At 31.6% G+C, this 67,500-nt stretch overlaps 2 protein-coding genes across 2 annotated transcripts; one reads left to right on the top strand and one right to left on the bottom strand.

Annotated features, from left to right (window-relative positions):
* The first annotated feature begins 177 nt into the window (after positions 1-177).
* LOC142348448 (gamma-aminobutyric acid receptor subunit pi-like) lies at positions 178-24,452 on the top strand. Its single transcript, XM_075399808.1, has 9 exons — positions 178-640; positions 4,823-6,110; positions 12,242-12,386; positions 13,852-13,963; positions 14,912-15,139; positions 15,536-15,603; positions 16,860-16,996; positions 22,819-22,993; positions 24,052-24,452. The coding sequence occupies exons 2-9, from the start codon at positions 5,795-5,797 to the stop codon at positions 24,335-24,337; spliced, it is 1,467 nt and encodes a 488-aa protein (XP_075255923.1). The 5' UTR covers positions 178-640; positions 4,823-5,794; the 3' UTR covers positions 24,338-24,452.
* A 2,845-nt stretch (positions 24,453-27,297) lies between these two features.
* Positions 27,298-65,689, bottom strand: LOC142348268 (uncharacterized). The gene is made up of 4 exons (XM_075399564.1): positions 65,632-65,689; positions 64,308-64,691; positions 31,274-31,634; positions 27,298-27,723 (listed from the first exon to the last, which is right to left on the bottom strand). Exons 2-4 carry the CDS (start codon positions 64,429-64,431, stop codon positions 27,480-27,482), a joined length of 729 nt encoding a protein of 242 aa, XP_075255679.1. The 5' UTR covers positions 64,432-64,691; positions 65,632-65,689; the 3' UTR covers positions 27,298-27,479.
* Positions 65,690-67,500: the final 1,811 nt, after the last annotated feature.

Below are 67,500 nucleotides of genomic sequence, written 5' to 3'. Positions count from 1 at the left end.
TGTAATTACCATTATTCGATCAACCGAAAAGCAACAGAATCGCCCCCAGCCAAATTAGGAAATGAAAAGAATCTAACAGGACGAAAGACAAAAACCCATCCTCAAATTTTCAACCCCGCGTTTGCTCCTCGGTAACCCTGTTTTTTGATAGCATAGCGGTAATGCTAAGACATAATAGTAAAGTGTACAGGAAAATTCTACTAGGCCATTTTCTGTAGAATAAAGCACACGACTGCCAAAGAACAAAAAATTAATAAGAAGTATTAAAGGAAGAAGCAATTTTAACCCCTGAAAAGCCCAGAAGGATTTATGCTAATCTTTCTCTTTTTCACTCCCTAGTCAACGCCGTGAATTCTTCAATAGCTTTTAATATTTAACATATTGAAAAGTTATATCCTACGGTTTAGCAAACTCAGCCTCTCGTTTCCATTTTGTGATAACTTATTATAACTTATAAGGCAACAAGCTTCGCTTCCTGGAGCGTGCGTGAATTTATAAATTGATTCCAGATCGAAATTGAGAACTCTTATTGCTACATACTGGCTATACAAACTTTTATTCTCTAACAATTCCTCATTTTGCAAAATTTGATATCGCTAGACTTGGCATATAATATATGCGATAATATTATTCAAAACTGGTTTCTTATAATTTGATTTTCGTTTTGATTTTTTAAGTTTTGATTCAAACGAACAGTTTTTGTTTCTTTTTCAATCAACATTGCAGAGCTTACGCTGCTGGCAGATTTTGTATAATATATTTGCAAACAGTTAGTTTAGACATTTTCATAAGTTTGACCTAAAATAATACCCCCCTCCCGTTGTGACTTTCCCGTCCCTTGGTTACTTTTCCTCTTATTTTTCCTTTTTGCTGTTCCCAGTTTAGACAAAATTTATTGCTGAACGAAATAAATTATTTGCAACAGATTTTGTACTTTTTAAGAAAGACTTTAAGTAACCATCCTTTTAATTTGTAGTAGTGTTTGTGATTGGTTTTTTTAATTTTGAGTTTGACAAAGAATGATAGTCCCTACAGTCTTGATATGCTTCCTGGAATTAAATGAGAAAAGAAATTTTAAATTTTTTGTTTTCGAGTAGGGAAAATTCAGACAAAAATTAATTGCTCTTTTTTGCAGCTTCAAAAGCAAATTACATGGCGCAAAGGTCTCAAACAAAAACGAATGTGCAAAATTTGTTTTTGTTAAATTGTTTGTTTTTGATTACTTCATTTTGAAGACACATTTTTGGTTATGGATTTTTGCAGACAATTCAAGCGGCTTCATATCGAATATAAAAAATTCGTATTCCTCCTATACATTATTTTTTCAAATTTTACACAATATTTACAGCGTTTAGGCCAGGTACTAATTTTTTTTTCCGAAAAATGTTCTTTTGGTCTTTGGGGAATTTAATTAACTTATAGGGTTATGTTCGAAAAGCTGCATTGAGTAGCCATCTATCGGGTAACAATATTAAGCAAAAGGACCACTCTTTTTTCTACTTTTTCAACTAAGAAAGTTATCTGCATCAGAAAGTTAATTTACATATTTTATTTGTCTTTCTATCCTGTTTGAAGCTATTTGACTACATATGTTTGATTCTGGATTGTGAAGCTTGGTTTAGTTTTTACCCAAAACCGTTTTGGTCGTTTTGGTGAGATTTAATCAAATTTTACTATTCTCTCATAATTTTTGCTTTCTTTTAAACTAATTGCTTACTCTTTTTTTCATACTAAACAAATCCGATTAAACTAACAAAACTGCTCGCGTGGGTCTGTGCGCGGCACAAGATGTTCCAACATAGCCCATCAGGGAAAAAAGATGTAAGGATAGATAAAAATGAGAGATCTTTCGAGAAATCTGAGGACCTCTTTCCACTTCTATCCCTTCCCCCCTAGATAAATGTTTTCCTTATTAATTGAAAACCCTAGTTCTTTATACTTTTTTTAATTTTTCCGTATTGAAATTTAAAAAATCCTATTCGGTGCAGAACAACGTTTAAAACAGTCTGCTCTTCTGTTCTAATGCCTGCTATCTTTTATTTAAGACAAATTCTAGTTTTTTCTCAGTCATAATATTAAGCAAGGTACGTCAGGTATGGTCATAAACTGATAATTGAAATGAAGTAAAGAGATTGAGAAATGACGTCCCGCGCGCAAACGCCGTTAGTTGGACGAAAAAATTTTTGACGGTTTCCTCTTTTCTGTTGTAACTCTTTTCCTCTTTTCCTCTTTTCTGTTCTCACAACTGTAAAACAAAAAAAAGTCTCAAAAAACGAAACAATAAAACGTAGCTTGATGATTTCTGAACTGAAAAATTAAGTCAGCCTTAGAAGATCGACTTTCAAACAAAAACCTTAAATTGTTTTCCTTATCACCTTTTTAATCAGAATTTTCTAAAACCAAAAGTCATTCAATTCAATAGAAATATATGATTCAAGTTTAAAATTGAGATAAACTTGAGGACATACACCATTCTAAAAAATCAATGAAAGACAAATATACTAAAAGGACAAAAGAAAATGACAAAAATCAAAACTCATTAAATATCTAAAAATAAGGGGCGCGAAGGAGAATAAAACTTATAACTGAAAAATCAACAACTTCGCAGAAACAGTTTTCAAATATTAGAAGGCAAATAACAGTTTTAATAATTGGCATCAGTTGGAGACGACGAAATGGCATCAGTTGGAGATTCATTAAAAAAATTTCAAAAAACGAGTGATTTCAAAGTCAATGTAACAACTAGTTATCAAATGCAATCGTCGAATGTATTAAAGTATTCCACATTAGTAAATGTACAAAAACTGTCTTCAGAGAAATCCTAAGCAGGCAAAAAAGACGAACAATGGCAAACGTCATAACAAAAAAATTAGTAGCAGTTTGTTTTTTTAGCTGTTAGCAATTCAACAAAAAAATTATAACGTCGCAATTCCGATCCAGCAACAAATAAACAAGTGTTTTATAAACAGACACAGTTTTTTATGAGTTGAAATGAGCAACAAGACAAGGAAAAATTTTGAGATCAAATAATTGAGTTTGAAACTTTAGTCTTTGCAGACAAAAAAAACTTGTTTATCAGAAAACCTGAAAAAATAGAAAGTTTCATCCTGTTGAGTTTCGGGCAGATACGATCATTCATACGACACTAGGTAATACGACATCAAAAACTGCAAAAACATGTGCTCTAGCCGAAAATGGCTTTTATTTTTCGAAAACAACAAACGTTCGTGAAATAAATAAAACAACTAGCGAAAAACGAAACGGTAACTTTCAGAATTACTAATTTTAATAAAGAAATAGATGAGATTTGCTTTCCCTAAAAACAAATTGCTGAAAATCAGAAGATATAACACAATGCATAAAATCAAATGTTTGAAAATTGATGATTTATTGCCAAATTATCTCTTATGTGAATAAACTGATCTTCAGGAAAATCCTAAAAATCATGGAAAACAATTTTTCAAGAAAGTAGTAAAAAATTGGTCAAATTAGACGAAAACGTAACTACGCTAACAATTTTAGTGCGGTTTGAGGTGTACCCAATAAGTTTCCGCCTCAATGCACAGAAAATTTTCATTTTGTTCTTTTTTATGGTGCAGGTGAAGACCTTTATGACTTCATTGTCTGATGATCTGATGATGTTTAAGCACAAATTTAAGTTCAAAAATTTCATTTTTAAAGTTTTGTTCAGATTTTCAAAATGTCCAGCTCAAATTATCAAATTATGTTTCCCTCAAACACGCATTTTGTATCAACGCCAAAAACACCATACATATATATATATATATATATATATATATATATATATATATACATTTGAACTGAAAGACTATTTTCAAGTTTCAGCTATTTTGCGAAAAAATATATTTTCATTTTTACTAATCTGTTTTATGCGATATGTTTGTCACACACTTTATATTGTCTGCTCATAAAATTGACCCAGCTGTTGTATTCTATTTTGGTTTCAACTTTAAACAATAAATATTTTATGAGGAATTCAATACGGCGGTCTTATTTTGAACGGTTTTTAAACATTCTCGTCAAAGTTCTCTCCAATAACGACTGAGATCAATTTTCATAACTCAGTGACTACTTTAAAACTGAAAGCAACGAATATAAATAGTGCACAAGCTATTCTAAATTTAACCCAGGTTGTTTACTAATGTAAATAAATAAAACTGGTATAAAACCTGTAATAACTACACTCAAAATCTTCACTTTCACATATATTTGTGGCCAATTTAGGGTTTGTTTTTATTCTCAACTGTAAACCTAGCCCAAATTTTGGAGCTATCCCAATTTTGATTCCATTACCCCATTTCTCGTTTCCTTTGATTTTTCCATAGCTTCTTATTCCTTGGCTTCCAGTAAAACTTCAGACTAAATTTATGTCAATAGAATCAATTCACGGCTGGCGTGATTGTGTGAGCACACTTTTACCCGCAAGAAGTCCTTAGGGGGACTTTGTAGTTAAGGTCTGGTCTGCTAACTACCACTAACTTTTACTAACTAAAATTATAACCAATATTATAATGTGTTTGTCCATAACTATTACTTAGCTTTTGGTCACACAGCGTGGAATACTTTCTGACTTGAAAGTGTTCACAATTGTTGAAATTTATGGAAAAATTGATCAACTAAAGTGGAGTTGGAATCCTCTAGAGAAATTTCGCGAAAAGAAAAATTTGGGATTTTGGGAAGTTTAGGGAAATAGAAATACATGTACATATAAATAAGGTTGAGTGCATATTAGCCTTACTTTGGACTGATAATAATCTAAGAACAAGTATTGTTTTATTGGACTAAAGGGGGGCTCTTACAGGGATAATCCAGAGATATTTGCCCAATTTTTGGGCAGTTTGCCCCGGGGTTAATGCAGGTCCCCTCAATTTCCGTACTAGTTATCACAGGCGCCCTGGTTACTGCTGGTTATAATTCGTTATTACTACTAACCATGGTTTGTTAAACTTACTCTGGTTATAAATAGAGGAAAACTGATAACAAATAACGATAAATCAAAATCATTTCAATCGCTTCGTGTTTCCTTTATTAACTTTGAATTTTGGTTCAAAATCGTTAAATTTTCTTTCCTGTTATTCCTGTATTTGCCAACTTTTCATTTCTCTGTTTAATGCAGTCAACGTTACCCCAAAAAGAGTCAACACGCAGTTTTCTACTTCGGGCTCTTGAAATTGCCCAATATACATACTGCCCTGCTTCCCAAGTTGTACAGACTTATTTTTATTGACTTTATTTTAATTCCCAACCGACGCTAAGTTGACCCGTTTAAATTTAGCACCCAATTTTATTGAATAGGTTAATTGCTTCCCAAAACTGACCACCAACAATCCACTTTGAACGAATACCTTCAAATATATCAAAAGTTAACATTGTCAAGCTGTTTCTCAAATTGCACTGCATTGGTAATTTATTTATATCTATCACTAATGATAAACTGACCATAGTTACAGCAATTCGAATTTTACTTCCGGTAAATTCTAAGGTTCTAATTTTGAAGCCATTTTGAATTATTCCCGACTTTTTCTGAAAAGATCGCGATAGTTGAAATTATCCAACGTATTCAAATCAAAATATTATTGTTCGCATTATTCTGCAAAATTTAGGAGTGTTTCTTTTGAAAATCTTTAAGAAAGTATTTCTCTATTAGTTCTATAACTTTCCAAGTTTATGAAAATTTCCTGGTATAATTAGAGATCGAAGATAGTCTCTTACGATTAAATATAACTAACGATCAGTTCTTCAATTATTCGCGAGCAGCCAAAACAACTCAATAATGAATTTCCAAATATTACCAACTACATTATTATTATTATTATTATTAATTATTAATCTATCTCGAACCCGAGAACTTCACAGTGTTAGCAAGATGCTGGACGTTTTAGTCGGCGAGGGTCCCTTGAAATACGACAAAACCCTCCGACCTCTATTCGGGGGTCCCCCAGTCAGAGTCGGAATTACAGCGAATGTTGACTCGCTGGGGCCGATTGACGAAGTGAACATGAATTTCAGAATCGATTTATCCTTCAGACAGTACTGGAAGGACAGTAGACTTCAGTTTACTTCGGTTGATGACGAGCCAGTTTATAACAGTGAGTGGAAATTGACAAATAAGTCAAGAGCCTGAAAATTGCAAAGTTAAAACTTCGTAACTGATAACAATAGACCAAAGAAACTTGGTACATCTAGCCAAGAGACGCAATTTGGAAATCATTGACGTCAGAGTCGGGTTTGGATGCTAATCTTGCAATATTCTGCGAGAAACTTGTAAGATTAATATCCGTTTTGAAAGAACCATGAAAGAGAAACAACCAAATTTTGTTTAATTGGCAGCCGCATAGCACCCGGAGAAACCAAAAAGGCTTGAAGCTAAAAAGTAAAAAGGCCTCAAACACACTCAATAAACCCGAGTGGACTGGGGATGGTTATCTTGTAAGATCTTGTAAGATTCTGTCACAATCTTACAAGAGGATGCATCGTCTTACAAAATTTTCTGACGGATTCTTCCAAGATAAGCATTCATCTTACAAGATTCTTACAAGTTAGGCATTCGTCTTAAAAGATTCTTACAAGATAAGCATTCGTCTTATAAGATCCTTATAAGATAAACATTCGTCTTATATGATTCTTACAACATTAACCATTGTCTTGCAAGGATCGAAATAAACAGAACTGAAATACACAGTGCATAAAAAAATTTGGAGAAGATGCACAAGACGAAAAAACATGTAATTTGTTCTAAACAGTGTAAAACTTGAAAGTCAAAAAAATTCTTTGAGTAATAAATTTACGCCCAGCATTAAATTGAAAGTGCGAATATGGGTTTTTCTGTTTCTCCCGATTGACTGTAATGAGAAAAAATTGATTTAACAAGAAATAATTCCGCAAACTTTTTATTCATAAGAGCATAAAAAGTACGGGAAAAAATAATAATTTCTTTCACGTGTTTAGTTTTTGGCAATAAGTCAAAAAAAAGTTAACAATTTTGTACTGATGCTGTAAAAATTATCTTGAAAAACATTTTTCAATCAAATTAGTGAATATAAACATCAGTCAGAAATACGCAACCAATTCTCAAAACTTCAATGCATTAAATGAAGAAAATTGTACATAAAAGAACCAATTAGAATGCAGCTCAACCGGAACGAACTTGCAAGAATCTTACAAGATAACCATCTTTTGTAAGAATTTTGCCAGAACTTATAAGATAACCATTTTTTAAAAGAATCTTGCAAGATCTTACAAGATAACCATTCTCTCTCATCCAGGGAAGCTAAATAATGTCACATTACGCCAATGGTATTTTCCATCGTTTTTTTTTCATAAGATCCTATGACATTTTTCAAAAACGGTTAGTGCAAAAAACGCATTAAAGAGTAAAAATCTAAGGTACAAAAAATTTGAGATCAGATTGTATATTTTATGTAATATGTAATTCTGTCGATAACGAACTAACAGAAAATTTTTTAGTGGTTCGCAACTAGCGTTAGTATTATTCAACGGAACGGTAACAGTTTGTACCTGACTAGCTGTAATTAAGTAATTTGCCCGGATACGTATTTTTTTTTTCAATCGGTCGCTTAAAATAGACGCAAATAGAATGCGGATGAGTTCTACGCTGGTGAAAGATGATAGGCCAATAAGAACTAATGAGAGCAGAGCTTGACCGCGACTCAAGAATCTTGCGGAATAAACCTCGTCTTGGAAGATCTTGCTAGGTTAACGTCGTTTTGCACGATCTTGCAAGATTGATATACTCTTACAGGACCTCGCAATGTTAACATCCTGTTGCCAGAATCTTACATGATCTTGCAAGTTCAACATCCGGTCTCGACCAAGGCGTTTTCTTATCAACAATATGATTAGGTTGTTTCAGCTTTTGTTTCAATGGAGAGCCTAAAAAAAATAAATAAGCAACATTTTCTTCGCTTGAAATCCTTGTTGCTCAACTCAAATTTTTTGCCGAGATATTTTTTTTTAATTTGACATTTTTCTGACTGTTGTGGAATGTGTTTTTGTTGACTAAATGTCGTTTACTAAAAATAGAGTGCTCAATATTGATGTTTATTGGCATTAATATATTTTGTGGGAGAGAGCTGTTCGATTCAATTCTAAATTATTGGTCAAATGTTTGAATTTTCTATTTGAGATATAACTTTATTTTAGGTTTTTCTTTTACAAACTTAAACTACATTTGATATAGCTGCCCATCATCTGTGACTCTTCTTTTACTTTAAAAAAATGTAGTTTTCTGTACCTATGATTAAGCAAGTATGATGTTTTTGTCCGGTGAAAAAGAAAGGTATTTGAAAAGACCTCAGAAAGGTTGTTTAGGTTTTTTATGATGTAAAGACGGCTGACAGATAAATATTGTCAGAAAAATGTCCTTCAGTTCCTGAACAAAAAATTGCAACTTTTTTTTACTCCACTTAATATATTCCGAACAAAGAACAAATTGAATCCTTTTTCAAAATTCTTTAAAGAAGTTTGGAACAAAATTATGGGTATTTTACTGTCAGGGAAAAACAGAGCATCTTGGCGCCAAATGTTTTTGATCAAAATTTTCTCAACTGAAAGTTTAATCCCTGAAAGGTCATCAACTCGCTGGGAAAAAATTGAACTTTACTTTAGATCTTTTGAATTAACATAAGATATCTTCTGATTAATGGTTTTCCTCTAAATGCGATCTAGTGCCGTACTGGAGAACGCTCTTAGATTTTTAAAAATAGAAAGACATTTCTATATTAGTACTTTTCATTGAGCACACTTTCCATTACCATTTTTTTTTCAGTTAGTGTTGCTGAGAAACTTGAAGAAAACGTTGCTGGCTACAATGATATCAGCTCAAAGTTTCCAACAAACTCTTTTTTGCATAACAAAATCTTGATAGAGAATAAGAAATTTTGCCAGGTTTTACAGAAGTAAAAAGGAAGTCTTGCACGTTTCAAATATGGGTTTTGGCTTGATTCTTTTTGTTTGTTTTGAAAATTTAATGAAAGATTGAAAATTATTTGACATAAGCACAGATAGGGAGCACAACAATGAATAAGTTCTTGCGTATAGAGTTGTTTTCAGACTCATCTGTGAATGCTGCACCACTCTCTTTTATAATTTTATCTAATTTTTATCAACATATTAAAATTAATTGCCAAGCGTGCGCTAAAAATGTAGATTTAAAATAAGTGAGCACAGCTAAAAATATGCAGTCTAAACTTACAAACTAAAGGGAATGAAAGAAATCAGACAGTCGGTGGTCACTTTCAGGGTGAGTAATAAACAATACACGAGGTTTGTGTATTAGAGGATAGTTGGCGTGAGAAAAAAAACAGAAAGTCAACAATCATTTAACAAAAACTCTTTACGAGATCATTTTTTGCCAGGTATTGTGTTTCATTTTGTTATAAACTTTTAATCGCCTTAAAAATTAAAAGTTTCTGTTCAGACGCTTAAGAGTTGGAACATCCTCCTCAGAAATTGGTATTTTTGGAGCTAATATTCAAATGCATTGTTCACTTTTTGATACAAATTTGCATTTTATTTTTCAAAAAATTTGTGCAATTTTTTTTAATTTGCACTTTCAAATTGGCATTCATTTAGTCAAAAGGAAGACGAATCTATAAAATTTAATTATCAGAAATTCTATTGACCTTGGGAAATGCAACGAGTAAGCGTTAGAATATTAAGTGCAAGTTAAACCCTACGCTAGTTAACGTTTTTGATGAAACTGCTAATCAGCGTTTATTTTCCATTCTCAATCAAGTTTTCCTTTCGTTTCAGTTGCAACTGGATTTATTGCCATTTGAAATTAAAATACCATTTGCCTATTGTCATTTGCAATTTAAAACTTGGCATTTTTATAATCTTGATTGTCAAGAAGATTTATATTAACATAATCGAAAAATTTTCCTGTTCGAGTTAAATCTGTATAAGAGATTTCTAATATCAAAACTCATCTTTGCCGTTTGAACAATCAATTCAATTGATATTCATGGTAGAAAGGAGGCTCTATTTTAATCCACGTCACACTAGAAGACGGGGTCATGTTGTTACTTTATGTATAATATTAAAACTTTTAGTTAAAACTGAACAGATTTTATTAGAATCGGCTTCTTTATTTAGTTTTGTACATGTTTAGAAACAGAGTTTGACATTGATTACACTTTATTTAGAACTGCTTAGAGTTTGATTGAACAATTAATTTTTAGTCTTAAGCAATGTCTAGTTGGACATAGATTTTTTTGTTGGTTTTTTTTCTCTTCTGGACTTGTAAAGAGAAATCGATAGTGAGAATTGCCATCGTTCTGATTGAGACAGTTATGATTAATGCACATCAAACGAACTGTAGTTTTGCTTCTATGTAACGTTATTTTATAGGGTGTTTTTTCTAGAATGAGATCAACCAGCATTGTTTCTTGATTATATACGTTGAAAGGTCGTGAAATTATAACTGAAGCTGTTCAATTTGACCGTTCTAAATTTTTCTATTTGAACTCCTTTTTCAAAACAAAAAGTTGAAAACAAAAACGAGTAATCTAATTAATCAACAACAAAGCCCGTAGAGCTTTTCTGCAATATATGCATTCAAAGTTTCCTTTTTTAAAAAGTTATAATACAAAAAGTTCATTATCATGTAAATATGAACAATTTTGTGGAGTTTTCTTTAGAAGCAACTGCTTTCTTTTTCATAAAGAAATTAGTTCAAACAAAGTTTTTGATGAACAGGTCATTTCTAACGACAACAAGAGGTCTCCTAAAATCTAGGAAGAATCAGTTACCAGGAAGAATCAGCTACTAGGAAGAATCTAAGAATCTTGATGCCACCAGATTAACATAAAACATAGAATATTGTTTTCTAAATTGTCGGGTGAAATATTTGTATTTACTTCAAAATCATAAAACTATTCCAGAATAATGATGCGATCAGATTTACATAAAACAGACGATTGTTTTCAAATTTGAATTTGAGACATCTGTATAAAAGCTTTAATCATAAATTTATTTATGAATAGTGATATCATCAAACTAAAATCATAATAGAATATCCTTTTCCAAATTTCTAAGGTTTAAATCATAAAACTGTTAAATAATTTCGATATCACCAGATGAACATAAAAAGTACATGATTTTTTTTCCAATTTTCCAGTTTATTTATCTGTACATAACTTCAAATAATAAAACTATTTGAGAATCATGATACCATCTGATTAGAATAAAACATAGAAAACTTGCTGTTGATTTATCTGTTTATAATTTTAGTCATAAAACTATCTGAGAACCATAATAGCTTCAGAGTAACGTAAAACATAGAAAATTGTTTTCCAAATTTTCTAGTTTTAAATCATAACAGTCTTACATCCGGTACATCCGGGACGTTTTGGAAATACCAGTGTCTGTAAGACAGCTCAACAGGCCGTATAATGTAGATCTTTTTACGTCTAAGATTTGTTAGGTGTATAAGTTTGAATACAGGCGGTTTGTTTTTGGCCGCGTTTTGAGACTATTTTTCATGCAGAAAATTTCATTCGTTTTTCTTTAATATTCTAGTTCAAAACTGTTTTTCAACAGTAATTGTTCAAATTGATTGTTAAAAGTTCAAACGAAACTTTATCTATGGTGATTTTGTTTTTAATTTTGTTTACGTTTTATTAGCGAAATTTGAGTGATAAGAAATTGCTTTTATTGAGAAGATGCTGTTATTGTAGGCAATGAATCTGATAGAATCAAGTTAGCATCAATTATATGTTATCACCATATAAAAACTTTTTTCATGATTTTTTTGTAGGAACCATAAAGGAATTATTTTGTAGGAATTGTCTCAATGCATGTAAAATTTATTTTTATCGGATTGGAGCTGATCTGATAAAAAAACTTTTGTAAATTGGAACTTGGAGACTCCTTTATCTCAGAACATCATTGAAACTAGCCACAATCTTTTGTTGTAACACAAAGGTGTTTCTAATAGAAGGACTAGTTAGGCAAATTTTCCGATGTAAATTACCGAACAGGGTGCCAAAGAAAATTACCATCAGAATTGGGCCAAAGTATATACCTCCACTTTGTGCCAAAGTGTAAAAAATGATTTAAAAAGTCTCATAAAGTGAAAATGATAAAATAGTTTAATAAATTTTGTAAATAGAGAAAAATTTTAAATTTGGGATAACTGGATTACTGGGACCGAAAGCAACTATCGTTCTTTTGATTAAAGGCAACTTTTGCGTTTCAGAGAACTTAACCCTGTCGCATGACTTCCTGAAAAAGATCTGGGTTCCAGACACGTACTTCCCAGAATCCCTGTCCGCATCTAAACAGGAAGTAATGGTACCCAATGTACTCATACGACTGTCGCCCGATGGAGAAATTCTATACAGGTTGGATCAAAGTTTCATTCTTTGATTTTACGTAAGAAGTTTGCCAATATTGTTGATTTTGATCAGATTCACAGAAAAAGTACAAAATACTTTGCTTTTTCTAAATTTTTTCAGTTTTTGGATTAGCTGCATTGGATTCCATTCTCGGTACCTACAGGTTCCATTGATGACGTCATACAAACCATGTACGATCTCTGCATAACTTCAAAAAAAATATAAAATCATATAAGACCAAATGTCTACAATGTATTTTGAGCGATGAGAAATCCGGGTAGTTATCGGGGTTGGGAGGAGATATGTAATACACCTTTTGCTTTCTTGATGAACTGACTACCAACTTTTAAAAGATACTGTATCTGTGAGTGTGTGTAAGTGTGCGTAATTGTGTGTTTGTGTGTGTGTGTGTGTGTGTTTTGTATGTGTGTGCGTACGTGTACGTGTGTGCGTGTGCGAGAGAGAGAGAGAGTGTGTGTGTGTGTATGCGAGTGATTGTGTGTGTGCGCGTGCTCACGTGTGTGTGTGTGTGTGTGTGTGTGTGTGTGTGCGTGTGTGCGTGAATGACCGCGCATGTGTGTGTGTGCATGTTTGTATCTGTGCGGGAGGGAGTGTGTGTAGGTGTGTGTAACTGTGTGTTTGTGTGTGTGTGTTTTGTGTGTGTGTGTGTGTGTGTGTGTGCGCGTACGTATCTGTGAGTGTGTTTTTGTTTGTGTATTTCTGCACACTTACACGTATGTGTTTGCGTGCGTATATATATATATATATATATATATATATATATATATATATATATATATATACATACATACATATATATATATATATATATATATATATATATATATACATATATATATATATGTATACATATATATATATATATATATATATATATATATATATATATATATATATGTATGTATGTATATGTGTGTGTGTGCGTATGTGTAGGTGTATGCGGGTGTGTGTGCTTGCCAGTGTATGTTGGCGTGTGTTTGCGTGTGTGTAAGTGTTTGTTTGTGTGAATGCATGTGCGTGTTTTTTTCTGTGTATAGGTGTGCTTGTGTGTGTGTGTGAGGTGAGTGAGTGTGTTTTTGCGTGTAAGTAAGCCTTTTTGTGTGAATATTTTTATGTGTGTGTGTGTGTGTGTGTTTGTTTATTTCAGTACTTGTAATGCAGGTAGTTTCTATGTAAGTTGCATTAAAGAACCATTTACTTGCATATTCTGGGTAAATTTTTCTGCAATTTGTAATCTATTTACCCGCAACTTTTTTAGAATCAGATACTTGTAATCGAATGCATTGATTAAAAGCATTATATAAAATCAACACAATGCCAAAAATGGCAAAAACCTACCTAACAATAATACCGTAAAATATTGAGCTTTTTTTTGTTATATTTGGGCACATTGTGTAATTTGTCAATAGATATTTTGACACCATCAAAAGTGTGTTTTTGTTTATTTTAGCAGTCGAACAACAGTGAAGGCCAAGTGTCCCATGAATCTAGAGATATTCCCAATGGACACCCAAATGTGCAAACTACTCGTGGAGTGCTATGGATACACCACTAAGGAATCAGTTCTTCAATACTATACTCCAAGCTGAACAAAAAACCATTAGCGAGAAAGCGAATTTTTGTTCAAACACCGTTTTCTCACTCTACTTTAAAATTAGAGCGAAAAATTTCACGCCGCAAAACCACTCGCTTTTTCGCTCCACTTCCTGTTTCGGCGTGACCAAAATCACTACTCCAATTTGACTTCAAAAATCATGAAAATGTGTGAACAGATCTTAAAAAAAGACAGCGCCCCAATACAATTCAAATTCTTTGAATTGCAAAAAACAACTTAGTTCCTTATAAACGAATTTGTTGGCTTATGATTAAAGTTGTTAAATAGTATTATGTTGAAACTGGATGTGAGAGTAAAACAGGAATGTGGTATTCAATAAACAATATTTAGCACCGCGGATAAAATAAACAAAAAGTCGACTTATTTTCGGAGAAACAAGATCAGTTTTTGGCAGTACAAACAAAAAAATTACTATGCTAGAGCAACATATGAGTAAAATTTCATCGTTACGTGGTAATTTTCTCTGTAAATAAATTGGAAATCTGAAATTGTATTGTATAATAAATTTTCGAGGCTGAAAAATTAAACTGTTCATGCGGCGAGATAGCTCCGAATTAAAGAAGAATTGTTCTACGCAAAAAACGAGTTGCAGCAAATTTTGACTAAAATGGCGTGAAAACCTGAGTTGGGTGATCACCACCCAACCAGTGCGGGAATAACAATTTTTTTAAAAAAAAATCGGAAAATTTACTCTAAATTTTCGCATGATATGCACTTAAAATGCGGAAGAAGACAGGTGAACTAATGTTTTGAACCTTAGCTAATTAAATAATTCGGCGCATGTTGCGTATGTAGTAAGCAGCACTTTTCGCAACAATTGAATCCGCGAATACTATAGAAACAAAGTAAAAAAATATGGAATATTGAGCTTGAAGTTACCCAAAAATTGCCCCAGGACTTGATGCTGGAGTGGCACGCTGGCAACGACAGCGTTACAGTCAGCGAGAGTTCAATCAACTTAGCCCAGTTTTTCCTGGAAGACTACTGGCTTGATACATTTCACCTGGAATTCTCAACTGGAAACTTCTCAGATCTTCAGGTCACTTTCGTGTTCAAGCGACAGCTGTTGTACTTCATTCTGCAGAGTTATATTCCCAGTACTATTATTGTCGTCTGCTCATGGGTTAGTCGATGTGTTCACAACTTTTTTCAAGCTTTCAAAAATTTGTTTTCACAAAATAAGACATTTTTGTTTTAACTTCAGAACTTGTTTTTTACACCTTTTTTTCTACAACTTCATCCTGCTCAAACGATAATTGAATTCTTTTCCCATTTACAATTTAAAGACAAGATTGATTAGTGAACGTGATAATAATTAAAACTAGCAGCGGCAGTAAAAAGTGTACGTAATTTAAGTTATTAGTTTTTTGAAATTATTTGTAGTTATACATATATAGGTGGTAAATTGACTCATCGTAAAAAAGCTGTTAATATGCTTCGAGGCAGATTTATAAAGAGATGAAAATTCGCAGGTCTTTTTGATGACGTAATCAATAATATATGTAATTTATTTTTTTAGGTGGCGTTCTGGATCAACAGAGAGGGAATTCCAGCCAGGGCTTGTCTATCCATTACAACTGTACTCAGGTAAACAGAAATTCAAACATTTCATACATCCCTTCTTCCTTGTACACAAACAAACAAAAACAACAAAAATCTTAGATTTTCGTTTCCAACATTCAGAACGTACTTTTCGATTTCGTAAGTAAAATCACTTTTATACGCAAGAAATGTGTGGAGTACTCAGTTTTCGGGTGAAAAAGTTGCGGTGAGTTTAATTTTAGGAACGTCGGAAATTATTGGTATGTTAGAAACTTAAGATACTGTCGTTTTGAATACAAAAACAGGAAAAATTCTGCGTAAAATAAAGTCAATCGTTATATGCGCGTTTAGCTTCCTTCAACTTTAATTTTCTTTTAAAAGATTTCTTCAAGTTCGGTGCGAGTTATAAAAAAAATTGGACCTTTTTCCTTTCTGCCCTCTCAATACGGTAGGCACCCCAGTTAGACAGCACGTGGCAGTTCATAGTAAATCATGGTAAAATTATAGCAGTCTGGGGGTGTAAATAATAAGCACCCACTAAGCTGAGGGGCACAACCGGAAAGAATTAAAAATTGATCCTGAGCTTGTGATCAAACGTCCTGAATAACCCAAAAAACATACCGAAAAGTTTCTCGAACTTAAAATCTACAGTTTCTAAGGCAAGTGCCCAACAGTAATAGACTATAAAAGTTGATTTAGCATCACTCCTTTGTCCAAAGAGAGAGTTTTTTTGAAGATATCCTTTTTTATTTAAAAAATTGTAATCATAACATTGTTTACCAGAAGACAAAAAACAGGGAAAAATACCTCGTGGAGATAATTAGAGCAGAGGAGATTCCAACGGAGACTAAAAAAAACAAGAGACAAATTGGCTTCACAAATAAACACTTCCTGCAATCCTAATTAGCAATACATTAAAAAGCAGAAATCACATGAGAGTTAAATAAAGTCGTATTCGTTTACTGTTTTAGCCTTTGAAACAGCAAAAAAAATGTTCCTGTGAAAATTGTGTTAAAATTTATTGTTCATCACATACAAGTCAAAATGGCGAACTAGGGCGTTGCTCTTTTCATTTTAATGATGTATAAAAAAAGATATGAAGAGGTAAAATAATAACACTTTGTTAATTTTTCAGCCTTATTAGGAGACAGCAAAAGTTCTGTCCCTGTGAAACTGTGCTGATTATTCCTGCATATCACAGAAAAGTGAAAATTTCGAACTAAAACTTCGCCCGTTGCAATGTAATGGGTATACAATTGGTATTCAGAGGGTAAATAATAGCAGTTTGTAATTTTTTTCAGCCTTATTACCCTGATTGGGTCGACGAATGCAAAACTGCCCAATGTGTCTGCTGTGAAGGCATTAGATGTCTACTTCTTCATTTGCTTTGGATACGTATTTGGAGGACTACTAGAATTCGCAACTGTCATCTACTTGGGTAAATTGCATTCATGTAGTTCATAATAAGTAGTTAATGTGTTTATATTGCACATAGAGTGCCCAGGACTTGAGTCTCCGAGCACTTCTGCGCTGAACCAGCACATTTCAAGTGTAAAACTTAACTCAGTTCTGAAATATTGCATCTCCAGAATATTTCAAGTTTCTTTATGTTCAGTTCTTCTTCATTATCATCATAATGAGGTCATGGAGTTAGACCAGGCTAAATTTATCATGTACAGTCTGAAAATTACTCTTAGTCTAAAATTAATTCTGGCCAGAGTAATGTCATACTTTTGTAGCTTATAACTGGTAATTACTATAGCACACTATTTATACATAAGCTAGTGCGTAAGCAATTACCACAAAGCCCATTTAGCTTAGTTGTTACGTCTTGATACGCAAATTAAATGTTACAAGTACCCACGCGGGAGCTCGAGTCGCATATAAAGCAAGCCTTGTTAGCGGGAGTTAAGCTGAAACCACTGTTTCTCACGCAGTAAATTTTACTCAAAAATCAAGACTGGCGCGTGTAAATTGGGATTTGAACAGAGTACTGGCAATCCTAAAAAACAGAATGTGTCTATGCTGATTTCGCACTGATTTACTGTGCCACCAACCTCCGGGACACCAGACGTTATCTTTTTTTCAATTTTTTTAAACAAACCACAGGCAGATTTATTTTGCCTCTTAAGCAGAAAAAGAAACTGTTCAAGCTTTTTCATTTTTGCAACATTTTTTTTCAAATTTATTAAGATCTTTTATGTGATTATTGGAAATTATTGCCTTGCAGCAGATTGCAAGCTCAATTAATGGCAAGCATATAACCAAAATTTTAGCTTACAGCTTTTAACTTCTGTTTTTTCTTACTTTTTTCGACAACTAAGTATTATTACTATTATTATTATTATTATTATTATTATTATTATTATTATTATTATTATTATTATTATTATTATTATTATTATTATTATTATTATTATTATTATTATTTTTTTTATTATTATTAATATTATTATTATTATTATTATTATTATTATAATTATTATTATTATTATTACTATTATAGGTTTACGTACCATTTATAAACTCAAAAGTGCTTTCAAAATCAAAATTTAAAATAAAAAGTTTTCAGTTTTTTGCGATAATCCAATTCATGGGGTATTAGTTTCATCTCAAAAGGAAACTTATTCCATTCGAAAGGAACAGCAAAACTGAAGGATCTTCGCCCAAATGCAGTTTTGACATTAGGAACCTTCAAATTGTATGCCTATGGACATCTAGTCACCTTATCATTTCGGAAAACTAATGCGCCCAAATACATCGGAATTTTCCACGGATGGTGAACTAAGCGTTGACCAAAAAGTAGAATTTTGTAGAGGATCCGTTGTTCCATGGGTAGCCAATGAAGCTCTTTGATATAATTTGCTGTTGGTGAACCAGGTGGTAACCTAAAAATGAGACGACATGCTGAGTTCATTATACGCTGTAATTTCTGTATAATATTCACAGGTAGTCCGTAGTACAGTGAGTTGCAGTTATCTAGTCGCGAGAGAATCATTACCCGAACTAATTCGATCAACGACTTTCTGTCGACTGTATCTCTGATGGAATAAAATTTTCTCAGGAAATAGTAACCTCTACGGCACACGGAACTAACTTGTTTTGCATATGAAAGTCTGCAATCTAAGTTGAAGCCCAATAAAGTAACATTGTTAGAACAATTGGCATCCGTTGGAAGTTCAATGTCGCAATTTAAACTATTCTTTCTACTAACAAACATGTATTCAGTTTCATTCGAGTTTAATCGGAGCTTGGCACCACTGAACCACTTTTGGAGAGTCGTAAGTATCAAATCAAAAGCCCCCTGATTTATCGAAGCATGGTAAACAAAATAGATAACAGTGTCATCGGAATAAAAATGACAATTGACATCAAGAAGTTCAAAAAAAACTTCCAGAGGAACAAGATAGCATGAAAAAAGAAGGGGACCTAGAATAGATCCTTGAGGAACACCCGTTTTTATAGTTCTTGGCATCGAATATTCACCATCAATCAACACTTTTTGAGATCTACTACTCAGATAACTATTTAAAAAGCTAAGCACTTTATCTTTGAAACCCAAACTTGTTTCAAGAATTGAAAGAAGTACTTCATGATCGAGAGTGTCAAAGGCACTTTCTATACATCAAACATTGTTGAGATTTGCGTTGTTTTACACTGCTGAGCGAGAAACAGATAAACGAATGGTCCGAAGATGTAATGAAGCTATTCGATTCAAGATTAATTGAAATATTGTTTGACGCAACAATATGGTCAAGAATCCCGCCACTTCTATGCGTTTTCTCAGAGACGTACTGAGTGTCAAAGGCGGCTGATAGATCAAGTCCAATATAAAAAGTGCTCTTTGTCCTATCTAAAGTGAGGAGCAAATCATTTGTAGCTTTAGCCAGCGCTGTTTCTGTGGAGAAAAACTTCCTGTAGGCACTCCGGTATTTGTTTAAGAGACTATTCTTTTCAAGGTGTTCGCGCATTTGTATGAAAGCCGCACGTTCTAATAGTTTTGAAATGGAACTTAGGTTCGAGATAGGTTGATAATTGGAAAAATCTTCATTGTCAGAATTTGCTTTCTTCAAGTGGGGCCTAACAATGGCCAGTTTAAAGGACTGGGGGAAATATCCCGCCTTCAGCGAAAGATTAAGAAGTTTCAGGAGGTCGAGAAAATAATGATCTGAAAATTACATTACAAGATGTGTCGGAATGATGTCCAGTGGAGATGTACTGTTTGACGACGCCAAAATTAAATCTCTAAACTGACTTATCGACAACTCTGTGAACGAATACATTGAGTTTACTTCAGTTTTCTGAATTTCTGGACCTATCGCAGTCGGAATTGGTGCAATAAAACTTTTCACCTTAGATATAAAGAACTCGTTGTAAGTCGTTTGCAAGCTGTTTTTGTTTTCATATTTCGGGAGCTGTTCTACATCTTGACCAAGAAGCAATTTTAATGTGGCAAACTTTTTACGGCTACAATTTTCCATCAACGCATTCTCTATGTACAATCTACGCTTCTCTAAGAATTTTTCAAAATATATATGGGTAACAATTTTGTATTCAGATTTCAGGACAGATAATTTCGACTTTCTGTATTTACGCTCTGCTTTTCTCTTCTTTCGTTTCAATCTCGAAAGCTCATCGTCAAAGAGTGGGCATTGATGCTTAGTAAATGTTTTTATTTTGAGTGGTAGAACGGAATCCAAAATATTCCCCTCAAACCTTAGATACATATCCCATGATTCATCAATACTTGAGGCAACATCGAACTTTAAGCACGACTTAAATAAATCAATAAAACCATCAGAGTCAATTTTCTTCCAATTTCTATACATCAAATGTTGTTGAGATTTGAGTTGTTTCACACTGCTGAGCGAGAAACAAATAAACGAATGGTCCGAAGAAGTAATGAAGCTGTTCGATTTAACATTAATTGAAATATTGTTTGACGCAAAAATATGGTCAAGAATCCCGCCACTTCTATGCGTTTTCTCAGAGACGTATTGAGTCAGGCCGAAATCTTCAAAAAATGAGTTCCACTTTTTTGATGTGTCGTTATTTACATTTAGTGAAATGTTAAAATCACCCAGGAGAACAATCTTGTAGAATTATTGCCTTTTCTCTTCAAAAAAAACAGTAAAGTGATCAATGAAAGATTTAACATTTAATCCAGTTGGTCGATAAACAGCGATTACTAAATAACTGGTAGCCCCAACAGTTAAAGAGGCACAGCAGCATTCAAAAAATTCAGAGGTAAACTTTTCAAAAATTTCCAAATGGATATCATATCTGTAAAAAAGGCAAATTCCACCTCCTCTTTTATTCACCCTTGGTGCACTATAGGAAAGAAACCCCGGGGGACAACACTGCTTTAGAATAAAATCGTCATCTGAGTTGTTCGTAATCAACGATTCTATAAATACTCCCAAACTAATTTCATTTACTTCCAAGAGGGCATTTACATCTTTCGTTTTGTGCCAGATAGATTGTACATTATGTAGACAAATGTTTAGTTCTGTAGATCTTTGTTTCGTCGATCTTTGTTTCGTCGATCAAGCAAATGGAACGAAGTTTAAGTACCTCTTAGAATACACCCAACTATATCTCGGAGAATTTTTGCGGAAAAATAAAGAGAATGCATATTTAATAACCAATGAGAGAAGAGCTCAACTAGAACATACGGAATCATACAGGATAGTCATTGTAAAATGGACATGGCCTTTCAGAATAGAAATTTGTCTGAAAAATATTTGCGAGATAACCAGCCAGTCTCAATTGTGACTGTCTAACCAGACCGACTTTGGTTCTTGCTGACTCTGATTCTGTTAAATTATATAATTCGCAAGTCCCTAATCAATTCTTAAGTCTTGGAATGTCTGAGTTAAGCCTTGCCCGGACCTAAAACCAAATTAATTTCAGTTCTCTGCAAATCTAATTACAAGTTTCATTTCGTTACTTATTCAGAGCTTTGATCAAGTCAGTCTATACTCTTGCGAATATAAATCCAACTCTTGGCCATGACTTCGGCAAGCCTAAATCCAAGTCCCGGCAAGTCCGAAATGGATCCCGAAATTTTCACAATTAGCCGAAAAATACTCAGAAATAGACGAAAAACGCCGAAAATATTTAAAAAAATTAGCAAACTGTCAAAAATAGGTCCGCAAAACTTCAGAACTAGCCAAGAAAATTGTCAAAAATAGCCAAAAAATGTCAAAAATAGGTCCACAAAACGACAAAAGTAGCCGAAAAGCTGTCAATGTCTGAAAGATACTTTAAAATATAGTCAATTTGTGTCAGAGTCGAACTGAAAACGAGCTGAAAACAACCCAGAAACACCTGAAATAAATTCAAACAGACACAACCGCAGCCAAATTGTCCCCGGGCTGCTAATTTACTGTTTGGAATGCACCCGGCATCATTTTATAGCACCCCAATAAAGTGGCCAAAAATCGTGGCATGTTACGAAATTTTCTGGAAATTGAAATTTTTACACGAAATAATTTCAAAAGTCGACCCTAACTTGGGAATCAACTAGCAAGTGTTATTCAAATCTTGGCCAAGTTTGTCGTCAGACTTGTAGGACTTGTAATTAGACTTGACCAGTACTGAAAAACGGTATAAGACTTGTATTTAGACTTACTTAATGCCGATATAAACTTGGAGTTCGGTCCAGGTGTCCACGACTCGGGGGTTTTTTGTTAAATGATTTTTACCAATTTTTGGTGGCAATTTTCGGAAGTAAACTTACTGGAGCATAAATTTGTGAAACTTAAATCCTTTTCCGGCTGACATGTAAAGTCTTTTCAATGTCATTAAAGAAATTATAATTTGCTGAGATCATACAAAGAGATGCCAGGATTAAATTAGAAAAAAATAGCGTGTTAAAACGATACTGAGGCATGCCAAGATTTATTACTTTTTGCCGACAAAGGTAAGATTTTGATTTTGCTGATCTTTTAAATCTTGGCGTGCCTCAGCAAGGCCGTGTTACGCTGGTAAGTTTTCACGATGCCTTCTCATGATCTTAGCATATGTATATTTTTTTGCAAGATATGCTATGACTTAACGCGTTGGCGGGGGGGGGGGGGGGGGGGTGAAAGAGTTTCGAACCTGCATCACTAACTTTCCAATGCAGCTTACATCTTGAAAATAACAAATCAATACTGATCAAGTCCTTATAATAGTTGCCAATATTTTTTCACAGCATGGGCAAAGCGAGGCAAGGCCCAAATTTCCGTTTAAAGACAACATTAACCCTATTTCTAGGATCAAAAGAGAAGAAGAGGAATGCTGCCATTAATGAGAGGAAGAAGAAACAACAGGAGTACCTGACTGCTCTGAATCAAGTGAAGGACAACAACCTCATTCAGGACTTAGATCTGTACATACTCTCAAATGCACTCGAACTACAGTTCGGAAGTCTCTCCGAGTTCGAAACACGGTAAAGTTTCTTATGCAAAAGTATGTTCTCTCTTTATGATCCAGGGTAACAAATTGACGATGTGTTTGTTTACATTTACAAAGTGAAGTTTGCTTTTTTTGGACTGCACAGCTGGTTCCCGAAAAAAAAATGATCATGTATTTGAATAAAACCATCAATTTTGCCCAAAACTGTTTGATTTATGAGCGTTCTTTTGATTTTCGTATCTATATTTCAAACTTGTGACCAAGTTTGAGATATAATCAGGTTCAAATTTAATAACGCTGACTCCCGCGTCGAGGTGTCACTGCCATTCAACGCAAAATTATGTAAGATAAGCGGTGAATGTGGTGAAATTACATAAATCAGGCGGTGAATGCGGTGAAAAAATTTTATCGCCTGGTAGCGGTGAAATTACATAGGTTCACCACTTTGAAAAAAAGTGTCCAAATTGTGTGAGATAAGCGGTGAGTGCGATGAAATTACATAAATTCAGCGCTTAGAAAACAGTGTCAAAAAGGTGCAAGAATAGTGGGTAATTTTAGGGGGGTAAACCGATATAAGATAAGGGGGTAATGGGGAGTAAGGGAGGAACTGTTAGTTTTAATCACCCTAAAATTATACCTTAATCTAAAATCTCTTTGACACTTTTTATGAGTGGTGAATTTTTGTAATTTCACCACTAGAACAAGCAGTGAATTTACAAAAAACCACCACAAAATATGTAATTTCACCGCTAAAAAACGCAAGTCTTGCAAAAAATATTCAACAAGTTAGTGACAGGTCGCGCAGTGGTAGAAGATGTGGCTGCCGTTCAGGAGGAGAGAGGGTCGAACCCGGGTACGGCCGGTAAACTTTAGTACGCGGTGAAATGTAGTGACTTTTTGTAAATTCGCCGCTTACTGTAGCGGTGAAATTACATAATTTCACCGCACTTCACTGCAAAATTATGTACGAAATTTGCGGTGAATACAAAACAACCTTTCACCGCTTATCTTACATATCTTTCCAATTCTTCCTCGACCCGGGCTCTGTTTATTATCGAATTGATTTGTTCGTCAAAATAAAATTTATTTCAGCTCAATGTCGCCATTAACTGCCATTCTCTCCGAACACCAGAAGGGTTTAACACCCGACCCAAAAAGGAAAGAAATGCTACGCAGGGTATCCATGGCCGCACTTCAACCCCCAGCCGACTTGTCATCCCCCACCCCTGAGAAACCCTATTTCACAGCCAGCAGGATCGAACTGTTCAGCCGAGTCTGTTTTCCCTCTTCGTTTCTGACTGTGTTTATAAGTTACTGGTTGTATTACTATGTTTACAAATCGCACGAGCATATTCAACGTGAAGAAAACAGTGGGTGAAGAGTTCATTTTTTCTAATATATAACTGTATAAGTTTACACGAAATAGTTAAATTCCTGCGTTTGATGCACTTTACTTTTATTATTGGTAATATATGTACACATCCAGATGAAAATCTTTCAGATTCCTAATCGAGTTGGCGGCAGCGACAAGAGCGCTAAATTTGTTAGAATTGAGTTGACTGCCGTTAAAAAACTAAAAATTAATGAGAAATACTGCTAAAGCTGTGATAAAGATCACAAAGCATGATTCATCAACAATTTCATCGCATTTCTTACAAAAATTTGTCGAAATATTGTCTGAAAAAATGTGAAGAATGATCCGAGTTTCAATGGAAACTGGAAGACAATTCGAACTTTACAGCACTTCATGTAGTAATTATATATTTTTCACGCAGTAGTTCTTTTAACGCAAAAAAGACGCAACGAAAATTTTATGGAAAACTGTCCTTCAATAGGTATCATGCGAGAATATATGCGTGGCTTTGGAATCAGAGAACAAAAGCAGAAAAAGCTACATTTCATAAATTTTGTTTTGAAATATATGCTTTTCATAGAGAAGAATTTCGGTTAATAAAATTTTTGCATCTCAACTGCTCGTAGTCTTTAGCCATGAATGGGCGAAAGACTATTTGCAGGAAATGCAACTATCTAGCGGTAATTATGGATAAAAATGAATTGGGGTAGATGAATAATTTTTTTGAAACTGCCTAAAAGCTCATGCAATTGTTCAAATATTACAATTATTTGTTCCCTCCACGGGGGATTTTCAAATAACCAGATACAAAATTAACAAATAAAAGTTTTTCCTAATAAACCTTATTTGTTTCAAAAACTAACTGTCTGAAAAATCTAACGGGAGAATAATGCCGAGTTTTTTTTCGCATGGCAAGTAAAAATACATTGTGCATTAACAATTTTGACAGATTTTTCCCGATTGCTGGGAAATTAGCTGTGCTACATTCGAATTTTGTTTCTAGCTTGTAGATATTCTTATTTTATAAACTTTACACGGTAGAAGTGAGTTTTTTCTCATTGAATCTTTCTGATGACCATCATTGTTCACTTTTCAACTGATATGATCTGTCTTTTCTGAGAAAATACGAAAAAAAAATTCAATTTATATTACTATCTTCTTAGCTGTTGGCGCTTAGAAACATTTTTCTTCAGAAAAACCCAACTTATTCGACTGTATCAAAATTCTGCTTGAGCGATCTGATTTGTATGGATGAATCAAAAATATTCATAAAGGGCAGCACATAACCATTTGCTTTTTTAGAGAAAATAAGAAAACTGATTTCTGAAAACCTTTTGAAACTAAAAAAATTTTAGAACCAACTTAGAGTCTGCGTGCTGATTAAGCTAAAAATTTTTCACAACAGTTAAAAAAATAAAGCAAAATTTTTTGCAGCTCACAAAAAATGAAACATTTTTTTGCAAAGTTGAATACCAGCAGAAACATTTTTTAGACTATTGATAAATTTATTGAGGCCTAGGTTAAATTTCTACAATATCTAACTTCTAAACTTTCTAAAGTATCTAAAATTTCTAAAACTTCTAATTTTCAAAATATGCAAATGCGCTGTTTCGGAAAAATTTTAGGTGTATGAGACATTTGTTTGAAAATAGAAGAAAAATTACTTAAGTGCTCCCAAATAATTTGAGGTAATTATTCAAAATCTTCAGAAAAATTTGTTTTTCCTTACTTTTGAATTCATAATCTCTTTAGCGTCTTCATTTTTTTTCTGTGAGCAAATGCATGTTTCTAATTTTGCTGAAGAAAACTTATACGCGACTTCATTTTTAGGACAAGATGTTTTTAATTAGACTAAATATCTGCCAATCGCAACTCTAAGCGCACTTTCATTCGCATTAGATAATGGGCACCATTATCTAATGCAAAACAGTTCTATTTACTGACTATACTATCCTATCTTTCTAGTGAAGAAACAAAAATGACAAGCACCACTGATAATTTTCATGGGTTTTAAACAAACAATGAGAACAACCACTTTGAACAAACAGAGCAAAATAGAGAGCAATTACAATAGAGAGCAATTATAGAGAGAAATCTATAACGTTCATTTTTCTATACCAAACACAGTTTTTCAACAAATAAGCTCTTCAAGATGCCCAGTTTTAAAGAAACAACTCACCAAAAAATTGCATGGCCATTGGTGCCTTGTATTTACGAAAAGGAATATAGAATCAGAGACGGTAAGTAGATAGACTCTTGCATGTTTTGAATTCACTCATCACTAGGGAATAGCGCCTGGAAACCTATCCTATAGAGCCTAGAAACGCATCTTATAGAGCCTAGAGACCTATTCTATGCAATTAATAAAAGCTCTTCAATCCTAAATATACGAAAAAGAGCATCACAATAAGAGCAACAGAAAAACATTAGAGTTATCAGTTTAGGGCATCAAGAAACCTCTTCATCCTCTTTTTCCATTTTTTTTCATTTTCTCAAACAATTTTCTCCAAAGCATTTTTCTTTTTCTTTCTGTTGACTGGTTTCGTTTCCGTATCGTTTCTTATCCAGATCGGGAGTCCTCTCTTTGTTCCTGGGTGTCCTCTCCTCGTCCTCGGCTATTTTGTCTTACATACTGGAGTTTTATAAACTTTTATAAAAAATCCTTTATTTTCCAAAAATCAAAAATATTTATAAATTAGAAATTATTACGAATGGCTTCATATTTAAGTTTTAAGTAAAACTTCGTAGAGCCTTAGCGTGAACTTAGGAGAAATTAGAAAAACATTTCAAAACAGTGCGATCAAAAATTTATAAATTTTCCTAAATTATTTTCTAGTTTATAAATATCCATTAAATTATAAATAAAACAATAATTTCAATTTTTTTTTTAATTTTTATAATTTTTCTATTAATTTTGACAAGGGTATGTTCTGAAATGTAATTTAATTTAAAATGGGTTTGATTTCATGAAAAGTCGTCTGTAAGGTGTCCCAGTAAAATTGTTCTAATTGTCGTCTAAAAGGTGTCCCATGTATATTGCATGGAAAATTCAAGACGCAAATTTTTAGGAAAGATAAGCTAAAAAGAAATCAAGATGTTTAAGATTGCAAAGATGACCCCTACCCACAGTACACTGGATTCCCAAAATTTGTTCCCGAAGTTCCCTCTAAGTCCTAATCATTTTGTAGAGTAGACCGTACGGTCGGATGTATTTGTTTTTTTTTGTTACATAGTACTTAGTGTCCCTTTGTCCTTGTTTCATTGGGTAAGATTTAGTACGCCCATTAGTCATGTCGACACGACACTGAAGAATGACCTTGAATTGGTTTCCTCCGGACTCGAACTCCACTGCATAGTCTTCAGCAGTTTCTGGGTCCGGGCTACTGTAAATTCCAACCCCATACTTAAACCTAGAACACAAATTGTATTACTTTGATGATCAAACAGAAATTTTTCCTCCTGGTCAAACTTGTCAATTTTTTTCAACAGTTCTAGTTTAAATTGACTTCAGTGTTCTGCTTTAGTTTGATTCCAGGGTTTAGTTCCAAATTGTACGTAGAATTAAAAAACTTTTTCAAGGAAAACTTTGATTGAGCGTCTTGATTTGTTATCTTAAACCACCTGGTTATAGAGCTGAAATACGTGTTTATGTTAAATTACTAATGGCGATACATCTCTTTTTTGCTGAATTTTTCCTCACCTAATTTTCTTTTATGCTTATAAAATGTAACCCAAAATCATTATATGAATATATTAAATTTTCCAGATTTGTTACATAGGAAATTAAAGCAGAAACAAATCAAGGTTAATACTATGGCATATATAAATTTTTACAGTTTCATCTGATACCGTAATAACATGGAAATTCAGCTAAATCGGATTAAACTCTGTAGAATATATATTTTTTTAAAATTAGAAAGCCAAATTAGCTTTTATGATCTCCTGGTTTGTCATACATAGCTACTCCAGTATTTTTCACCTTAAAAACAGAAGATAGAGAAAATGGGAGCGCTTCATTAAAAAAAGAAAAATTGGGGTACCTTTTTTTACCTTTTTGACCAAACAATGTTTCTTAATTCATCTTGCTGTCCAAAAACAACATAAGAATAGTTTTCATTAAGTGTTAATTGTGTGAATATACCATTTAAAGACCATGTATGAGTTTTAGTTTTCGGAAAAAAATTGTTGTTTACCTATGCCATACAAAGGCAGAACAAACCTAGCAGATTTAAGGTGATCAGAAAAGAAACAATTTCGAGTGGCTAGTGAACAAGGTTTGTGTTTTGGACAAATGTTTCTTGTTATTTTGTTAATTTTTGCAACACGTGAAAGGTTTGACATTTGAGAAAATTTAAAACAAAAAGACAAAGAAAATTTCAGGTTCATTCTAAAATTGTTCGCCTCTTAACTGTTGAGAAAAACGTCAAGTACAAGTTGTAAATTAAGTATGGTTTTCTGTAAAATTTTAGTAAAAAAGTTGACTATGCTTAAATAAAACTACACATGGTAACACTGAGAACAATTATTTGAAATTTCAATGACTACATATTAGGATAACTTTCTTTTTCTAAACATAGCTGCTGGACCCATGCTGATGGACACCAATTTAATCTTAAGTTTTATATTTCAAGCAAACCCATATAAATGCTTTACTGAGTTTCCTTTAGGTAACAGAAGTTGTTAAGGAACAAGAGAATACTTTTTTCTTGCTCATGCATTTCAGTAATCCTTTTTTTTTCCAATTTGAGAACAATTTATTCCAAAAATTACTACAAATTTGAATTAATTTGTGTAGAAAAATTGTTAGAAAAAAATTGTTTTTATTTTAGCTGACCGAAAAAATTATATCTTGTCCCCAAAAAAGCTTGAAAATAAATTGCAAGTTCTTATCGACTCTTTAAGAAAAAGTTTTTTTATATGTGCTGCAGAACACAAGTTTTATTGAAAAACTTCATTTTCGGACAAGTTAACAATGTCAACAGATTGTTTCACAGAGTCAATCAAAATTACTTCTTTTACGATATACCCTGGCCAAGACCGAATGGTTAACTTGTACGAACTTGCAAGTTTCTCCCTAAACTTGCAAGTTCTTACAAGTTAACCATTCAACTTGCCAGTTCTTACTAGTTAATCATTCGACTTACAAGTTTCTTACAAGTTAACCATTCGATTTAAAAGGCTCTTGAAAGTTAACCATTCAACGCAAGGTTCTTACAAGTTAAACATTTGACTTACATAATTAGAGAATATAAGTTACTACAAGACAACGTTTCTGCTATATTGTAGCAACAAACAATAAAGATATGAGCAAAATTGCAAGATATCATTGTAATCAGATGCAAAATATCGAATCTGGGAAAGTACGAATTCAAATTAAAGAGTAAGAATTGGTAAAATAAATGAAGGGTCATGGAGATATTCTGAGAAAATGCTGACATATGAATTTGAAACTTCAATCAAAGTCAAAAGGGGTTTAAAAAATTAGGGAACACTATTTTTTATAAAGCAGTCGTGAAGAAGTCATTTGAGATCTACTGTTCATTAAATGAATTGCAAGAGGACCTCTTGAGTTGATAAAATTGAGAAGTAAACTTTTTATCTACTTAGGTTGCATTGTAATATGTTATCCAAAATGAGCAACTAACTCTCACGCACTTTCTACGGTAAATGACTGAGTATTAAATTAAATTAACCAATAGGAGTCGGGCTCAACCGGAACGAACTTGCAAGAAACTTAAAAGTTAACCATTCGACTTGCAAGTTCTTACAAGTTTACCATTCGACTTGCAAGTTCTTACAAGTTAACCAGCTTTCGCGAGAAACTTGCACATTCTTATAAGTTAACCGTCTTTTGCAAGAAACTTGCAAGTTTTTACAATTTACCCATTCGGTCTCGACCCGAGTATTGTTTATGTTATATCAAATTTACAGTATACAGTTATTATTATGGTTAAACCTAAGCAGCTGAAGTTCTCCCTGCGACTTGTTTTAGCAGCGAGGAAAAGCGAATTTGTGAAAAAATTTAAATCTGAAAGCTTTAAATGGTCTTCGAGAAACGAAAAATTTGAAAAAGTGTATTCTATAACCGCTTTAAATTTTTGATAGCTTTTATTGATGCGCATTTGTTACTCCGCAAAGGATAATAATCGACCAGAATTCGCTTTACAAAAAAAGGGTGACTGGAAGTTCCGACACAAATTGTATGACATTACATGCATGATATAACATTGTGAACAAAAACATATGAAATGAATGATTTCCTCGGTAGTATCTACTTCTTCTGAAAAACAATTGACATTTACAAAATTCATCCCCAAGGCACTCATCTCTCATTTTAAATTCCCCCCGCATTTGATAAAAGTGCGTTTACTACCGTACATTGAACGACCTATAATAGTGGGGCAACATTGCCGAATCAATTGAGTGGTAATTATAAGCAGAGCGTATCAGATTAACCACTTCATTGAAAACGTGGCGTGATAGCTGAGAGGTAAGGTGTGTGGTTCACACGCCAATGATTGAGAGTTCAATCCCCTGCCTCCGTGAAGCTGTCTGTGTGAGGATGAGCTCTTACTTAACCATAGCTTCAGGTTGACCATAGTTTTACCAATGTTGGCTGCAATGATGGTACCACGTGAAAGTTTCAGACGCAAAAAAAAGTGGCTATAGTCACCAATCAAAAAGAGCAATGCTGCTTATTAAAAAACCAGTCTGAAATGTGGGGAATAATAAGAAAAAGGGCAGCTGAAAACAGGGTACTGTAGGCCTAATGCCGTTCCGCTGCGATTACGCAGAAACCACAGTTAATTATTATTATTATTACTGAAACGTGAATTTTTCGATAACCGTGATCTTCGGTACAGTTAAACAAACGGTTGTGGAGTCGAATAGTTGAACTTCTGAATAGATATAGCAGGTCTTAACAGTTAATGTTCTTTAACCGTAGAGATTGCTTTTTACCGTTTTTGCCGATCTGCCCTGAGTCCCTGTTTTACAATCTTTTCTGCGGCCTCTCTGCTCGTGCCATGGTATGAAACAGCCCATTCTCCTGAATAGCTTGTTTTACGACTCTCTCTCCACTGAATTCGCCTCTGTTGCCTCCATTCTTGCTTTAATACGCCCCCCAGCCATATTTCATCAGCGAATTTTCCCTGCACTTTAAGTGCCAAGCGTTTCCATCCGTATGCACGATTGTACTCAAAATTTCCTCGTTTGCGTTCCACAGGGTCATCTTCAGCTGTAACATTTGTTAGATCGCGGTCAAATCGTTCGTCGTAATTTTCGTCAATTGACACCGGGAGTGATTGGTCTATACCATGGCCTACAACAATTTGTACAAAAATTTTTTGTTGGGTTATGGGTTTTCACAAGCGGAATAAAAAGCGTTTTTAACTAAGTAGAAAAAATTATTTTCTCAAAATGAGAGAACAGCAAGAACGATATTTTACAGTAGATTACAGAGATTTACAGGAGAGATCTGACCATTAGATGAAGATGGTGATTTGATTTTGGGGATGAAAAAAGACTCAAAAATCAGCTGTATATATACCCATTATCAGTGCGAAAAAGTCAAGAAACAAAACTAATCTTAGCACCATGATTTATAGTGGGGGTCGCAAGGTTACCCAATATGGTTTGCTTCTGCAAATCCGTCGCAAAGGGAACCATAAATGGAATGCATTTTCACTTTTCTAGGAATTCATTCACACTTCCGGAGATATCATAATCATTTATTACATGCTGGGAAGTTTTTACATCAAATAATCTCACTCTAATAATGGTTTTCTAGATTCACCGATTTAAACCGAATATTGATTCTAAGCACCATTTCTTGACGATTCATTTATATAAATTCTCTGATTTAATATATTTAAATATAAGTAATTTTGCTGAGGCATCCTCAACATCTGAGGCATCTCGTCTCAGTGTCGTTTCTTGAGTATTCACGCTCTCTGCGTCATGCCACTCTTCCTTTATTGCAGTAGATGTGCTCTGCACCTCTTTGTTGCTATAGTCTTGATGACCATGATCTGGGTGCCAGATCCCCAGTTGCTGTGACTCCTCATCTAGTAGGTCGGGCGTCTCTGTGTTGTCAGGGATTGAGCCCACTTATGACTCCTTGTTGATCACATCTCGAACTGCCACAATCTTGCGTGTGTTGGGTACGTACACCAGGTATCTGTTGTCTCCTTCAGTGTATGCAACAAACTTTCCTTCCAGTGACTTGGGTTCAAGTTTGCTGACATCTCTGTCTCGCTTCCTCGTGAAGACTGTGCAACCAAAAATAGATAGTTTACTAATTGAAAGCTTAGGTTTTATACCTCGCATCAGCTCTGCAGGGCATTTTTCTTCTCCTTGTCTCACAACCAATTTCCTGATCTTTGTTGCGTGAATAATTGCTGCTCCCCTTATCATCTTGGGAAGTCCTGATTCAATGAGCAAACATCTTGCCAACTCCAGCAGTGTCCTGTTGCACCTCTCAGCTAACCCATTCTGTTGTGGCGTCTCTGGTATGGTCTTCTCGTGTAGAATGCCTGCATCTCTTGAAATCACGCTTCACTGCCAGTGCCACTGAACCACTTTGTCCCTTGTGCCTCTGTGCTGTGCTCTCATGGAAGTTCTGCAGCCTTTTCCTCAACTCTGTGAAGTTCGTTGCCGGGTTAAAGCTTTCCTGTATAACAAAACTTTCATACCTCATTGGCAGACCATTGAGGACCAAGGCTTTGAAGAGGGTCTCTGAGACTGCTTCCCCTGCTTCTTGTAGCCTTGTGAGCAACTCCTGTCCTCTGATGAAGAAGCTATCGAAATCCTCAGTATCCTCGAGCTGCAGTTGAGCAAGATGTGCCACCAAGGTCACCACTGTCGGCGTCTCCACACTCTGAAATGTCTCTTGCAAACGCTTCCAAGCCTTTGCTCTATCTCCGATGCCTTCATCTCCCACACAGTCATGTCTAATCATTATGAGGTTGTTGCATCTAGAGTCAGTGCCAGATGGCACCACACAATGTTCCGTTTCTCCTTGATGTCTGCAACTTCCTTCTCATATGCATCTTTCAACACCTTGTGGTTCTCCTTTTATCAATGCTCGCCCCATTGGCTAATGGTGCAGGCTCGTTGGGTTACTCTTTTGTCCCAAGTAGTGATTTGTAGAGTCCCTCTGTCTGCATCATTGCCACAAATCTTGTGCTCCAGATTGGAAAGTTGTGTGCCTTTTCTGGGTAGGTCAGCAGCTTCACTGTCTGTTGATCCATCGTAGTTTGAGCAGGCAAAACAGCTGTGAAAAGAAAAGGTACTAAGGAGAAAAGGATTATGACTGTCAACAACAAATTAGCTTTGTTTTAGAAATTAGTTTTAAGACTTAGAAAATTGCTGGGCCCATAACCTGTTGTGTTATGGGTTTTCGCAAGCGGAATAAAAAGCGTTTGTAACTAAGTAGAAAAAATTAATTTCTCAAAATGAGAGAACAGCAAGAATGATATTTTACAGTAGAATTTAGAGATGTACAGGAGAGATCTGATTATTAGATGAAGATGGTGATTTGGTTTTGGGGATGAAAACGGACTCAAAAATCAGCTGTATATATACCCATTATCAGTGCGAAAAAGTCAAGATTCAAAACTAATCTTAGCACCATGATTTATAGTGGGGCTCGCAAGGGTTACCAAATATGATTTGCTTCTGCAAATCCGTCGCAAAGGGAACCATAAATGGAATGCATTTTCACTTTTCTAGGAATTCATTCACACTTCCGGAGATATCATAATCATTTATTACATGCTGGGAAGATTTTATTTCAAATAATCTCACTCTAATATTAGTTATCTAGATTCACCAATTTGAACCGAATATTGATTCTAAGCACCATTTCTTGACGATTCATTTATATAAATTCTGTGATTAAAATCAATTTGCTTTTGCCTTTCTAATCTGGTAAGTTGAACTTTCTTTCTAATTCTGACTAAGTTTAAGACTATAGTTTGATCGATATTCTGACATTTTTCGAGACCTAGAAATTTTTCTAGATAGCTCGCATCTCATTCCGGTACAAACCAGTCGTTAAAACATAGTAAAAAAAAATTACGCTTCGAAAATATCAGCCACATCTTAATAGTGGAGGAACAAGGTAAGAAAACTTGAATGAGTCTGTGTTTAGCATAAAAAATTACGACAGCTCTCGAGAACAAAAAAACTAGATGATAATTGATTAGAATAAGTTCTGTAAAAAAACAAATAATTGACTCAATCGACACAAATAAATTAACCTTCATTGTTGACAAACATACTGTATCAAGTTCCAAACGGAAAAATTAAAAACTGTAAATTCAAGACCTGATCAATTTAAACAAAATCTATTGAATATGCAAAAATCTGTAAAGTATTTAGGTAATAATATTATTGACAATAAATTAAATTTCAAGGACCACATTCAATTTTTGCTACAAAAAACAAACAATTTTCGTCAATTTTTTATGAACTCAGAAAATTTTTATGCAGAAGTCAAATTATATATGCATACAAAACATAAATTGGACCATTTCTGCAAAAAGGGGCTTTTGATATATGGGACGGCTATAAAAACGATTGTAATCAACTTGAAAAAACTAATTACTTGGTTGGAATTATACAGACCGAATGTAAAATCCCTTCGTTAATTAAGTTAATGGTCTCTGCTATTAATTAAAACACAAAATAACTACATTTTTATCATCTGCTGAACGTTTCTATAAAGAAGCAAAATATTTGCATGACATGAGTCGGCAGTCAGGGTCAGACAGAGATATTATCAATAGAGTTCAAACTCAAACAAACTGCGCAAAATGCGTAAAACATTTTCGATGAACCTTTATTCTGCAAAAAATTCTCCTTATTCTTCAGATCAATTCAAATCGTTCTCTACCACTCCTCAACATTTTTTTTAAATATTAAAAATTTTTCAATGAAAAGATGAAAATTAATGACAAAATAAGTGAAAAAAATGCACATCTGTTTCTTTTTAACGACAATTGATGAAATTTCGTCATTTTGATGTGTCCGTTGGTGACACTCAAAAATTTCATAGTATAACGAAGGCAAAGTTTTCCTGCTTAAAAATTCCACAAGACTAAGTAAAACAATCTTATGGTGCTTTTACGGGACTAACTATAAATAAACAAAGTTTTCTGAGTAAACAACTTTTATATTAGAGCTTCTTTTTCTGGAAACATTTAAATATTATTACTTTGTCCAAAGCTCGCAACAAAATAAAACATTTGAACAACTCCCAAATAAAAATACTCACATATTGCAGTTTTATAAAAGATATTGTATAGGTCTAAACACTAGAAAACAGGAGTGACATCGCATTATCAGTAATGTGTATATGGCTGCCTCCGTGTCATAGAGACACTTCGGCATCCCTATACACGTTACTCTATTTCCTTTTGTATATCCACTATATTTACCACTCTTATACACTTTAAAATTATCATTTCTTGCCTCAATTAGTGCAATACACTAGTACAGAGTTAAACTGGTAATTAACCGTTATCAGACGGATAGTTTGAGTTCTATCCCCGCTGACTCCAGTGGACGTGTAACTAAAGAGACCGTGTAAAAAGCACGTAATACCAAATTGCTAAAATCTGTGAAGCCACTTCAAGGATAATTTGATTAAAAAACACCATCTTAAATCTTTTATAATTGATGAAAAGGATAAAAAAAATATTATTTTATTTGTTCCCATACCAATACTATAATTAAAATTCTACTAATAATTTAATAATAAAATCTAAATTCACCATATCTTCCTCTAATACCTTTATCATCGAATGGGTCCATGGCTATCTTATATTGTTCTATAGTTCCAAAATGATGTTTATTACTATCAATATTATAATTAGTTACATATTTACTTTTACCCTCGAATACAGCATTAGTATAATCTTCTATAGTAATTTGATTTTTGACAGTAGCTTTATTTATTCCTTTTAACTTTTTCTCTTCTCCTCCTTTAATTGTAGTAAAAGAATATGCTTTTGCTTTAAGAAAACATGCTTCTATAATAGTATCATTAGGTATTTCGTCTTTCAATTTACGCCACTCTGAGTGATGGATATATATCATTTACCTTACCATTTCTTATTCTATATTGCTCTATAAAAGAACATTAATATTTAAAAAAATAATATCAATATCATTATAAGGATAAGTAAAATCTAGCTGTTTCTCAAAGTAATCATATATAGCTTTATACATAAATAGTTTAGCTTTTTCTAGTATAACAAACTCAATATAACTAATTCTTCTAATTTAAAATTTCCTGTTGTTTTATGTACAGCAACTAATTCATCATCAAACTCTACGGCATACTTAAGTTTGTATTTTCTAATAATTTAATGGTTTCAACCACTCACTCTTTTGATATTCCAACGTTTGTTTTATTGTAACAACCCTCCAACTTTAATCCAAGATCTAAATACCAATGTAATCTCTCTCTATCATTATCATAGTCTATCTTAACCGTTAACTTTAACATCAACTTTTCATTTGGTTTCTATCCTTTCTTTTCGTTTGCTTTTTGATAGTGTGAAAACTGTTCAACATTAGCTTTTGTTTTTTCAGGAAAAGATGGATACTTCTTTGTCTTTAGTTTTAGCTCATCATTATAACTAACATCAATATTATAGATATAACCAGTATTTCTAATAGAACTAAAATAAATATCACTATTACTAACAATAATTTCACCAGTTGATAAATCTTGAACCATAGCAGAAGCATACATAATAGTTCTTCTATTATGTAGAAGTGTAAAGTATATACACTTCTACATAATAGAAGTGTAAATACTTTAAATAGTTCTCTTTACCTCTATACTCAGTATCTATTTTTCTATTTTTACATTCTACATAACAATGACCCAACACTGAAGCTAACCCAGCTCTTATACTTTTTTGTATTGTATCATAAACACTAGCCGTATCTTCACTATAATATTTAAGTCTAACATCAGTATATTTTAATCCAAATAACCAAGTTAATCTAGGAGTATAATATGTATAACAAGAAGCTATTTCATAATAATCTAAACACTCAACTCTAAAATTTTCAAATACATCTACTGATAATAATACATCTGTTTCTAGATAAATCATCATGTATATTTTAATTGTTTTACAACCAGATTTATCCCAACAATCTAATGCTTGCTGATATTCTTCGTCTGTACTACCATTTTGTTTCAACTTAGAACAAAATATTTCTTTAGGAGGTAGTTCTGTATTATTAGTTTTATCCACACTATCTAACCACTCATAAGGGAATATACCTTAACGTCTCTTCATTTTCAATTTACTCATCCTCACGTTCATCATCACTTAATGTTTTACTTTTAGAATCAAAAAAGGGCAGCTGAGAGCAGGCTACTGTAGGCCTGATGCTGTTCCGCTGCGATTACGCAGAAACCACAATTAATTATTATTATAATCATTGAAACGAGAATTTTGCGATAACAGTGATCTTCAGTACAGTTAAACAAACGGTTGTGGAGTCGAATAGTTGAACTTCTGAATAGATATAGCAGGTCTTAACAGTTAATGTTCTTTAACCGTAGAGATTGCTTTTTACCGTTTTTGCCGATCTGTCCTCAGTCCCTGTGTTACAATTTTTTCTGCAGCCTCTCTGCTCATGCCATGGTATGAAACAGCCCATTCTTCTGGATTGCTTGGTTTACGTCTCGTTTGCCCTTTACTTCGACTCTGTTTCCTCTTTTCTTGCTTTAATATGCCCCCAAGCCATATTTCATCAGCGAATTTTCCCTCCACTTTAAGTGCCAAGCGTTTCCATCCGTATACACGATTGTACTTTAAGTTTCCTCGTTTGTGTTCCACATTGTTATCTTCAGCTCTAACATTCGTTAGATCGCGGTCAAATCGTTTTTTGTAATTTTGGCCAATTGATACCGGCAGTGATTGATCTATACCATGGCCTACAACAATTCGTACAAATATTTTTCGAGACTTAGAAAACTTTCTAGATAGCCCGCATCTCATTCCGGTACAAACAAGTTAAAACATAGTAAAAAACCTTATGCTTCGAAATATCAGCCACATCTTAGTAGTGGACGAACAAGGTAAGAAAATTTGAATTAGTCTGTGTTTAGCATAAAAAATTACGACAGCTCTCGAGAACAAAAAAAAATAGATGATAATCGATTAGAAAATAATTGACTCACTCGACACAAATAAACTAACCTTGATTGTTGACAAACATACTGTATCAAGTTCCAAACGGAAAAATTAAAAACTGTAAATTCAAGACCTGATCAATTTAAACAAAATCTATTGAATATGCAAAAATCTGTAAAGTATTTAGGTAATAAAATTATTGACAATAAATTAAATTTCAAGGACCACATTCAATTTTTGCTACAATAAACAAACAATTTTCGTCAATTTTTTATGAACTCAGAAAATTTTTATGCAGAAGTCAAATTATATATGCATACAAAACATAAATTGGACCATTTCTGCAAAAAGGGGCTTTTGATATATGGGACGGCTATAAAAACGATTGTAATCAACTTGAAAAAACTAATTACTTGGTTGGAATTATACAGACTGAATGTAAAATCCCTTCGTTAAATAAGTTAATGGTCTCTGCTATTAATTAAAACACAAAATAACTACATTTTTATCATCTGCTGAACGTTTCCATAAAGAAGCAAAATATTTGCATGACAAGAGTCAGCAGTTAGGGTCAGACAGAGATATTATCAATAGAGTTTCAAACTCAAACAAACTGCGCAAAATGCGTTAAACACTTTCAATGACCCTTATTCTGCCAAACAACTCTCCTTATTCTTCAGATCAAATCAAATCGCTCTCTACCACTCCACAACATTTTTTTTAAATATTAAATATTATTCAATAAGAAGATGAAAATTAATGACAAAATAAGTGAAAAAAATGCACATTTGTTTCTTTTTAACGACATTTGATGAAATTTTGTCATTTTGATGTATCCGTTGGTGACACTCAAAAATTTCATAGTATAACGAAGGCAAAATTTTCCTGCTTAAAAATTCCACAAGACTAAGTAAAACAATCTTATGGTGCTTTTACGGGAGTGTGACTATAAAAAAAACAAAGTTTTCTGAGTAAACAACTTTTATATTAGAGCTTCTTTTTCTGGAAACATTTAAATATTATTACTTTGTCCAAAGCTCGCAACAAAATAAAACATTTGAACAACTCCCAAATAAAAATACTCACATATTGCAGTTTTATAAAAGATATTGTATAGGTCTAAACACTAGAAAACAGGAGTGACATCGCATTATCAGTAATGTGTATATGGCTGCCTCCGTGTCATAGAGACACTTCGGCATCCCTATACACGTTACTCTATTTCCTTTTGTATATCCACTATATTTACCACTCTTATACACTTTAAAATTATCATTTCTTGCCTGAATTAGTGCAATAAACTAGTACAGAGTTAAACTGGTAATTAGCTGTTATCAGACGGATAGTTTGGGTTCTATCCACACTGACTCCACTGGACGTGTAACTAAAGAGACCGTGTAAAAAGCACGTAATACCAAATTGCTAAAATCTGTGAAGCCACTTCAAGAATAATTTGAACAAAAATACCATCTTAAATCTTTTATAATTGATGAAAAGAATAAAAAAAATATTATTTTATTTGTTCCCATACCAATACTATAGTTAAAATTCTACCAATATTTTAATAATAAAATCAAAATTCACCATAACTCCCTCTTATAACTTTATCATCGAATGAGTCTATAGCTATCTTATATTGTTCTATAGTTCCAAAATGATGTTTATTACTATCATTATTATGATTAGTTAGATATTTACTTTCACCCTCAAATACAGCAATAGTATAATCTTCTACAGTAATTTGATTTTTGACAGTAGCTTTATTTATTCCTTTTAACTTTTTCTCTTCTCCTCCTTTAACTGTAGTAAAACAATATGCTTTTGCTTTAAGAAAACATGCTTCTAAAGTAGTATCATTAGGTATTTCGTCTTTCAATTTATGCCACTCTGAGTGCTGGATATTTATCATTTACCTTAGCATTTCTTTTTCTATAGTGCTATCTAAAGGAACATTAATATTTAAAGAAAAAATATCAATATCAATATAATGATAAGTAAAATCTAGCTATTTCTCAAAGTAATCATATATAGCTTTATACATAAATAGTTTAGCTTTTTCTAGTATAACAAACCCAATATAATTAAATTTTCTAATTTAAAATTTCCTGTTGTTTTATGTACAGCAACTAATTCATCATCAAACTCTACAGCATACTTCTTTTGAAATTCCAACATTTGTTTTATTGTAACAATCCTCCAACTTTAATTCATGATCTAAATACCAAAATTATCTCTCTCCATCATTATCATAGTCCATCTTAACCGTTAACTTTAACATCAACTTTTCATTTGGTTTCTATCCTTTCTTTTCGCTTTCTTTTTGATAGTGTGAAAACTGTTCAACATTAGCTTTTGTCTTTTCAGGAAAAGATGGATACTTCTTTGTCTTTAGTTTTAGCTCATCATTATACCTATAATCAATATTACAGATATAACCAGTATTACTTATAGAACTAAAATAAATATCACTATTACTAACAATAATTTCAACAGTTGGTAAATCTTGAACCATAGCAGAAGCATACAATGACTTGAAGTGTAAATACTTTAAATAGTTCTCTTTACCTCTATACTCAGTATCTATTTTTCTATTTTTACATTTGACATGACAATGACCCAACACTGAAGCTAACCCAGCTCTTATAATTTTTTGTATTGTATCATAAACACTAGCCGTATCTTCACTATAATATTCAAGTCTAACATCAGTATATTTTAATCCAAATAACCAAGTTAATCTAGGAGTAGAATATGTATAACAAGAAGCTATTTCATCATAATCTAAACACTCAACTCTAAAATTTTCAAATACATCTACTGATAATAATACATCTGTTTCTAGATAAATCATCATGTATATTTTAATTGTTTTACAACCAGATTTATCCCAACAATCTAATGCTTGCTGATATTCTTCGTCTGTAATACCATTTTGTTTCAACTTAGAACAAATTATTTCTTTAGGAGGAAGTTCTGTATTATTAGTTTTATCCACACTATCTAACCACTCATAGGGGAATATACCTTAACGTCTCTTCAATTTAAATTTATTCAACCTCACGCTCATCATCACTTAATGTTTTTCTTTTAGCATCTAAACTAACAGGATGGAAGAACTTAAACACATGCAATGCTTTTATACAACCCATATCAATACAAATATAGTTTTCGTCAGTTTTAGCTAAAACTTCCATTTTAATTTTGTTTGCTAGTTTAGTTATGAGCAGGTGATTGCCATAAATAGATGAATTATATGCATACATTGATACAATTTTTTTTCAGCTTGTAGGTTACAATTGTTGTGGGCAGAGCCTCTAAATTTACCATTTAGGTAATCATGATCTCTAACAAAATCATTACCAATTTCCTCGTTACTGTAATAACAGCTAGTACATAATGGAGTAATTTTCTCCTCTTTTAGTGGAATATTTATATTAAATATTTCTTTCAAATAATTTATTATAATAATCAATCTCATCTACAAACCAATGAACCATGTCTTCACCAGCATAACTTTCCTACATATCTTCTAATATATTCGGATCATTACTTTTAATGTATAACCCACAAGCAATAGGAATGTGTTTTCTATTTTTTTTATTATACATTCAATATATTATGTAATAGTGAAGGGTACTCTTTTTTTAGTGTATATTATAAAACTTTAGATAATCATCATGATGAAAGGTTCTTCTTCCTACAAGATCAATTGCATTACATAAATCTAAATGATTACTTAATGCATCTTTAGTTCGATATGACACACATTTTAGACATGGACAACACCTATGGTTATATGATTTTCGTAATAAAAATGAGACATCTTTAAATAGAAAATGATGGTTATTCCAATATAACATATTACATCCTTTTGGATCATTTTGATTGATTAATACAGTATTTATACTTTTATTTTCTTTATATTAAACACATTGAATGAAATTTTCTTTTTGTTTAGTTCTTGTTGTTTCTTTATGTTATAATATTCATAAGGAGCTTTAATTTTCGCTCCTAGGAAATTTCATTGTTAATTGAAATTATCTAATGAACTGGGTAGTTTTATCTCACTAATATATTCAGGTTTTTTATAATTACTAACTCTATTACGATTGTCTTTAGCAGGGTGTAGATTAGCAATTAAACACCATAGAAAACATATACTATCAGTATTCTTTGTATTAGGTATATATCTAGATACAAAATGGAATTCTACATTATATCCAGCGCTCGGTTAAAATCTGTGTATGTACATAGTTCTTTTAACAAATCTTTGCTTACTCCAACCAGATTGATTCTTCCCTTGTTCTTGCGTTCTAGTCCCCAGTTCACTATTCCACATATCCAAGTCATAGGACGCATTATATTGTGTAGTCTTGAGTCTAATTGTGAATTCATTTTCTTCTAACTTATCATCTGTAGATTTTTATACTTTAATACATCAAAGGTGTTAAACTTAATATGGGAATGAATGTTATACATTACCAGTAATGCTTTCAAGATTTTAGGATCATCATAAGTCTTAGTATTTATTTTTATTTGATTGTATCTCAAATTATAATCTAATCCTAGCTCATTAACTTTCTCTTGCCACTTCCCATTTATCACTTTTCATTTTTTTAACATTTTCTTTATCTTCATCTGTTTCATTATGATTATTGTAAGTATATCTATTATTACATATCTTACAATAATCTGTAGTTGTTTTTTTATTAGTGAAGCTGCATTGCAGATCTTTAGATATAATAATATCTTCAGTTATATTAATATCTATATTTATATTATTTTATTTGTTATATCATTAACATTATCTAGATACATCTTTGTTTTCAAATGTTGAACTAAATTATATTCACTCAGAGTCGTCTTACATGTTACACAATCAAACTTAGCCTCATTCTTTTTCATTTCTCCAATAATTAGTCTCACATTATACCTATGTTTTAATGTTTCTTCATGTTTATTATAAGCAGTATTATTAACTGGATACGGATTACAACTAACACAATACGTTATTTTTTCTAGTTCAGGAAACCGTCTATCTGTCTTTTATTCAATATAATCACTAGTAACTTCTACATCCTCATAATTAGCTTCATCATTGTTTTTATTTTTATGAGTTATTGGTTCATTCTTCAAGTGTATTAATTTTAGTATATGTCTTGGATAGTTCTTTATGTTTAACTCCTCATTGCATACATCACACCTATACGTTCTACATGTAATTCTTCTAGAGACATAGATTGCTTGATCACCCTCTGAATCATTATCTGAATGTTTATCTGAATGTTCATCTAAATCTTCATTCAGATCTTTATTTTTGTCAAGAACGAGATCTGAGTTGTGATGAATGTCAAAATAAACCTTATTTATGATTCATATGTAACGAAACCATAAAATAAAGAGATAGTCATAATCACAGAGAGAGAATTATAATGATAATGACCAAATCAATATCTAATATGTAGAATGTGTAAATTAAATAAACATATCTCATACTATAGATTCAGATATTGTAGATGTAGATTATGTATTCATCTTCATAGGTATAGATTTTAACATACTAAAGATCAATTTAATAAATATGCAGAGAGAAATGAAATTGTGTTTTAATTTACCCTATTAAAATGAGTTTGATCCTACCATTGTTGATTTTGTTATTATTCGATATATTAATTGCATATTGGACTTATGATCCATATACTGATCAGAAGAAGAGGTTTAAGGAATATAGGATTTTTACACCAGAACCATTTGAAAGGAAAAAAATTCATTATTTATGGTCCATCTGATTCAGGTAAATTAACATTCATAAAAAAATTTTGTAGTCAATATGAAACAATTATTGTATTTTGCTTTGACGAGGAAGAAAGGGATGTACGTAATACACATGGAGTTAATGATTTACATTTATTTAACAATCTAGAAAACTTTGCCAATAATAAAATCGCTCCCAATTTAGAAATATTATGTTTTTTGGCCATTAGGCTTATATGTATTTATGCAACTAATAATATTATTAATTTGCCAACTAAAAATGATATGTAGAGAATGTAACATTGAAATTAATATTGGTAATAGTAGTCCAGATTTTAAACTAAGAGAGCATGATCGTAAATTGCACTGTAGTTTATTGGAAAAAAGTACAACATGTTTGGGAAATCTATTTAATGGTTTACACTGTATGAATGAATGTTAAAATAAACGTAAAAACATTTCAACAATAGTACAAAGCTAGATTGATTATAATAACATTATTAATAATGATAGTTCTGATAATGATAATATTGATAATAGTATTAATAATATTGATAATATTAATAATAAAAATGATAATAACAAAAATAATCATAATACTAGTATTAGTAATGATAATAATAATAATAATAATAGTAATAATAATAATAATAATAATAATAATAATAATAATAATAATAATAATAATAATAATAATAATAATAATAATAATAATAATAATAATAATAAAAATATTAATAATAGTAATAAAAATAATAATAATAATAAAAATATTAATAATAGTAATAAAAATAATAAGAATGTTGATAATAGTAAACATAAAGAAAAATTGAATTAAAAAAGATTTTAGATGAACTAAAAGATAACATTATAGACATAAAAAATTATATTAAAAGTGATTTTAAATCAGAAATTCTAAATGAGATAAAAACAGAAACTAAAATTGAGATAAAAACAGAAAGTAATATTATAAACGATTTAAAATCAGAAATTAGAATTATAAAAAAAGATAAGAAAACTAATAAAAAAAACTAAAAAATGTTGCTCACGTAAAATTGAAAAGAATGAAAAGTGCTTCTAAAAAACTGGTGGTTTATGTAAAGATTGCTGCTTTCAAAAAATTTCATGCAATATGTGTAATGTAAATTTTGATAAATCTTCTCTTATTAGTCATAAAAAATCAAAACATAAATAAAATTCTTATTTTAAGCAACGATTTTTAATTACCATCAATTACCATCAATTATTTTATTACCATCAATTACCATCAATTGAAGTAATGGGTATTTAGTTTATGCAGATGCAAAAACAATCTATAATATATAATCCACATCTATCAATTGCTATCAACTACAATCAATTACCATCAATTATTATCAATTATCATCCTTTTCTACCAATTACCATCAATAAGCAACTATTAACTTCAATTTCCACCAATTACCATCAATTACTATCAATTACTCCATAATCCTAGTAGTTTTGCAGATATCTGCTACTTTTGCAATGTTTGTACGCTTGTTTTTACATTCAATCATAGTTCGTAAACCACTAAATAGATTTCCCAAACATGTTGTACATTTTTCCAATAAACCATCATGAGATTTACAATAATGCTGTCTTGGTTTAAAAATTGGAGTGCTATTATAAAAATCAATTTCAATATCACATTCGCTACGTATCATTTTGTTGGAGAATTAATAATATTATTAGTTGCAATAATAGTATTAAATAAACATCAGACTAACGTCTAATATACAAAATATCTGTAAATTGGGAGCGATATTATTATGAAATACACCATAAGCAATTGTTAACTTTTTACCCTTAATTAACCTAATCTTTGACTTATCTGTATTTAATAAATCTATAAAATTAATATCATTATTAGTATTAATATGTCTCTGTTTTCGATAGTAATTATATGCTAATCCAAATAAACTAGTTACACCAAATACTGCAATAAATGCAATATGTAAGTCATTAAATGCTCCCTTTACATTCTTGTACAATTTATAAAAACTAAACGATTTATTTATAACATAAAGTCTAATATTTTATCAAAATAAAAGAGTAACTCATTCTGTTTAATTTGAGTTGGTTCTATAATTCTATTTTATAAATATCCACTTAGTATATCAAATTCTTTTTAACAAAATTCTGTATTCTCAATGTATTTCTCGATATCAGGATCACCAACTCAAGAATCATATTTAACATTTTTGTCTTTATCTAATTCATTATTATAGTCACTAATAAAACTATCTTTTATTACTTCATACTGATATTGATTAAATCTATAGAGGTTAGCATTAATATTAAACTTATCTTGTATTCTATTAGAGAAAAGTTGTGAATTATTTGAAGTAACGTCTATTTGAAGCTGGTGTGTTCTCTCTTGAAGCTGGTGTGTTCTCTCTTGCTTTAGTAATTAAATCTGTTACTGCGTGTCCTACACATATTATATTAATATTGTGATGTCTTCCTTTAGAGTATAATGTATCTATAACTGGTATTATAATGTTATCTTCCATATAATCAAATATAATAAAAATATTGGAAAAATCTTCTCGATTGTTTAATAATTTTAAATCATAATTCTTTCTAGTTATCCTTAATTGATTGCATCTCATTTTATGATCTAGTCCTAACTCAATAACTTTCTCTCGCCACTTCCCATTTATCAGTTTCTTTCATTTATTGTTTTCTTTATGTTCATCTGTTTCATTATGATTAATATTAGTATATCTAAAATTACCTATCTTAAAACAAACTGTAGTGGTTTTATTATCAGTAAAGCTGCTTTGCGGATCTTTAGATATTTGAATATCTTAGAAAACTAATAAAAAAACTAAAAAATGTTGCTCACGTAAAATTGAAAAGAATGAAAAGTGCTTCTATAAAACTGGTGGTTTATGTGAAGATTGCTGCTTTCAAAAGGTTTCATGCAATATGTGTAATGTAAATTTTGATAAATCTTCTCTTATTAGTCATAAAAAATCAAAACATAAATAAAATTCTTATTATAAGCAAAGATTTTTAATTACCATCAATTACCATCAATTATTTTATTACCATCAATTACCATCAATTGAAGTAATGGGTATTTAGTTTATGCAGATGCAAAAACAATCTATAATATATAATCCACATCTATCAATTGCTATCAATTACAATCAATTACCATCAATTATTATCAATTATCATCCTTTTCTACCAATTACCATCAATAAGCAACTATTAACTTCAATTACCACCAATTACCATCAATTACCATCAATTACTCCATAATCCTAGTAGTTTTGCAGATATCTGCTACTTTTGCAATGTTTGTACGCTTATTTTTACATTCAATCATAGTTCGTAAACCACTAAATAGATTTACCAAACATGTTGTACATTTTTCCATTAAACCATCATGAGATTTACGATAATGCTTTCTTAGTTTAAAAACTGGAGTGCTATTATAAAAATCAATTTCAATATCACATTCGCTACGTATCATTTTGTTGGAGAATTATTAATATTATTAGTTGCAAAAATAGTATTAAATAAACATCAGACTAACGTCTAATATACAAAATATCTGTAAATTGGGAGCGATATTATTATGAAATACACCATAAGCAATTGTTAACTTTTTACCCTTAATTAACCTAATCTTTGCCTTATCTGTATTTAATAAATCTATAAAATTAATATCATTATTAGAATTAATATGTCTCTGTTTTCGATAGTAATTATATGCTAATCCAAATAAATTAATTACACCAAATACTGCAATAAATGCAATATGTAACTCATTAAATGCTCCCTTTACATTCTTGTAAAATTTATAAAAACTAAACGATTTATGTATAACATAAAGTCTAAAATTTCATCAAAATAAAAGAGTAGCTCATTCTGTTTAATTCGAGTTTGTTCTATAATTCTATTTCATAAATATCCACTCAGTATATCAAATTCTTTTTAATTAAATTCTGTATTCTCAATGTATTTCTCGATATCAAGATCACCAACTCAAGAATCATATTTAACATTTTTTTCTTTATCTAATTCAATATTATAGGCAGCAATAAAACTATCTTTTATTACTTCATACTGATATTGATTAAATCTATAGCGGTTAGCATTAATATTAAACTTATCTTGTATTCTATTAAAGAAAAGTTGTGAACTATTTGAAGTAATGTATATTTGAAGCTGGTGTGTTCTCTCTTGAAGCTGGAGTGTTCTCTCTTGCTTTAGTATTTAAATCTGTTACTGCGTGTCCTACACATATTAAATTAATATTGTGATGTCTTCCTTTAGAGTATAATGTATCTATAACTGGTATTCTAATGTTATCTTCCATATCATCAAATATAATAAAAATATTGGAAAAACATCCTCGATTGTTTAATAATTTTAAATCATAATTCTTTCTAGTTATCATTAATTGATTGCATCTAATTTTATGATCTAGTCCTAACTCATTAACTTTCTCTCGCCACTTCCCATTTATCAGTTTCTTTCATTTATTGTTTTCTTTATGTTCATCTGTTTCATTATGATTAATATTAGTATATCTAAAAGTACATATCTTACAACAAACTGTAGTGGTTTTATTATCAGTAAAGCTGCTTCGCGGATCTTTAGATATTTGAATATCTTCAGTTATATTATTGTCTTATATACATTATTATCTTCAGTTATATTAATATCTTTAGTTATATTATTATCTTCATTCATTTCAAATCTTTAGTTATACTATTATCTTTGTTATAACATTAACCTTATCTAGATGCATCTTTGTTTTTAAATGTCGAACTAAACTATATTCACCAGAGTAGTCTTACTTGTTACACAATCAAACTTAGCTCCAGTTTTTTATTATTTCTCCATTATCTAGTCTTTCATTATTCGTATGTTTTAATGGTTCTGCATGTTCATTATAAGCAGTACTATTATCTAGATACATATTACAACTAACACAATACTTTTCTCCTTCTAGTTTAGGAAACCGTCTATCCAGCTTTTTTTTCAATATCATCACTGGTAACTTCAAAACCCTCATTATTAACTTCATCAATATTATTGTTTCTTTGAGTTAGTTGTTCATTCTTCAAATGTTTTAATGTTAGTATATGTCTTGGATAGTTCTTTATGTTTAACTCATTGCATACATCACACCTATACGTTCTGCATGTAATTCTTTTAGAGACATAGATTGCTTGATAACCCTCTGAATCATTATCTGAATATTTATCTGAATGTTCATCTAAATCTTCATTCAGATCTTTATTTTTGTCAAGAACGAGATCTGAGTTGTGACCAATGTCAAAATGAACCTCATTTATGTTTCATAGGTAATGAAACCATAAAATATAGAGATCGTCATTATCACAGAGAGAGAATTATAATGATAATGACCAAATCAATATCTAATATGTAGAATGTGTAATTTAAATAAACATATCTCATACTATAGATTCAGATGTTGTAGATGTAGATTATGTATTCATCTTCATAGGTATAGATTTTAACATACTAAAGATCAATTTAATAAATATGCAGAGAGAAATAAAATTGTGTTTTAGTTTACCCTATTAAAATGAGTTTGATCCTACCATTGTTGATTTTGTTATTATTCGTTATATTAATTGCATTTTGGAATTATGATCCATATGCTGATCAGAAGAAGAGGTTTAAGGAATATAGGATTTTTACACCAGAACCATTTGAAAGGAATAAAAATCATTATTCATGGTCAATCTGATTCAGGTAAATTAACATTCAAAAAAGACTTCTGTAGTCTATATGAAACAATTAATGTATTTTGCTTTGAAGAGAAAGAAGGGGATGGATGTAATACATATGGAGTTAATGATTTAATTGAACAATCTAGAAATCTTTGCCAAAAAAAAATCTCTCCCAATTTATAAATATTATGTTTATTGGCCATTAGAATTATATGTATTCATGCAACTAATAATATTATTAATTTGCCAACAAAAAATGATATGTAGAGAATGTGCTATTGAAATTGATATTGGTAATAGTACTCCAGATTTTAAACTCAAAGAGCATGATCATAAATTGCATGGCATTTTATTGGAAAAATGTACAACATGTTAGGGAAATCTATTTAATGGTTTACACTGTATGAATGAATGTAAAAATAAACGTACAAACATTTCAACAATACTATAGAGCAAGATTGATTATACTAACATTATCAACATTGATAGTTCTGATAATGATAATATTGTTAATAGTATTATTAATATTGATAATATTAATATTGATAAAGATAATAATAATAATATTGATAATACTAGTATTAGTAATGCTAATATTAATAATAATAATAATAATAATAATAATAATAATAATAATAATAATAATAATAATAAAAATAATATTAATAATAATAATAATAATAATAATAATAATAATAATATTAACAATAAAATTAATAATAAATAATAATAATAATAATAATATTAATAATAGTAATAATAATAATCATGTTGATTATAATAAACATAAAGAAAAAAAGAATTAAATAAGATTTTAGATGAACCAAAAGATAATATTATTGAAGACATAAAAGATTATATTAAAAATGACTTTAAAACAGAAATTCTAAATGAGATAAAAACAGAAACTATAAATGAGATAAAAACAGAAAGTAATATTATAAACGATATAAAATCAGAAATTAGTATTATAAATAAAGATAAGAAAACTAATAAAAAAAGTAAAAAAAAATTTGCTCACGTAAATTTTAAAAGAATAAAGAGTGCTTCTATAAAACTGGTGGTTTATGTAAAGATTGTTGCTTTCAAAAAATTTCATGCAATATGTGTAATGTAAATTTTGATAAATCTTCTCTTGTTAGTCATAAAAATCAAAACATGAATAAAATTTTTATTTTAAGCAAAGATTTTTAATTACCATCAATTACCATCAATTATTTTCTTATCATCAATTACCATCAATTGAAGTAATGGATATTTAGTTTTTGCGGATGCAAAAACAATCTATAATATGTAATCGATATCTATCAATTACTATCAATTACAATCAATTACCATCAATTTTTATCAACTATCATACTTTACTACCAATTACCATCAATAAGCATCTATTACATTCAATTACCACCAATTACCATCAATTAGTTTATAATCCTAGTAATTCTGCAGATATGTGCTACTGTTGAAATGTTTGTACGCTCAATTTTACATTCATTAATAGTTCGTTAACCACTAAATGGATTTCCCAAACATGTTGTACATTTTTCCAATAAACCATCATGAGTTTTACGATAATGCTGTCTGATTTCAAAAACTGGAGTACTATTACCAATATCAATTTCAATATCACATTCGCTACGTATCATTTTTTTGTTGGAGAAATAATAATATTATTAGTTGCATAAATAAATATAAGACTAACGGCTAATATACTTAATACCTGTAAATTGGGAGCGATATTATTATGAGACACACCATAAGCAATTGTTAACTTTTTACCTTTATTTAACAAAATCTTGCCCTATCTATATTTAGTTTATCTATAAAAATAATATCATTATTAGTATTATTCGTCTCTGTTTTCGATAGTAATTATATGCTAATCCAAATAAAATAATTACACCAAATACTGAAATATATGCACTATATATCTCATTACATGCTCCATTAACATTCTTGTAAATATTTTAAATACTAAACGATTTATTTATACCCTTGAAGTCTAGATTTTCATCAAAATAAAAGAGCATGTTTAACTTGAGTTGGTTCTATAATTCTATTTTATAAATATCCACTTAGTATATCAAATTCTTTTTCATTAAATTCTGTATTCCCAATGTATTTCTCGATATCAAGATCACGAACTCAAGAATTATATTTAACATTTTTATCTTTATCTAATTCAATATAATAGTCACTAATAAAATCTTTCATTACTTCATACTGATATTGATTACATCTGTAAAGGTTAGCATTAATATTAAACTTTTCTTGTATTCTATTAAAGAAAACTTGTGAGCTATTTGAAGTAATGTATATTGCTGGTGTGTTCTCGCTTTCTTTAGTAATTAAATCTATTACTGCGTGTCCTACACATATTATAATAATATTGTGATGTCTTCCCTTAGAGTATAATGTATCTATAACTGGTATCCTAATGTTATCTTCCATATCATCAAATATAATAAGAATATTGGCAAAGTTTTCTCGATTGTTTAATAATTTTAAATCATTAACTCCATATATATTGCATCCATCCTATTCTTCCTCATCAAAGCAAAATATATTAATTTTTTTATTTAGACCACAAAAATCTTTTTATGAATGCTGTTTTACCTGAATTATATGGACCATTATTTTTGAAGTTAAGTTTTTTCATTTCAAATGGTTCTGTTGTAATGTTCCTATATCCCTTAAATTTCTTCCTCTGATCAGCATATTGATCATAATTCCAATATGCAATTCATATGATAATTAATAACATAATAAACAATGGTAGAATCAAACTCACTTTAATAGGGTAAATCATAACAATATATTATATCTCTCTGCATATTTTTAAATTGATCTTTAGTATGATAAATCTAAACCTATGAAGATGAATACATAATCTACATCTAAAAAACTTAAATTTATAATATGAGATATGTTTTTTTTTTCAAATTACACATTCTACATACTACACATTGATTTGGATCATTATAATGCTTTCTCGTGTGATTATTACTATCTCTTTATTTTATGGTTTCGTTACATATGAATCATAAATAAGGTTTATTTTGACATTCATCACAACTCAGATCTCGTTCTTGACAAAAATAAAGATCTGAATGAAGATTTAGATGAACATTCAGATAAACATTCAGATAATGATTCAGAGGGTGATCAAGCAATCTATGTCTCTAGAAGAATTACATGTAGAACGTATAGGTGTGATGTATGCAATGAGGAGTTAAACATAAAGAACTATCCAAGACATATACTAAAATTAATACACTTGAAGAATGAACCAATAACTCATAAAAATAAAAACAATGATGAAGCTAATTATGAGGATGTAGAAGTTACTAGTGATTATATTGAATAAAAGACAGATAGACGGTTTCCTGAACTAGAAAAAATAACGTATTGTGTTAGTTGTAATCCGTATCCAGTTAATAATACTGCTTATAATAAACATGAAGAAACATTAAAACATAGGTATAATGTGAGACTAATTATTGGAGAAATGAAAAAGAATGAGGCTAAGTTTGATTGTGTAACATGTAAGACGACTCTGAGTGAATATAATTTAGTTCAACATTTGAAAACAAAGATGTATCTAGATAATGTTAATGATATAACAAATAAAATAATATAAATATAGATATTAATATAACTGAAGATATTATTATATCTAAAGATCTGCAATGCAGCTTCACTATCATTCCCATATTAAGTTTAACATCTTTGATGTAGTAAAGTATACAAAACCTAAATATGATAAATTGGAAGAAAATGATTTCACAATTAGACTAATGACTAGACAATATAATGCACCCTATGGCTTGGATAGGTTGTATAGTGAACTGGGGACTATAATGCAAGAACAAGAGATGAATCAATCTGGTTGGAGTATTCAAAGATTTTTTAAAAAAAACTATGTATTATGCATATACACAGCTTTTATCCTAGTGATGAATGTGATGTAGAATCCCCTTTTGTATCTAGATATATACTTAATAAAAATAATACGGAAAGTAAAGGTTTTCTTTGGTGTTTAATTGCTTATCTACACCCTGCTAAAGACATTCATAATAGAGTTAGTAATTATAGTAAACCTAAATTTATTAGTGAGATAAAACTACCTAGTTCATTAGAGAACTTCAATGAACAACGAAGTTTCCTAGGAGAGAAAATTGAAGCTCCTGATGACTATTATTACATAAAGAAAATACAAGACTTAAAAAGAGGTAAAAAATATTTAAAGTGTTCAATCTAAAAAATATTAAAGTATATCTACTGTATTAATCAATCATAAAGATCCAAAAGGATGTAATATATTATATTGGAACAACCAATATTTTCTTTGTATAGATGTATCATTCTTATTAATAAAATCACATAACCATAAGGTGTTATCCATGTCTAAAATGTTTTGTGTCAATTCGAATTAAAGATGCATTAAATAATCATTAAGATTTATGTAATGCAATTTATCATATAGAAGGAAGGACATTTCTTCATGATGATTATCTAAAGTTCTATAATTTATATTATAAAAACAGAGTACCTTTCACTATTGCATATGATTTTGAATGTATAATGAAAAAATAGAAAACACATTTCTATCGCTTGTAGGTTATATATTAAAAATATTTATCCTGATTTATTCTAAGATAAGTATGAATGTTATGCTGGTGAAGACACAGTTGAATGGTCAGTAGATGAAATTGAATATTATAATAAATTATTTAAAGAAATATTTAATATAAATATTCCACAAAAAGAGGAGACTATTACTCCATTATATATTAGCTGTTATTACTGTAACAAGGAAATGAGTAATGATATTATTAGAGATCTTGATCATCTCAATGGTAAATGTAGAGGCTATGTCCACAAAAGTTGTAATCTATAAGCTAAAAATAATTTTGTAGCAATGTATGCATATAATTCATCTAATTATGACAATCACTTAATCATAACTAAACTAGCAAAGAAATTTAAAATGGCAGAATTAGCTAAAACTGACTAAAACAATTTTAGTATTGATATGGGTTGTAAAAGCATTAGATATGTTTAAGTTCTTCCATCCACGTAATTTAGATGCTATAAGTAAAACATTAAGTGATGATGAGTGTGTGAGACTGAATAAATTGAATTTGAAGAGACGTCAAGGTATATTCCCTTATGAGTGGTTAGATAGTTAATATAAAATTGATATTACAGAACTACCTCCTAAAAAAGCATTTCATTCTAAGCTAAAACAAAGTGGTATTACAGACGAAGAAACAGATTATCTGAAAACAGATATATTTTTATTATCAGTGAATGTATTTGAAAAGTTTACAGTTCAATGTTTAGATTATTTTGAAATGGATCCTTGTTATACATATTCCTCTTCTAGATTAACTTGGTTATGTGGATTTAAAATATACTGACTTGAATATTATAAAGAAGATACGGTTAGTATTTATGATAATAATCCTGAGTATAGAGGTAAAGAGAATTATATAAAGTATATAGACTTCGATTCATTGTATGCTTCTGCTATGGTTCAAGCTTTACCAACTGTTGAATATAATGTTAGTATTAAAATTAAATATTATATGTCTGTTATTATTACTGGATATATCTATACTATTGATGTTAGGTATAATGATGAGCTAAAACAAAAAACAAAGAAGTACACACTTTTTCCTAAAATACAAAAGCTAATGTTGAACAGTTTTCAGATTATCAAAATGAAAACGAAAGGAAAGGATAGAAACCAAATGAAAAGTTCATGTTAACGTTAACGGATAAGATAGACTATGTTAATGATGGAGAGATATTATATAGGTATTTAGATCATGGATTAAAGTTGAAGGATATTACAATTAAACAAACGTTGGAATATCAAAAGAGTGAGAGGTTAAAACCATTTATTGAGATTATTATTCAGAAGAAAAAAGAAACTAAAGCTAGAGGAGATAAAATTGGTGATCTATTCCTTAAACTAAGGAAAAATGCAATTTATGGAAAAACAATAGAGAATGTATATAATAGACAAGATTTAGAGTTAGTTAATGATGTGAGTAGATAAATTATATTAGTAGAAAATTTTAACTTCAAATATGCCATAGAGTTTGATGATGACTTTGTTGCTGTGCATAAAACAACATTAATTGTTATATTAGATAAGTTTAATTATATTGGATTTGTTATATTAGAAAAAGTTAAACTATTTATGCATAAAGCTATATATGATTACTATGAGAAATCCTCAGATTGTACTAATCCTTATACTGATACTGATAGTATATTTTTAAAGTTTAATGTTCCTTTAGTTAGCACTATTGGAAAAGAAATAGATGAGATAAGTGGTATATTACATAACTCATAGTTGGGTAAATTGTAAGACGAAATAACTAATGATACTATTATAGAAACATGTTTTCTTAAAGCGAACGCATATTGTTTTACTACAGGTAAAAGAGGAGAAGAGAAAAAGCAACTAAGCCTACTATTATATTTCAAATTACTATAGAGGATTATACTAAAGCCGTATATGAGGGTAAAAGTAAATATGTAACTAATTATAATATTGATAGTAATATACAGCCTTTAGAAACTATAGAACAATACAAGATAGCCATAGATCCATTCGATGTTAAAGGTGTTAGAGGTAGTGATGGTGGATTTAGATTTTATTATTAAATGATTAGTAGAATTATAAATATATTTTTGTTATGAGAACATATAAAAAATTTTATTATTTTTTTTTCAATTATAAAAGAGTTAAAAGCTTGTATTTTTTGCTCAAATAATCACAGATTATTTGCAGATTTTAGCAATTTGGTTTTACGTGCTTTTTACACGGTCTCTTTAGTTACACGTCCACTGGAGTCAGTGGGGATAGAACCCAAACTATCCGTCTGATAACGGTTAATTACAAGCTTAACTCTGCACTAGTGGATTGCACTAAGTGAGACAAGAAAAGATGATTTCAAAATTTTTAAGAATGGGAAATATAGTGGATATACAAAGGGAAATAGAGTAATGTGTATATGGATGCCGAAGTGTCTCTATGACACGGAGGCAGCCATATACACATTATAATTATCTTATCTTCTCCTAGCTTTTAGTTTTAAATGAAAAATTTTGGCAAACCTTAAAACTCAGCATAATTGAAAATAAATTACACTGCTTTGTAGCGACTTTACGGCTCTAAAACAGACCAATTGAAGCAATCATCTCTAACTAGATTAACTGAAATTAACCCTTCTGAAAAACTTAAACGGTTTGCAATTCGCTAAATTAACTATAAAACAGCAAAATGGGTATTACGGACCGAGCAAAAATTTATATTTAAAATAGTCAGCCTAGTGATCGAAGTTCAACCAAATTCCTCAAAAGCAGGACCTGATGTCTCGAAATTTGACCTAGAGAGAACTTTGAAAAAAATGCAGCCGTACTTGAACAATAAAGCATCTTCTTCAAAATCTTACGAAGCTTGTCGTTTATTTAAAAAAAACACAGTTATTGAGTTAATTAGCAAACTTTGATGAACAAGGAACAAAATCTAAGAACTTTTGAATTAATTTGCTAAAATTTCAAGGTTGTTATTACTTTGGTTTAAATTGCAAATATCTATGAAATTGCAAATTATTTTCAATGAACTAAGGTTAAGTTAAGAAATGTAAATTTAACTTACGAGCAGCCGGCTTGTACGAGCATAAACAAGTTATACGATTGTATAACTTGTTTATGCTCAATTGGCTAAATGTTGAATTTTGAAAAACGAAAAGGTGCGAGCGAAAAATTAAACCAGATATACAAAACTTGGTTTACTCCTATCTAAAAGCTAGTCAAAATGGTACTAGTATCCGACCTAAAAAAGTTATGAACGTAATTTTAAATGAGATCCTGATCGTTAGTCATTACAAGGAAACTGAAAGGAGACCAAATTTTTACCCCATGAAACTCCTAGTAATAACGAATTTTTTTAAAATAATGGAAACTTGTCATAACACAGTCTCCTGTCAGCAAAGTAGATTGAAAATGAACCGGAGAAATAACGAACAAGTAAGAAAATCGATAAAAAAATCAAGATGATGGCGATGTCAAGTGTTATTTGTTTACCTATTAAGGATAAGAAAAACAGTCAGAAAAGTGCAGAATTAGATCGAATACGCTAGCAACCTGGTATTGACTACATCAGCAACCAATAACAGTGAGTATTGATCTCACAAGAAAGAACAAATTGCGAACACCCTGGAAATCCAGACAACACTGAAATTTGTAGTGTTTAGAGCTCTAAAAATCAGCTTTACTCTATTATATCGTTTACAGTTTCTACAATTACAACTAGAAAATGATTTTGGAATTTCAAAAACGTGAATAGTAAATCAAAAATAGTCAAAATTCAAACAAGCGCAAATTTGAAAAATTGTTTGACTTATTTTACACTAATGGTTTTAAACACAATAACGGCTGCCCTCCCACACATAACAGGAAACCCAGTTCATTTTAGCGGGTCCAAGTATACCAATTTTTTTTGCTTGCGTGAATGTATATCCGCTATGATTTTAAAAATGTAATACAAATTCAGTTTATCGCTATTTTTTCAGCTAAGTTTTCTCATTATAACACTTGACTAGATTTCCTTTAGATCACAGAGCACAGGATCTCTTTCCGTATACCAGCTGATTCCGATACGTAAACAAGAAAGCTTTACGAAAACTTTCAAACCGAATCCGTAAGTCAACTTTAGAAACCCTGCGTACAAACCATTAAAACTGGGCTACAACATTATGGTTCTCGAAACAGATATGGAACTACTGAAACGAACAGCTTGTTGATTTTCTTGTCATAAGTGGAAGAGTGGCCGTTACATTTGGTCTGCCGACCGATTCAGAGGAATACAAACTGCTGAGCAAAATTTTGAAGAGAGTCCAAGAAAGTTCTAAGACAATAACCAGATTCTGGGGAAGCCAAAACTGAAGCACCAAAACTAGTTTTTGCCTCAAGTCCGGATTATCAGCAAATAATCAAGGTGCTGCCTAAATTACGGAACTCGATCATACACACGCAGCAACAGGATAAACAGATTGAGACATGTTCGGAGCAGCTTTAAAAAATTTCAAAAATGGTTAGCTACAATTCAAAACACTGATTGGTCCTGCAAACACAAAACAATATGTCAAGAGAGATACAAGGAATTGAAAATTGTCTAAAACAGCTCCTCGAAGAACGGATTAATCTTGAATTCATTCTTCCGTTATAAAACAGAACAAAAAAAAAGCTTCCTTAACGAATTGAACGCCGTCTGATTGCCATATATCCGAAGAAACTTATACGCAATCAGCATGTTCATTAACAATTTCAGGCCAGATAAGAGCACCACCTGCAATTTTTTTCACAAACGATACAACAAAATAATTGTTCGTCAGTGAACAATGGTATTGACAACGAAGAAGACGGTTCAAGAACTTCATGATAGAAGTCAAAGCATGCTGAGAAACCCGCTCCATTTGAGACGCAACTTTCGTTCAGGCTTCGTTTACAAAAAAAGGAGTTTGAGATGAGTTGAAAAGAGTTTCAGCCAGAGATGAAACTTTTTGAAGAGAAATTTGCTCTTAACCTAGACTAACAAAAAAATTTCGCAAAAAAACGAATCAGACTCTCAGATAACGATGTTGCTCCGATTATACACAATTGATCCTTATTCAATTAGTAGGAAAAAAGAAGCAAGTAGAAATGTATCTTCAAAACTTGACGGATCAGAAAAACTTGAAAAAACATACAATTATGACTGAGACAGTTCTAAAAATCAAACAGAAAACAGAACAACCAATTTGAATGCGGTGTGATAAAGTATCTTACCGTAGATTGACCTAATTTCACTCACTCAGAGAAATGGAATTTTTTTCAGAATGTTGTTCAGTGACGATTGCGAAGTCAGCTATATCGAGTGTTGGCTATTCGTGGTAATTCTACGCTCAATCCTGGTGAATGCTAGAAAAATTAGCCGCTACAAAAAATTTTGCCTTCCACATCTGACTGTACAACTTTAACTTGAGACCTTGCAAATAGAACAGCCAATTGAATTTCGCGATTCATATAATCTTGTGATTAACTCAAAAATTTTTATCGAAACTACAAGTTCAATAAAACTTTTAAGTACTACCATTATGACGGTGAAATGCAATCAAGCGCATCCGTTCACCTCGAGATAGAAAAGTTGTGTCCAAATCCCAAAGAAAAAAGGGGGTGCAAAGCCAATCTAGAGCAAATCTGATTTTTCTCAAAGACTGGTCATAATGTATGACATATATACAAAAAAATTTTGGCGTCTAAATTGTAGGGGAAAAACAGATATTCAAATGGAAAAAGACTTTCAAAGACAACGAACTAAAATTCAAGATCGAACGTTAAAGAAATCAAGCAAATGCAAAACAATCACTGATTACTAGCTGATGGCACTCATCAAATTTTAAACTGCCCCTTATTCAAGAAAAAGAATATCAACTATCAGTATGCAGACGTAAGAAAACAAAGCTCCAGATAGACATGTCTGGGAAATGAATTCAGAATTACAGACTGCAAACTCAACGCAGTTGATCTAACCGAATGCATCAAAAAACCATTCCAAATGTTACAACCAAAAAAATTATTAGATTAATAAGGCAATAAAGGTAAAAACAGCCATAATGAATCCAAGCAACGAAATAAAAAATCATTTTTTTTTCAGATAGTACTCTTTTCATTTCAGAGTACTCGTAAGAGTTAATACTTATAATTCTCTCAATAGTGGTTAATGACATCATTTAGTGGTAAAAGTGTTCAGAAGTTGAATGCTCATTGCAATGATGATACATCTGAAGACATCATTATCTGAAGACATCATTATCAAAACGAAGAGACTAATTTCAAAGCTGTTCTCGTTGAGGTCATATTACACCTGTCAAATACCTTGAGAAACACCAATTCTGAAGCAAGCAAACTGAAATAATGTTTAAATCACTTGATTATCTTACTAAACAGATTTTTCATTCTGTTTGAAGTTGGAATCGTTTTGGGTAAAAGTGCCTCAGAAATACAAAGAATCTAGGACAAGAAACGGGAACACAAAAAGAAAAGTTGTAAAGGTTTTTGGATGGGTTGTCAGTGGACTTGCTACTGGGAAGATGAAACCAATTGTTTTTCAATTAGATTGGACACAATAAATTAGAATGTGAGAAAAATTTCAAACCTGGTGGGAAATCTGCGCTTTCAAAGGGTAAATTTTCAGAGCGTAACAAATTCTAAAGTTTTCGAAGTTGAAAGAAAGACACTTTGACGTTTGAATGCTTTGAACTGAACCGGATACGTATCTATCAAACTGCTAAAGTTCAACCTAACGTCAGATTTACTCAATGAAGCAAAAATTCCAAAGCAACACAAAATTTTAAGTTTGCTTCAACAGTCAAAACATAAAAAAATGAGAGGGGATTTGTGAAATTACTGAACAAAAGAGAATTCAGAGAAATCAGGACAACATATGAAGAAGATAAGGACAAAACTGTACAACCTTGTGACAACGAAGTAGACTTCAGTGAAGAAGCAGATTTCCCAGACAATTTTTTATTGTAGTTGAAGCCGGCAACAAAAGAAGATAATTCAATACAAAAAAATTAGATCTTCATTTTTTCTGATACACCTGAAGACACAATCCTGGTTTGTTTGTGCTGATACACCTGAAGACACAATGTACGTAGTAGCATATGTGCATTGACAACTGAGGAAATATTGAACCTACGTAGCTAGTGCCACAAAATATGAAGAATGGCACATATGTGACACTAGCCAATGCTTTGCCAAGAAGTACAAAAAGCTCTCAAGCTATTGGGATAAGCAAAACATTTTGAAAGAGGGAGATTAAGTCACAGTTTCTTGTTACTCAACTCCAGGAATGCGATGGATACGCAACTCCCATGGTAAACAATAAGTGTTTGTGGAATGCCGATTGGCTGAGGCACTGGGTACAAATAATCTTTTACAAAGAAAGAAGATGAGCGTTAAAAAAAATTATTGGCGAACTCAAGAATAGTGAGTTGCCTACTACGCTGGCCTTTTTGAAGCCACCTAAAGGCAAAAGATCTGAGCTAATGAAACTTGTCTTTGCCCCAGATAAAATTTTTTGTCTCCATCAATTCTCCTTGCGCAAGCTGAATAACTGGTTGTTCAATTGGGACAATTTGGTAAAATCAATAGTCCAATATATACAAGGATGCACATCCGGAGAAAACTCAACAAGAAGGTACCAGCAACAAGGATATTTGTTATGGAAGAAAAAGAGAATGCGGAGACAGGAATTTTTAAGCTTTTGCAGCACGAACAGCCTACAAAAAAAATGATATTTCTCATTCTTTAAAAAAAATTGCAGTTAGAACAAAAATTTTGTGGTTCTCACAATTCATTGAGAGGATTGGAATTGTTCGAACCAAAAACAACAAAGGAAGAAGTCAGTAGACTAACTCCAAATTAACCAATTATGTTACCTTGGAATCATCAAGTTGTCATTTTAGGCTTGTGTAACGAGTACAAGAACATAAGGGTGCTAAACTTGTTAGAGACTACTTTCTTCAATAATGTGGAAATACGTAGTCAAAAAATTGCCTGCGTTCAATTTAGAAGAAATTGTATCATGTGCTAAGGTGGTTAATCACAAACAATGGCTCCAGTGCCGGTGTAGCAACAAAAAGGTTCCCTCAACAGCTTCTTTAAAACTTAGAGTAGACTACTTTGGCCCCTTTACAGCAAGAACTGAACATAAAATTAGAAGCAATGATGTTCACATGCCTAATAAAAATATATGCAGCATTTCTGAACTGGTTAATTACGGAAGATGTTTTTTGTTGTTTCAACAACAAAAGTGTTTTGTTGAGAAGACATTTAATGCAAGAATATTTACAACAGTAATTTCTGACAAAGTTGCTTTGACGCTTTTGACCAAAATCATTTCTCTCTTGGCGACAAAAACTTTTCTGTAGATTACTTACCATGAGCAGTAGAGTTTGTCGATCATCGGAAGTTTTTACAAAAATTCAGAAATTAAATGCCGCAATTGAACTATTAGCAAATATGGAAAAGAGAATAAATAAAAATGTGACCGAACTTTTTGTCGCAGCAGGTCTATCAACGCAACTATCTATATAACCAAACATGGAGTTGACAAGAGTCCTGACGTGAAGCTCGCTTCACTGCCAAACGACGATGTCTTGATGAAAGTAAACAGCCTGGAAATTTTGGAGCTGAGACTGCACAATTCATTTTATCCCACTTGTATTGTCATAGCAACTATTCACTCTTAGTAGTAGTCAAAGTCTTAGTAACTTATAGTCATAGGCAACTGAAACAGAGAAAAACGGGGACTTAGATAACAACACAGCAGGCACTTAACAACAATTGCAACAGACAAGGGCTTCATTCCTGTAACTAAGCGAAATGTTTAAAAAAGCTGACTTGAGAATTAGTAAATAGTAATAGCGTCTTCTCTTCTTAGCATTCTTGAGCAGTAAGCTTTTTTTTAAAAAAAACTTGTGTATTGTTTTGAAAATTAATCTCGAGCTATAAACTATATATAAACGGTGCCCTTCTTCTACAAATTACTTTGGCGGCAATTCAGCAGCTACTACCACAACTTCTGTTATTTCGACTCGTGAGTATAAAGCAAAACCCAAAGTAAATTTAAGTTTACTCTTTTTTGTATAAACCGGTCTGAGGTATATATTTTTGACTTCGGTTTAATTGGATTGAGTTTGTATACAAAAAGACCTCGTATTGTGTTTGATATAAGCAAATCAAATCCAAATTGAAATAGGAAAATTTGCTCAGTTTAAAAACTTCAACTTGATTTTTTAAGGAAACGATGAAAACATAGCGGTTTTACAGTTACAAGGTTACAAGTGAACTGCAAAAGGATAATATCCGGAACGATTATAAGAAAATTGGGGGTGTAAATTTTTCCTGGTCATTTGCAAGAGAGCATCTTAAGCTTTTTCGCAGTTTTTATTAACGGAAAGCATCAAGTGTTTTCTGCTATGTATATGAAGTAAAAACCAAAATAGTGAAGTTATGTTGAACAGTATTTCAGTTTTTTCAACTCACACCATATTGGAAAATTTTTCTATTTTTCCCCTAAAATTTAGTTGTCAAATTTGAAACACAATAGTTGGCATTTTCTGTAGGATGCCGTACAAACCCAGCTGTGACCTCTTTCTCTTGACTTTGTTATTAAGTCTCATCTTTTTGTTAGTGTCCGAGTTTATGAGAAAGATTTTATGGCTTTAACGGTCTTCAATAATTTAGGATTAATAATTAGCTAACCTTGATTGCCCACTATATTTTCTATGCGTAGTGTTGTAATCCACTCGGTGTGGTCATTCGTCAACCCTACAGCTCTGAACAAAGCTTCCATAAATACGGGATCAACGGGTTGTTGTGGCTCCATATGTAAAGTCACTGACAATAATTGTTGCCGCTTTAGTTTTTTATTTCAAGTTTACAAACGATAAATTTCTGACTGAATACGTCTGAAGGGAAAAGATAATAACTATAAAAAACTATGAGAGTAAGCAGCATAAAGCTGTTTTTGTTCAAGCTAAATGTAACAAACTGCGAGATGTCGACACAAATGAAAACAGGAAAACTCAGAAATGGAATTGTAGAGAGGTACGTTTAGTCACCATTTCAGTTCCATATAGTGGAACGCTTGTGTAGCGTAAAAAGTGTCAAACAATAACGTTCAGACAATTTAGTAATAGCATACTGTTTTGTTTTCTTTTACGTTTTTCGTTATATTTACGCTTCTTTTTCCACAAACAACAACACGCGTAATTTCCTTTACAGATAGCTTCCATTTAACACCCTCAGAGAGAAATTAAATATTTCTGAGAAATAGAAAATACCATTCAATCGTTACTCATGCTTTATGAAAGCGAACCAGTTTAAAAGCCTATGGTGATGAAAGCGCTGATTTGAAATGTTTTTGAATAATTTCAACGCATTTCTTACAAAGAAATCAGTACTTTTTTCAGGATATATCTAACAAAATTTGAGTACACAAAAAATTTCCGAATTAAACGCATTCAGGCATTCCTTACATAATTTTAGGGCAATTCTAACAAAATTTGGCAAATTTTTCAACAAAACTAATCATAAACCGACGGTTATCTTGTAAAATGTACGATTCATGCAAGATCTTGCAAAAATCTTGTGAAATAACGTATAATCATGCAAGATATCTTACAAGATCTTGCAAATTAATCGTCCAATCATGCAAGAAGGTGAGAGATAACCGTCTTATCGCAAGATTAATACAAGATCTGCGTCTCTCTTGTAAGAGCTTTGCAAGATAATTGAATATTTTGTAAGACTCTTGCAAAATTACCGTCTTGCAAGATATGCCGGAAACAAGTCTTAGCTGCAGCACGGGCCTCTTTAGCTTCTTTGGAGATTAGAGTATAGGATTCGACCTTCTCTAGCCTCCAAAGAAAAAAGAGACCCTATAGTTGCCAAGGCTAACACATATAAGTAGGAACATCATCGAAATGCGCAAACGGGGCAGACAGGGTGATGGGGTTTTGGCGCTACAAGAAAAAGCTTAAAAAAACCATATTAATAAGATCATCAGAAAAACAAGCACACGCACATGAGAGGGCACAGAAAAAGGTTGAATTGAAACGTAAAATAAAAGGAACGAAGGAAAGGAAGGAGGGGGTAACACACGCTGAAGACACAAATAAATGAAAAGCTCATCGCCATAGGCGGAAAAGGATGGGAAGAAAATAGCAAGGGAAAAAACGGCAAAAAGGGGGCAAGTAAAGCCAAGCAATCGACGATGAGTGAGCAGAAAAGCGTCGACAAGACAAGCAGCCCACAACAAACGAGCGAGAACACAATCCAAAACTACAACTGCACTGCTTTCCAAAATAGATGAATTTAAGTACACGCGTTATGCACAAAAAATATAGTAAATGAACAAAATTTAGTTTTTATTTATTACCACTTCCTCGATATCAGTCATTGCTAAAAAAGTTTGTACTGACAAGCTTTCAAAGTGATCGTTGACTGATGATTGAGAAGAAATCATTCGTACAATAAGGAATGATAGAATCCTTGTTGAAGAATGATAGAATCATTGTCGAATACAAATTTTTCGGATTGCTTTCAATATGTACAAAAGTCCACAGAATACGCTCATCCTTGAAGCTGGCAGATTGCTTTCTCTAATGTGTTTCAGAACCAATTTTGACAGTATTACGAAAAAAAAAAATTAAAGTGGTCTTTTCATTTAGAGAAATCTTTCTCTCATCGACAGAACCCTCACATTACACTTTTTGTCGTTTTGAGGATACTGGTGTTTTTTGTCATTTTGCCACTCAGCAAATTAGGTTGGAGTGTAGTCAATTGGAGTCTGATTTCACACAACACAATCCATAATTAACATTGCACAGTTTTCCCATGCACAGTTTTCAAGGCAGAGTTTGCCTAGGGAAACGCCTTAGATGAGTCCAAGACTTCAAAATTAACGAATTTCACCATTACACTCAGTGTTGGGGAAAAACAGATGAAATTAATAAATTAAGTTTCTGTCTACCTTCACTTCCTTGATATCAGTCGAAACTAAAAGTTTGTACTGACAAGCTTTTAAAGTGTTCTTTGACTGACGATTGTGAAAAAAAAACATTTGTACTTTAGGTAATGATAGAATCCTTGTTGAAGACGGCTAAAAAATTTTCGGAATGCATTTAAGTTATACAAAATTGATCAGTATACGTTCGTCATTGAATCTGGTAAAATGCTTTCTCTTATGTATTAGAGAACCTAATTTGTTAGGATTAGTGAGTAAAAACTAAAGGGGTCTTTCCATTTAGAGCAAACTTTCTCTAATCAACTCAAAACCTCACATTACATATTTGTTGTTTTGATGATACTGATGTTTTTTGTCCGTTATTTTAAAGTCCAGATGCACAAATTTTTTAAGTTTGGGCTCATGAGTAGCATAGTGAATGTTTACCCCGCAGAAAATCATATCATTTATACTGTTATCTTGTAAGATCTTGCGAGAAGACGGTTTTCCTGTAAGAATCTTTCAAGAGTCTTGCAAGATCATCGTTCTCCTGCAAAAACTTGCATGATAACCACCATTTGAAAAATGCTTGAAAGATCTTACAAGATAACGGTCGGAGTTCGGATAGGGAAATGCCTTAGATGGATCCAACACTTCAAAATTAACAACACTCAGCGGATTTTTTTTACACATTTTCCAAGCATTCCAAGCGATTTTTTGAACTAATTTCAGCGCCTTGGAGTGAGTTTTGTTCAATTATGTACATCTTATTTTTGTCCCAACTTCATTTAAGGCCGGAAGCAGCTCAGCTAGCTTGTCTTTTTTATCCGTCCTACGTATTCATCAACGAAATGCATAAGTTGTGTCATCAGAAAGCTCTTACAGAGCAGAATGCTACAACAAAAGAGCTTATTCAAAGTTCCTATTTTGTTAAAATTGTACGTGATT

The sequence above is a fragment of the Convolutriloba macropyga genome, chromosome 10 (genome assembly GCF_964194025.1).
Source record: "Convolutriloba macropyga chromosome 10, txConMacr16.3, whole genome shotgun sequence".
NCBI classification, from domain to species: domain Eukaryota; kingdom Metazoa; phylum Xenacoelomorpha; order Acoela; family Convolutidae; genus Convolutriloba; species Convolutriloba macropyga.
This window is presented reverse-complemented; position numbering and strand designations above follow the sequence as displayed.

Excerpts from the sequence above, each read along its gene's own strand:
- LOC142348448 (XM_075399808.1), top strand. The coding sequence starts at position 5,795 with ATGAATTTCCAAATATTACCAACTACATTATTATTATTATTATTATTA. Across the intron at positions 15,140-15,535 it reads TTATTGTCGTCTGCTCATGG|GTGGCGTTCTGGATCAACAG; the intron begins GTTAGTCGATGT and ends TTATTTTTTTAG. Across the intron at positions 16,997-22,818 it reads CGCAACTGTCATCTACTTGG|GATCAAAAGAGAAGAAGAGG; the intron begins GTAAATTGCATT and ends CCCTATTTCTAG.
- LOC142348268 (XM_075399564.1), bottom strand. The coding sequence starts at position 64,431 with ATGGAGCCACAACAACCCGTTGATCCCGTATTTATGGAAGCTTTGTTC. Across the intron at positions 31,635-64,307 it reads AAATATAGTGGGCAATCAAG|GCCATGGTATAGACCAATCA; the intron begins GTTAGCTAATTA and ends AAATTGTTGTAG. Across the intron at positions 27,724-31,273 it reads AGGGCAGATCGGCAAAAACG|GTTTAAGTATGGGGTTGGAA; the intron begins GTAAAAAGCAAT and ends TTTGTGTTCTAG.